The following is a 70,149-nucleotide window of genomic DNA, read 5'->3' as shown; positions in this document are numbered from 1 at the left end:
ACATAGGGTTTTCTGACCTCAGCAAGCTACCCAGGGGTCCACTGATCTCCCTGGACTTGCAGTTTAGGCCTCAGGGTTCCCCCTGGCCCTCCAACTAAGGGCCCCTGACCCCAGCAAGCTACCCAGGGGTCCACCGATGTCCCTGGACTTGCAATTTAGGCCCCAGGGGAACCCCTGACCCTCCACCTAGGGGCCTCTGACCCCTGCAAGCTACCCAGGGGTCCACCTCTCTTCCTGGACTTGCAGTATAGGCCCCAGTGTGCCCCCAGGCCCTCCACCTAGGGGACCCTGACCCCAGCAAGCTACCCAGGGGTCCACCTCCCTCCCTGGGCTTACAGTATAGGCCTCTGGGTGCTCCCTGGCCCTTCACCTAGGGGCGCCTGACCCCAGCAAGCTACCCATGGGTCTACCTCTTTTCCTGGACTTGCAGTATAGGCCCCAGGGTGCCCCCTGGCCCTCTACCTAAGGGCCCCTGACCCCAGCAAGCTACACAGTGGTCCACCGATGTCCCTGGACTTGCAGTATAGGCCCCAGGGTGCCCCCTGGCCCTTCACCTAGGGGCCTCTGACCCCAGCAAGCTACCCAGGGGTCCACCTCTCTTCCTGGACTTGCAGTATAGGCCCCAGTGTGCCCCCTGGCCCTCCACCTAGGGGCTCCAGATTTCAGCAAGCTACCCAGCGGTCAACCTCTCTTCCTGGACTTGTAGTATAGGCCCCAGGGTGCCCCCTGGCCATCCACCTAGGGACCCCTGACCCCACCAAGCTACCCAGTGTTTCACCTCTCTTCCTGGACTTGCAGTATAGCCCACAGGGTGACCCCTGGCCCTCCACCTAGGGGACCCTGACCCCAGCAAGCTACCCAGGGGTCCACCTCCCTCCCTGGGCTTCCAGTATAGGCCCCAGGGTGCCCCCTGGCCCTCCACTTAGGGGCCTCTGACCCCCGCAAGCTACCCAGCGGTCCACCGATGTCCTTGGACTTGCAGTATAGGCCCCAGGGTGCCCCCTGGCCCTTCACCTAGGGGCCTCTGACCCCAGCAAGCTACCCAGGGGTCCACCTCTCTTCCTGGACTTGCAGTGTAGGCCCCAGTGTGCCCCCTGGCCCTCCACCTAGGGGCCTCTGACCCCAGCAAGCTACCCAGGGGTCCACCGATCTCCCTGGACTTGCAGTATAGGCCCCAGTGTGCCCCCTGGCCCTCCACCTAGGGGACCCTGACCCCAGCAAGCTACCCAGGGGTCCACCTCCCTCCCTGGGCTTGCAGTATAGGCCTCAGGGTGCTCCCTGGCCCTTCACCTAGGGGCGCCTGACCCCAGCAAGCTACCCAGGGGTCTACCTCTCTTCCTGGACTTGCAGTATAGGCCCTAGGGTGCCCCCTGGCCCTCCACCTAAGGGCCCCTGACCCCAGCAAGCTACCCAGTGGTCCACCGATGTCCCTGGATTTGCAGTATAGGCCCCAGGGTGCCCCCTGGCCCTCCACCTATGGGCCTCTGGCCCCAGCAAGCTACCCAGGGGTCAACCTCTCTTCCTGGACTTGCAGTATAGCCCACAGGCTGCCACTTGGCCCTCCACCTAGGGGCCCCTGACCCCAGCAAGCTACCCAGGGGTACACCTCTCTTCCTGGACTTGCAGTATAGGCCCCAGGGTGCCCCCTGGCCCTCCACCTAGAATCCTATGACCCCAGCAAGCTACCCAGGGGTCCACCGATGTCCCTGGACTTGCAGTATAGGCCCCAGGGTGCCCCCTGGCCCTCCACCTATGGGCCTCTGGCCCCAGCAAGCTACCCAGGGGTCCACCGATGTCCCTGGACTTGCAGTATAGGCCCCAGGGTGCCCCCTGGCCCTCCACCTATGGGCCTCTTGCCCCAGCAAGCTACCCAGGGGTCCACCGATGTCCCTGGACTTGCAATATAGGCCCCAGGGGAACCCCTGGCCCTCCACCTAGGGGCCTCTGACCCCAGCAAGCTACCCAGGGGTCCACCGATCTCCCTGGACTTGCAGTACAGGCCCCAGGGTGCCCCCTGGCCCTTCACCAAGGGGCCTCTGACCCCAGCAAGCTACCCAGGGGTCCACCTCTCTTCCTGGACTTGCAGAATAGGCCCCAGTGTGCCCCCTGGCCCTCCACCTAGGGGACCCTGACCCCAGCAAGCTACCCAGGGGTCCACCTCCCTCCCTGGGCTTGCAGTATAGGCCTCAGGGTGCTCCCTGGCCCTTCACCTAGGGGCGCCTGACCCCAGCCAGCTACCCAGGGGTCTACCTCTCTTCCTGGACTTGCAGTATAGGCCCCAGGGTGCCCCCTGGCCCTCCACCTAAGGGCTCCTGACCCCAGCAAGCTACCCAGTGGTCCACCGATGTCCCTGGATTTGCAGTATAGGCCCCAGGGTGCCCCCTGGCCCTCCACCTAGTATCCTATGACCCCAGCAAGCTACCCAGGGGTCCACCGATGTCCCTGAACTTGCAGTATAGGCCCCAGGGTGCCCCCTGGCCCTCCACCTATGGGCCTCTGGCCCCAGCAAGCTACCCAGGGGTCCACCGATGTCCCTGGACTTGCAGTATAGGCCTCAGGGTGCCCCCTGGCCCTCCACCTAAGGGCCCCTGACCCCAGCAAGCTACCCAGGGGTCCACCGATGTCCCTGGACTTGCAGTATAGGCCCCAGGGTGCCCCCTGGTCCTCCACCTAGGGGCCCCTGACCCCAGCAAGCTACCCAGGGGTCCACATCTCTCCCTGGACTTGCAGTGTAGGCCCCAGTGTGCCCCCTGGCCCTCCACCTAGGGGACCCTGACCCCAGCAAGCTACCCAGGGGTCCACCTCCCTCCCTGGGCTTGCAGTATAGGCCTCAGGGTGCTCCCTGGCCCTTCACCTAGGGGCGCCTGACCCCAGCAAGCTACCCAGGGGTCCACCTCTCTTCCTGGAATTGCAATATAGGCCTCATGGGATCCCCTGGCCCTCCACCTAGGGGCCTCTGACCCCAGCAAGCTACCCAGGGGTCCACCGATGTCCCTGGACTTGAAGTATAGGCCCCAGGGTGCCCCTTGGCCCTCCACCTAGGGGCCTCTGACTCCAGCAAGCTACCCAGGGGTCCACCTACATCCCTGGACTTGCAGTATAGGCCCCAGGGTGCCCACTGGCCTTCCACCTAGGGGCCTCTGACCTCAGCAAGCTACCCAGGGGTCCACCTCTCTCCCTGGACTTGCAGTGTAGGCCCCAGGGTGCCCCTGGCCCTCCACCTAGGAGCCTATGACCCCAGCAAGCTACCCAGGGGTCCACCTCTCTTCCTGGACTTGCAGTATAGCCCACAGGGTGCCCCCTGGCCCTCCACCTAGGGGACCCTGACCCCAGCAAGCTACCCAGGGGTCCACCTCCCTCCCTGGGCTTGCAGTATAGGCCTCAGGGTGCCCCCTGGCCTTTCACCTAGGGGCGCCTGACCCCAGCAAGCTACCCAGGGGTCCACCTCTCTTCCTGGACTTGCAAAATAGGCCCCAGGGTGCCCCCTGGCCATCCACCTAGGGACCCCTGACCCCACCAAGCTACCCTGTGTTTCACCTCTCTTCCTGGACTTGCAGTATAGCCCACAGGGTGACCCCTGGCCCTCCACCTAGGGGACCCTGACCCCAGCAAGCCACCCAGGGGTCAACCTCCCTCCCTGGGCTTCCAGTATAGGCCCCAGGGTGCCCCCTGGCCCTCCACTTAGGGGCCTCTGACCCCAGCAAGCTACCCAGGGGTCCACCTCTCTTCCTGGACTTGCAGTATAGGCCCCAGTGTGCCCCCTGGCCCTCCACCTAGGGGCTCCAGATTTCAGCAAGCTACCCAGCGGTCAACCTCTCTTCCTGGACTTGCAGTATAGGCCCCAGGGTGCCCCCTGGCCCTCCACCTAAGGGCCACTGACCCCAGCAAGCTACCCAGTGGTCCACCGATGGTCCTGGACTTGCAGTATTGGCCCCAGGGTGCCCCCTGGCCCTCCACCTAGGGGCCTCTGACCCCAGCAAGCTACCTAGTGGTCCACCGATGTTCCTGGACTTGCAGTATAGGCCCCAGGGTGCCCCCTGGCCCTCCACCTAGGGGCCTCTGACCCCAGCAAGCTACCCAGGAGTCCACCTCACTCCCTGGACTTGCAGTATAGGCCCAAGGGTGCCCCCTGGCCCTCCAGCTAAGGGCCCCTGACCCCAGCAAGCTACCCAGGGGTCCACCGATGTCCCTGGACTTGCAGTATAGGCCCCAGGGTGCCCCCTGGACCTCAACCTAGGGGCCCATGACCCCAGCAAGCTACCCAGGGGTCCACATCTCTCCCTGGACTTGCATTGTAGGCCCCAGGGTGCCCCCTGGCCCTCCACCTAGGAGCCTATGACCCCAGCAAGCTACCCAGGGGTCCACCGATGTCCCTGGACTTGCAGTATAGGCCCCAGGGGAACCCCTGGCCCTCCACCTAGGGGCCTCTGACCCCAGCAAGCTACCCAGGGGTCCACCGATGTCCCTGGACTTGCAGTATAGGCCCCAGGGTGCCCCTTGGCCCTCCACCTAGGGGCCTCTGACCCCGGCAAGCTACCCAGGGGTCCACCTCTCTTCCTGGACTTGCAGTATAGCCCATAGGGTGCCCCCTGGCCATCCACCTAGGGGACACTGACCCCAGCAAGCTACCCAGGGGTCCACCTCCCTCCCTGGGCTTGCAGTATAGGCCTCAGGGTGCTCCCTGGCCCTCCACCTAGAGGCGCCTTACCCCAGCAAGCTACCCAGGGGTCCACCTCTCTTCCTGGACTTGCAATATAGGCCCCAGGGGAACCCCTGGCCCTCCACCTAGGGGCCTCTGACCCCAGCAAGCTACCCAGGGGTCCACCGATGTCCCTGGACTTGCAGTATAGGCCCCAGGGGAACCCCTGGCCCTCCACCTAGGGGCCTCTGACCCCAGCAAGCTACCCAGGGGTCCACCGATGTCCCTGGACTTGCAGTATAGGCCCCAGGGTGCCCCTTGGCCCTCCACCTAGGGGCCTCTGACCCCGGCAAGCTACCCAGGGGTCCACCTCTCTTCCTGGACTTGCAGTATAGCCCATAGGGTGCCCCCTGGCCATCCACCTAGGGGACACTGACCCCAGCAAGCTACCCATGGGTCCACCTCCCTCCCTGGGCTTGCAGTATAGGCCTCAGGGTGCTCCCTGGCCCTCCACCTAGGGGCGCCTTACCCCAGCAAGCTACCCAGGGGTCCACCTACATCCCTGAACTTGCAGTATAGGCCCCAGGGTGCCCACTGGCCTTCCACCTAGGGGCCTCTGACCTCAGCAAGCTACCCAGGGGTCCACCTCTCTCCCTGGACTTGAAGTGTAGGCCCCAGGGTGCCCCTGGCCCTCCACCTAGGAGCCTATGACCCCAGCAAGCTACCCAGGGGTCCACCTCTCTTCCTGGACTTGCAAAATAGGCCCCAGGGTGCCCCCTGGCCATCCACCTAGGGACCCCTGACCCCACCAAGCTACCCAGTGTTTCACCTCTCTTCCTGGACTTGCAGTATAGCCCACAGGGTGACCCCTGGCCCTCCACCTAGGGGACCCTGACCCCAGCAAGCTACCCAGGGGTCCACCTCCCTCCCTGGGCTTCCAGTATAGGCCCCAGGGTGCCCCCTGGCCCTCCACTTAGGGGCCTCTGACCCCCGCAAGCTACCCAGCGGTCCACCGATGTCCTTGGACTTGCAGTATAGGCCCCAGGGTGCCCCCTGGCCCTTCACCTAGGGGCCTCTGACCCCAGCAAGCTACCCAGGGGTCCACCTCTCTTCCTGGACTTGCAGTATAGGCCCCAGTGTGCCCCTTGGCCCTCCACCTAGGGGCTCCAGATTTCAGCAAGCTACCCAGCGGTCAACCTCTCTTCCTGGACTTGCAGTATAGGCCCCAGGGTGCCCCCTGGCCCTCCACCTAAGGGCCCCTGACCCCAGCAAGCTACCCAGTGGTCCACCGATGGTCCTGGACTTGCAGTATAGGCCCCAGGGTGCCCCCTGGCCATCCACCTAGGGACCCCTGACCCCACCAAGCTACCCAGTGTTTCACCTCTCTTCCTGGACTTGCAGTATAGCCCACAGGGTGACCCCTGGCCCTCCACCTAGGGAACTCTGACCCCAGCAAGCTACCCAGGGGTCCACCTACATCCCTGGACTTGCAGTATAGGCCCCAGGGTGCCCACTGGCCTTCCACCTAGGGGCCTCTGACCTCAGCAAGCTACCCAGGGGTCCACCTCTCTCCCTGGACTTGAAGTGTAGGCCCCAGGGTGCCCCTGGCCCTCCACCTAGGAGCCTATGACCACAGCAAGCTACCCAGGGGTCCACCTCTCTTCCTGGACTTGCAAAATAGGCCCCAGGGTGCCCCCTGGCCATCCACCTAGGGACCCCTGACCCCACCAAGCTACCCAGTGTTTCACCTCTCTTCCTGGACTTGCAGTATAGCCCACAGGGTGACCCCTGGCCCTCCACCTAGGGGACCCTGACCCCAGCCAGCTACCCAGGGGTCCACCTCCCTCCCTGGGCTTCCAGTATAGGCCCCAGGGTGCCCCCTGGCCCTCCACTTAGGGGCCTCTGACCCCCGCAAGCTACCCAGCGGTCCACCGATGTCCTTGGACTTGCAGTATAGGCCCCAGGGTGCCCCCTGGCCCTTCACCTAGGGGCCTCTGACCCCAGCAAGCTACCCAGGGGTCCACCTCTCTTCCTGGACTTGCAGTATAGGCCCCAGTGTGCCCCCTGGCCCTCCACCTAGGGGCTCCAGATTTCAGCAAGCTACCCAGCGGTCAACCTCTCTTCCTGGACTTGTAGTATAGGCCCCAGGGTGCCCCCTGGCCCTCCACCTAAGGGCCCCTGACCCCAGCAAGCTACCCAGTGGTCCACCGATGGTCCTGGACTTGCAGTATAGGCCCCAGGGTGCCCCCTGGCCATCCACCTAGGGACCCCTGACCCCACCAAGCTACCCAGTGTTTCACCTCTCTTCCTGGACTTGCAGTATAGCCCACAGGGTGACCCCTGGCCCTCCACCTAGGGGACCCTGACCCCAGCAAGCTACCCAGGGGTCCACCTCCCTCCCTGGGCTTCCAGTATAGGCCCCAGGGTGCCCCCTGGCCCTCCACTTAGGGGCCTCTGACCCCCGCAAGCTACCCAGCGGTCCACCGATGTCCTTGGACTTGCAGTATAGGCCCCAGGGTGCCCCCTGGCCCTTCACCTAGGGGCCTCTGACCCCAGCAAGCTACCCAGGGGTCCACCTCTCTTCCTGGACTTGCAGTATAGGCCCCAGTGTGCCCCCTGGCCCTCCACCTAGGGGCTCCAGATTTCAGCAAGCTACCCAGCGGTCAACCTCTCTTCCTGGACTTGCAGTATAGGCCCCAGGGTGCCCCCTGGCCCTCCACCTAAGGGCCCCTGACCCCAGCAAGCTACCCAGTGGTCCACCGATGGTCCTGGACTTGCAGTATAGGCCCCAGGGTGCCCCCTGGCCCTCCACCTAGGGGCCTCTGACCCCAGCAAGCTACCCAGTGGTCCACCGATGTTCCTGGACTTGCAGTATAGGCCCCAGGGTGCCCCCTGGCCCTCCAACTATGGGCCTCTGACCCCAGCAAGCTACCCAGGAGTCCACCTCACTCCTTGGACTTGCAGTATAGGCCCAAGGGTGCCCCCTGGCCCTCCAGCTAAGGGCCCCTGACCCCAGCAAGCTACCCAGGGGTCCACCGATGTCCCTGGACATGCAGTATAGGCCCCAGGGTGCCCCCTGGACCTCAACCTAGGGGCCCCTGACCCCAGCAAGCTACCCAGGGGTCCACATCTCTCCCTGGACTTGCAGTGTAGGCCCCAGGGTGCCCCCAGGCCCTCCACCTAGGAGCCTATGACCCCAGCAAGCTACCCAGGGGTCCACCGATGTCCCTGGACTTGCAGTATAGGCCCCAGGGTGCCCCTTGGCCCTCCACCTAGGGGCCTCTGACTCCGGCAAGCTACCCAGGGGTCCACCTCTATTCCTGGACTTGCAGTATAGCCCATAGGGTGCCCCCTGGCCATCCACCTAGGGGACACTGACCCCAGCAAGCTACCCAGGGGTCCACCTCCCTCCCTGGGCTTGCAGTATAGGCCTCAGGGTGCTCCCTGGCCCTCCACCTAGGGGCGCCTTACCCTAGCAAGCTACCCAGGGGTCCACCTCTCTTCCTGGACTTGCAATATAGGCCCCAGGGGAACCCCTGGCCCTCCACCTAGGGGCCTCTGACCCCAGCAAGCTACCCAGGGGTCCACCGATCTCCCTGGACTTGCAGTATAGGCCCCAGTGTGCCCCCTGGCCCTCCACCTAGGGGACCCTTACCCCAGCAAGCTACCCAGGGGTCCACCTCTCTTCCTGGACTTGCAATATAGGCCCCAGGGGAACCCCTGGCCCTCCACCTAGGGGCCTCTGACCCCTGCAAGCTACCCAGGGGTCCACCTCTCTTCCTGGACTTGCAATATAGGCCCCAGTGTGACCCCAGGCCCTTCACCTAGGGGACCCTGACCCCAGCAAGCTACCCAGGGGTCCACCTCCTTCCCTGGGCTTGCAGTATAGGCCTCTGGGTGCTCCCTGGCCCTTCACCTAGGGGCGCCGGACCCCAGCAAGCTACCCATGGGTCTACCTCTCTTCCTGGACTTGCAGTATAGGCCCCAGGGTGCCCCCTGGCCCTCCACCTAAGGGCCCCTGACCCCAGCAAGCTACACAGTGGTCCACCGATGTCTCTGGACTTGTAGTATAGGCCCCAGGGTGCCCCCTGGCCCTCCACCTAGGGGCCTCTGACCCCAGCAAGCTACCCAGGGGTCCACCGATGTCCCTGGACTTGCAGTATAGGCCCCAGGGAGCCCCCTGGCCCTCCACCTAGGGGCTTCTGACCCCAGCAAGCTACCCAGGAGTGCACCTCACTCCCTGGACTTGCAGTATAGGCCCCAGGGGACATTCTGGCCCTCCACATAGGGGTCTCTGACCTCAGCAAGCTACCCAGGGGTCAACTGATCTCCCTGGACTTGCAGTATAGGCCTCACGGTGCCCCCTGGCCCTCCACCTAAGGGCCCCTGACCCCAGCAAGCTACCCAGGGGTCCACCGATGTCCCTGGACTTGCAGTATAGGCCCCAGGGTGCCCCCTGGACCTCCACCTAGGGGCCCCTGACCCCAGCAAGCTACCCAGGGATCCACCTCTCTTTCTGGACTTGCAGTATAGTCCCCAGGATGCCCCCTGGACCTCAACCTAGGGACCCCTGACCCCAGCAAGCTACCCAGTGGTCCACATCTCTCTCTGGACTTGCAGTATAGGCCCCAGGGTGCCCCCTGGCCCTCCACCTAGAAGCCAATGACCCCAGCAAGCTACCCAGAAGTCCACCTCACTCCCTGGACTTGCAGTATAGGCTCCAGGGGATCCCCTGGCCCTCCACCTAGGGGCCTCTGACCCCAGCAAGCTACCCAGGGGTCCACCGATGTCCCTGGACTTGCAGTACAGGCCCCAGGATGCCCCCTGGACCTCAACCTAGAGGCCCCTGACCACAGCAAGCTACCCAGGGGTCCACCTCCCTCCCTGGGCTTGCAGTATAGGCCTCAGGGTGCTCCCTGGCCCTTCACCCAGGGGCGCCTGACCCCAGCAAGCTACCCAGGGGTCCACCTCTCTTCCTGGACTTGCAGTATAGGCCCCAGTGTGCCCCCTGGCCCTCCACCTAGGGGCTCCAGATTTCAGCAAGCTACCCAGCGGTCAACCTCTCTTCCTGGACTTGCAGTATAGGCCCCAGGGTGCCCCCTGGCCCTCCACCTAAGGGCCCCTGACCCCAGCAAGCTACCCAGTGGTCCACCGATGTTCCTGGACTTGCAGTATAGGCCCCAGGGTGCCCCCTGGCCCTCCACCTAAGGGCCCCTGACCCCAGCAAGCTTCCCAGGGGTCCACCGATGTCCCTGGACTTGCAGTATAGGCCCCAGGGTGCCCCCTGGCCCTCCACCTAGGGGCCTCTGACCCCAGCAAGCTACCCAGGAGTCCACCTCACTCCCTGGACTTGCAGTATAGGCCCAAGGGTGCCCCCTGGCCCTCCACCTAAGGGCCCCTGACCCCAGCAAGCTACCCAGGGGTCCACCGATGTCCCTGGACTTGCAGTATAGGCCCCAGGGTGCCCCCTGGACCTCAACCTAGGGGCCCCTGACCCCAGCAAGCTACCCAGGGGTCCACATCTCTCCCTGGACTTGCAGTGTAGGCCCCAGGGTGCCCCCTGGCCCTCCACCTAGGAGCCTATGACCCCAGCAAGCTATGCAGGGGTCCACCGATGTCCCTGGACTTGCAGTATAGGCCCCAGGGTGCCCCCTGGCCCTCCACCTAGGGGACCCTGACCCCAGCAAGCTACCCAGGGGTCAACCTTTCTTCCTGGACTTGCAGTATAGTCCCCAGGATGCCCCTTGGACCTCAACCTAGGTGCCCCTGACCCCAGCAAGCTACCCAGGGGTCCACATCTCTCCCTGGACTTGCAGTATAGGCCCCAGGGTGCCCCCTGGCCCTCCACCTAGGGGACCCTTACCCCAGCAAGCTACCCAGGGGTCCACCTCTCTTCCTGGACTTGCAATATAGGCCCCAGGGGAACCCCTGGCCCTCCACCTAGGGGCCTCTGACCCCTGCAAGCTACCCAGGGGTCCAACTCTCTTCCTGGACTTGCAGTATAGGCCCCAGTGTGCCCCCAGGCCCTCCACCTAGGGGACCCTGACCCCAGCAAGCTACCCAGGGGTCCACCTCCCTCCCTGGGCTTACAGTATAGGCCTCTGGGTGCTCCCTGGCCCTTCACCTAGGGGCGCCTGACCCCAGCAAGCTACCCATGGGTCTACCTCTTTTAATGGACTTGCAGTATAGGCCCCAGGGTGCCCCCTGGCCCTCCACCTAAGGGCCCCTGACCCCAGCAAGCTACACAGTGGTCCACCGATGTCCCTGGACTTGTAGTATAGGCCCCAGGGTGCCCTCTGGCCCTCCACCTAGGGGCCTCTGACCCCAGCAAGCTACCCAGGGGTCCACCGATGTCCCTGGACTTGCAGTATAGGCCCCAGGGAGCCCCCTGGCCCTCCACCTAGGGGCCTCTGACCCCAGCAAGCTACCCAGGAGTGCACCTCACTCCCTGGACTTGCAGTATAGGCCCCAGGGGACCTTCTGGCCCTCCACATAGGGGTCTCTGACCTCAGCAAGCTACCCAGGGGTCCACTGATCTCCCTGTACTTGCAGTATAGGCCTCAGGGTGCCCCCTGGCCCTCCACCTAAGGGCCCCTGACCCCAGCAAGCTACCCAGGGGTCCACCGATGTCCCTGGACTTGCAGTATAGGCCCCAGGGTGCCCCCTGGACCTCCAACTAGGGGCCCCTGACCCCAGCAAGCTACCCAGGGGTCCACCTCTCTTCCTGGACTTGCAGTATAGTCCCCAGGATGCCCCCTGGACCTCAACCTAGGGGCCCCTGACCCCAGCAAGCTACCCAGGGGTCCACATCTCTCCCTGGACTTGCAGTATAGGCCCCAGGGTGCCCCCTGGCCCTCCACCTAGAAGCCTATGACCCCAGCAAGCTACCCAGAAGTCCACCTCACTACCTGGACTTGCAGTATAGGCTCCGGGGGATCCCCTGGCCCTCCACCTAGGGGCCTCTGACCCCAGCAAGCTACCCAGGGGTCCACCGATGTCCCTTTACTTGCAGTAAATGCCCCAGGATGCCCCCTGGACCTCAACCTACAGGCCCCTGACCCCAGCAAGCTACCCAGGGGTCCACCTCCCTACCTGGGCTTGCAGTATAGGCCTCAGGGTGCTCCCTGGCCCTTCACCCAGGGGCGCCTGACCCCGGCAAGCTACCCAGGGGTCCACCTCTATTCCTGGGCTTGCAGTATAGCCCACAGGGTGCCCGCTGGACATCCACCTAGGGGACCCTGACCCCAGCAAGCTACCCAGAGGTCCACCTCCCTCCCTGGGCTTGCAGTATAGGCCTCAGGATGCCCCCTGGCCCTTCACCTAGGGTCGCCTGACCCCAGCAAGCTACCCAGAGGTCCACCTCTCTTCCTGGACTTGCAATATAGGCCCCAGGGGAACCCCTGGCCCTCCACCTAGGGGCCTCTGACCCCAGCAAGCTACCCAGGAGTCCACCTCACTCCTTGGACTTGCAGTATAGGCCCCAGGGTGCCCCCTGGCCCTCCACCTAAGGGCCCCTGACCCCAGCAAGCTACACAGTGGTCCACCGATGTCCCTGGACTTGCTGTATAGGCCCCAGGGTGCCCCCTGGCCCTCCACCTAGGGGCCTCTGACCCCAGCAAGCTACGCAGGGGTCCACCGATGTCCCTGGACTTGCAGTATAGGCCCCAGGGGAACCCTTGGCCCTCCACCTAGGGGCCTCTGACCCCAGCAAGCTACCCAGGAGTCCACCTCACTCCCTGAACTTGCAGTATGGGCCCCAGGGGACCTTCTGGCCCTCCACATAGGGGTCTCTGACCTCAGCAAGCTACCCAGGGGTCCACTGATCTCCCTGGACTTGCAGTATAGGCCTCAGGGTGCCCCCTGGCCCTCCACCTAAGGGCCCCTGACCCCAGCAAGCTACCCAGGGGTCCACCGATGTCCCTGGACTTGCAGTATAGGCCCCAGGGTGCCCCCTGGTCCTCCACCTAGGGGCCCCTGACCCCAGCAAGCTACCCAGGGGTCCACATCTCTCCCTGGACTTGCAGTATAGGCCCCAGGGTGCCCCCTGGCCCTCCACCTAGGAGCCTATGACCCCAGCAAGCTACCCAGAAGTCCACCTCACTCCCTGGACATGCAGTATAGGCCCCAGGGGAACCCCTGGCCCTCCACCTAGGGGCCTCTGACCCCAGCAAGCTACCCAGGGGTCCACCGATGTCCCTGGACTTGCAGTATAGGCCCCAGGGTGACCCTTGGCCCTCCACCTAGGGGCCTCTGACCTCAGCAAGCTACCCAGGGGTCCACCTCTCTCCCTGAACTTGCAGTGTAGGCCCCAGGGTGCCCCCTGGCCCTCCACCTAGGAGCCTATGACCCCAGCAAGCTACCCAGGGGTCCACCTCTCTTCCTGGACTTGCAGTATAGCCCACAGGGTGCCCCCAGGCCCTCCACCTAGGGGACTCTGACCCCAGAGAGCTACCCAGGGGTCCACCTCCCTCCCTGGGCTTGCAGTGTAGGCCTCAGGGTGCCCCCTGGCCTTTCACCTAGGGATGCCTGACCCCAGCAAGCTACCCAGGGGTCCACCTCTCTTCCTGGACTTGCAAAATAGGCCCCAGGGTGCCCCCTCGCCATCCACCTAGGGGCCCCTGACCCCACCAAGCTACCCAAGGGTTCACCTCTCTTCCTGGACTTGCAGTATAGCCCACAGGCTGCCACATGGTACTCCACCTAGGGGCCCCTGACCCCAGCAAGCTACCCAGGGGTCCACCTCTCTTCCTGGACTTGCACTATAGGCCCCAGGGTGCCCCCTGGCCCTCCACCTAAGGGCCCCTGACCCCAGCAAGCTACACATTGGTCCACCGATGTCCCTGGTCTTGCAGTATAGGCCCCAGGATGCCCCCTGGCCCTCCACCTAGGGGCCTCTGACCCCAGCAAGCTACCCAGGGGTCCACCGATGTCCCTGGACTTGCAGTATAGGCCCCAGGGTGCCCCCTGGCCCTCCACCTAGGGACCCCTGACCCCAGCAAGCTACCCAGGGGTCCACATCTCTCCCTGGACTTGCAGTGTAGGCCCCTGGGTGCCCCCTGGCCCTCCACCTAGGAGCCTATGACCCCAGCAAGCTACCCAGAAGTCCACCTCACTCCCTGGACTTGCAGTATAGGCCCCAGGGGACCCTCTGGCCCTCCACCTAGGGACCCCTGACCCCACCAAGCTACCCAGTGTTTCACCTCTCTTCCTGGACTTGCAGTATAGCCTACAGGGTGACCCCTGGCCCTACACCTAGGGGACCCTGACCCCAGCAAGCTACCCAGGGGTCCACCTCCCTCCCTGGGCTTCCAGTATAGGCCCCAGGGTGCCCCCTGGCACTCCACTTAGGGGCCTCTGACCCCCGCAAGCTACCCAGCGGTCCACCGATGTCCTTGGACTTGCAGTATAGGCCCCAGGGTGCCCCCTGGCCCTTCACCTAGGGGCCTCTGACCCCAGCAAGCTACCCAGGGGTCCACCTCTCTTCCTGGACTTGCAGTATAGGCCCCAGTGTGCCCCCTGGCCCTCCACCTAGGGGCTCCAGATTTCAGCAAGCTACCCAGCGGTCAACCTCTCTTCCTGGACTTGCAGTATAGGCCCCAGGGTGCCCCCTGGCCCTCCACCTAAGGGCCCCTGACCCCAGCAAGCTACCCAGTGGTCCACCGATGGTCCTGGACTTGCAGTATAGGCCCCAGGGTGCCCCCTGGCCCTCCACCTAGGGGCCTCTGACCCCAGCAAGCTACCCAGTGGTCCACCAATGTTCCTGGACTTGCAGTATAGGCCCCAGGGTGCCCCCTGGCCCTCCACCTAGGGGCCCCTGACCCCAGCAAGCTACCCAGGGGTCCACATCTCTCCCTGGACTTGCAGTGTAGGCCCCTGGGTGCCCCCTGGCCCTCCACCTAGGAGCCTATGACCCCAGCAAGCTACCCAGAAGTCCACCTCACTCCCTGGACTTGCAGTATAGGCCCCAGGGGACCCCCTGGCCCTCCACCTAGGGACCCCTGACCCCACCAAGCTACCCAGTGTTTCACCTCTCTTCCTGGACTTGCAGTATAGCCTACAGGGTGACCCCTGGCCCTACACCTAGGGGACCCTGACCCCAGCAAGCTACCCAGGGGTCCACCTCCCTCCCTGGGCTTCCAGTATAGGCCCCTGGGTGCCCCCTGGCACTCCACTTAAGGGCCTCTGACCCCCGCAAGCTACCCAGTGGTCCACCGATGTCCTTGGACTTGCAGTATAGGCCCCAGGGTGCCCCCTGGCCCTTCACCTAGGGGCCTCTGACCCCAGCAAGCTACCCAGGGGTCCACCTCTCTTCCTGGACTTGCAGTATAGGCCCCAGTGTGCCCCCTGGCCCTCCACCTAGGGGCTCCAGATTTCAGCAAGCTGCCCAGCGGTCAACCTCTCTTCCTGGACTTGCAGTATAGGCCCCAGGGTGCCCCCTGGCCCTCCACCTAAGGGCCCCTGACCCCAGCAAGCTACCCAGTGGTCCACCGATGGTCCTGGACTTGCAGTATAGGCCCCAGGGTGCCCCCTGGCCCTCCACCTAGGGGCCTCTGACCCCAGCAAGCTACCCAGGAGTCCACCTCACTCCCTGGACTTGCAGTATAGGCCCAAGGGTGCCCCCTGGCCCTCCAGCTAAGGGCCCCTGACCCCAGCAAGCTACCCAGGGGTCCACCGATGTCCCTGGACTTGCAGTATAGGCCCCAGGGGAACCCCTGGCCCTCCACCTAGGGGACCCTTACCCCAGCAAGCTACCCAGGGGTCCACATCTCTCCCTGGACTTGCAGTGTAGGCCCCTGGGTGCCCCCTGGCCCTCCACCTAGGAGCCTATGACCCTAGCAAGCTACCCAGAAGTCCACCTCACTCCCTGGACTTGCAGTATAGGCCCCAGGGGACCCACCTGGCCCTCCACCTAGGGACCCCTGACCCCACCAAGCTACCCAGTGTTTCACCTCTCTTCCTGGACTTGCAGTATAGCCTACAGGGTGACCCCTGGCCCTACACCTAGGGGACCCTGACCCCAGCAAGCTACCCAGGGGTCCACCTCCCTCCCTGGGCTTCCAGTATAGGCCCCAGGGTGCCCCCTGGCACTCCACTTAGGGGCCTCTGACCCCCGCAAGCTACCCAGGGGTCCACCGATGTCCTTGGACTTGCAGTATAGGCCCCAGGGTGCCCCCTGGCCCTTCACCTAGGGGCCTCTGACCCCAGCAAGCTACCCAGGGGTCCACCTCTCTTCCTGGACTTGCAGTATAGGCCCCAGTGTGCCCCCTGGCCCTCCACCTAGGGGCTCCAGATTTCAGCAAGCTACCCAGCGGTCAACCTCTCTTCCTGGACTTGCAGTATAGGCCCCAGGGTGCCCCCTGGCCCTCCACCTAAGGGCCCCTGACCCCAACAAGCTACCCAGTGGTCCACCGATGGTTCTGGACTTGCAGTATAGGCCCCAGGGTGCCCCCTGGCCCTCCACCTAGGGGCCTCTGACCCCAGCAAGCTACCCAGTGGTCCACCAATGTTCCTGGACTTGCAGTATAGGCCCCAGGGTGCCCCCTGGCCCTCCACCTAGGGGCCTCTGACCCCAGCAAGCTACCCAGGGGTCCACCGATGTCCCTTTACTTGCAGTACAGGCCCCAGGATGCCCCCTGGACCTCAACCTAGAGGCCCCTGACCCCAGCAAGCTACCCAGGGGTCCACCTCCCTCCCTGGGCTTTCAGTAAAGGCCTCAGGGTGCTCCCTGGCCCTTCACCTAGGGGCGCCTTACCCCAGCAAGCTATCCAGGGGTCCACCTCTCTTCCTGGACTTGCAATATAGGCCCCAAGGGAACCCCTGGACCTCCACCTAGGGGCCTCTGACCCCAGCAAGCTACCCAGGGGTCCACCTCTCTTCCTGGACTTGCAGTATAGGCCCCAGTGTGCCCCCTGGCCCTCCACCTATTGGACCCTGACCCCAGCAAGCTACCCAGGGGTCCACCTCCCTCCCTGGGCTTGCAGTATAGGCCTCAGGGTGCTGCCTGGCCCTTCACCTAGGGGCGCCTGACCCCAGCAAGCTACCCAGGGGTCTACCTCTCTTCCTGGACTTGCAGTATAGGCCCCAGGGTGCCCCCTGGCCCTCCACCTAAGGGCCCCTGACCCCAGCAAACTACCCAGTGGTCCACCGATGTCCCTGGACTTGCAGTATAGGCCCAAGGGTGCCCCCTGGCCCTCCACCTATGGGCCTCTGGCCCCAGCAAGCTACCCAGGGGTCAACCTCTCTTCCTGGACTTGCAGTATAGGCCCCAGGGTGCCCCCTGGCCCTCCACCTAGGAGCCTATGACCCCAGCAAACTACCCAGGGGTCCACCTCTCTTCCTGGACTTGCAGTGTAGGCCCCAGGGTGCCCCCTGGCCCTCCACCTAGGAGCCTATGACCCCAGCAAGCTACCCAGGGGTCCACCTCTCTTCCTGGACTTGCAGTATAGCCCACAGGTTGACCCCTTGCCCTCCACCTAGGGGACCCTGACCCCAGCAAGCTACCAAGGGGTCCACCTCCCTCCGTTGGCTTCCAGTATAGGCCCCAGGGTGCCCCCTGGCCCTCCACTTAGGGGCCTCTGACCCCCGCAAGCTACCCAGTGGTCCACCGATGTCCTTGGACTTGCAGTATAGGCCCCAGGGTGCCCCCTGGCCCTTCACCTAGGGGCCTCTGACCCCAGCAAGCTACCCAGGGGTCCACCTCTCTTCCTGGACTTGCAGTATAGGCCCCAGGGTCCCCCCTGGCCCTCCACCTAAGGGCCCCTGACCCTAGCAAGCTACCCAGTGGTCCACCGATGTTCCTGGACTTGCAGTATAGGCCCCAGGGTGCCCCCTGGCCCTCCACCTAGGAGCCTCTGACCCCAGCAAGCTACCCAGGGGTCCACCGATGTCCCTGGACTTGCAGTATAGGCCCCAGGGTGCCCTCTGGCCCTCCACCTAGGGGCCTCTGACCCCAGCAAGCTACCTGGGAGTCCACCTCACTCCCTGGACTTGCAGTATAAGCCCAAGGGTGCCCCCTGGCCCTCCACCTAAGGGCCCCTGACCCCAGCAAGCTACCCAGGGGTCCACCGATGTCCCTGGACTTGCAGTATAGGCCCCAGGGTGCCCCCTGGACCTCAACCTAGGGGCCCCTGACCCCAGCAAGCTACCCAGGGGTCCACATCTCTCCCTGGACTTGCAGTGTAGGCCCCAGGGTGCCCCCTGGCCCTCCACCTAGGAGCCTATGACCCCAGCAAGCTACCCCGAAGTCAACCTTACTCCCTGGACTTGCAGTATAGGCCCCAGGGGAACCCCTGGCCCTCCACCTAGGGGCCTCTGACCCCAGCAAGCTACCCAGGGGTCCACCGTTGTCCCTGGACTTGCAGTATAGGCCCCAGGGTGCCCCTTGGCCCTCCACCTAGGGGCCTCTGACCCCAGCAAGCTACCCAGGGGTCCACCTCTCTTCCTAGACTTGCAGTATAGCCCACAGGGTGCCCCCTGGCCATCCACCTAGGGGACCCTGACCCCAGCAAGCTTCCCAGGGGTCCACGTCCCTCCCTGGGCTTGCAGTATAGGCCTCAGGGTGCTCCCTGGCCCTTCACCTAGGGGCGCCTGACCCCAGCAAGCTACCCAGGGGTCCACCTCTCTTCCTGGACGTGCAATGTAGGCCCCAGGGGAACCCCTGGTCCTCCACCTAGGGGCCTCTGACCCCTGCAAGCTACCCAGGGGTCCACCTCTCTTCCTGGACTTGCAGTATAGGCCCCACTGTGCCCCCAGGCCCTCCACCTAGGGAACCCTGACCCCAGCAAGCTACCCAGGAATCCACCTCCCTCCCTGGACTTGCAGTATAGGCCTCTGGGTGCTCCCTGGTCCTTCACCTAGGGGCGCCTGACCCCAGCAAGCTACCCAGGGGTCTACCTCTCTTCTTGGACTTGCAGTATAGGCCCCAGGGTGCCCCCTGGCCCTCCACCTAAGGGCCCCTGACACCAGCAAGCTGCACAGTGGTCCACCGATGTCCCTGGACTTGTAGTATAGGCCCCAGGGTGCCCCCTGGCCCTCCACCTAGGGGCCTCTGACCCCAGCAAGCTACCCAGGGGTCCACCGATGTCCCTGGACTTGCAGTATAGGCCCCAGGGTGCCCCTGGCCCTCCACCTAGGGGTCTCTGACCCCAGCAAGCTACCCAGGAGTGCACCTCACTCCCTGGACTTGCAGTATAGGCCCCAGGGGACCTTCTGGCCCTCCACATAGGGGTCTTTGACCACAGCAAGCTACCCAGGGGTCCACTGATCTCCCTGGACTTGCAGTATAGGCCTCAGGGTGCCCCCTGGCCCTCCACCTAAGGGCCCCTGACCCCAGCATGCTACCCAGGGGTCCACCGATGTCCCTGGACATGCAGTATAGGCCCCAGGGTGCCCCCTGGACCTCCACCTAGGGGCCCCTGACCCCAGCAAGCTACCCAGGGGTCCACCTCTCTTCCTGGACTTGCAGTATAGGCCCCAGGGTGCCCCCTGGCCCTCCACCTAGAAGCCTATGACACCAGCAAGCTACCCAGGGGTCCACCGATGTCCCTGGACTTGCAGTATAGGCCCCATGGTGCCCCCTGGCCCTCCACCTATGGGCCTCTGGCCCCAGCAAGCTACCCAGTGGTCCACGGATGTCCCTGGACTTGCAGTATAGGCCCCAGGGTGCCCCCTGGCCCTCCACCTAGGGGCCTCTGGCCCCAGCAAGCTACCCAGGGGTCCACCGATGTCCCTGGACTTGCAATATAGGCCCCAGGGGAACCCCTGGCCCTCCACCTAGGGGCCTCTGACCCCAGCAAGCTACCCAGGGGTCCACCAATCTCCCTGGACTTGCAGTATAGGCCCCAGGGTGCCCCCTGGCCCTTCACCAAGGGGCCTCTGACCCCAGCAAGCTACCCAGGGGTCCACCTCTCTTCCTGGACTTGCAGTATAGGCCCCAGTGTGCCCCCTGGCCCTCCACCTAGGGGACCCTGACCCCAGCAAGCTACCCAGGGGTCCACTGATCTCCCTGGACTTGCAGTATAGGCCTCAGGGTGCCCCCTGGCCGTCCACCCAAGGGCCCCTGACCCCAGCATGCTACCCAGGGGTCCACCGATGTCCCTGGACATGCAGTATAGGCCCCAGGGTGCCCCCTGGACCTCCACCTAGGGGCCCCTGACCCCAGCAAGCTACCCAGGGGTCCACCTCTCTTCCTGGACTTGCAGTATAGGCCTCAGGGTTCCCCCTGGCCTTTCACCTAGGGGCCCCTGACCCCAGCAAGCTACCCAGGGGTCCACCACTCTTCCTGGACTTGCAGTATAGGCCCCAGGGTGCCCCCTGGCCCTCCACCTAGAAGCCTATGACCCCAGCAAGCTACCCAGGGGTCCACCGATGTCCCTGGACTTGCAGTATAGGCCCCAGGGTGCCCCCTGGCCCTCCACCTATGGGCCTCTGGCCCCAGCAAGCTACTCAGGGGTCCACCGATGTCCCTGGACTTGCAGTATAGGCCCCAGGGTGCCCCCTGGCCCTCCACCTAGGGGCCTCTGGCCCCAGCAAGCTACCCAGGGGTCCACCGATGTCCCTGGACTTGCAATATAGGCCCCAGGGGAACCCCTGGCCCTCCACCTAGGGGCCTCTGACCCCAGCAAGCTACCCAGGGGTCCACCAATCTCCCTGGACTTGCAGTATAGGCCCCAGGGTGCCCCCTGGCCCTTCACCAAGGGGCCTCTGACCCCAGCATGCTACCCAGGGGTCCACCTCTCTTCCTGGACTTGCAGTATAGGCCCCAGTGTGCCCCCTGGCCCTCCACCTAGGGGACCCTGACCCCAGCAAGCTACCCAGGGGTCCACCTCCCTCCCTGGGCTTGCAGTATAGGCCTCAGGGTGCTCCCTGGCCCTTCACCTAGGGGCGCCTGACCCCAGCAAGCTACCCAGGGGTCTACCTCTCTTCCTGGACTTGCAGTATAGCCCACAGGCTGCCAACTGGCCCTCCACCTAGGGGCCTCTGACCCCAGCAAGCTACCCGGGAGTCCACCTCACTCCCTGGATTTGCAGTATAGGCCCAAGGGTGCCCCCTGGCCCTCCACCTAAGGGCCCCTGACCCCAGCAAGCTACCCAGGGGTCCACCGATGTCCCTGGACTTGCAGTATAGACCCCAGGGTGCCCCCTGGACCTCAACCTAGGGGACCCTGACCCCAGCAAGCTACCCAGGGGTCCACCTCCCTCCCTGGGCTTGCAGTATAGGCCTCAGGGTGCTCCCTGGCCCTTCACCTAGGGGCGCCTGACCCCAGCAAGCTACCCAGGGGTCCACCTCTCTTCCTGGACGTGCAATGTAGGCCCCAGGGGAACCCCTGGCCCTCCACCTAGGGGCCTCTGACCCCTGCAAGCTACCCAGGGGTCCACCTCTCTTCCTGGACTTGCAGTATAGGCCCCAGTGTGCCCCCAGGCCCTCCACCTAGGGAACCCTGACCCCAGCAAGCTACCCAGGGGTCCACCTCCCTCCCTGGGCTTGCAGTATAGGCCTCTGGGTGCTCCTTGGCCCTTCACCTAGGGGCGCCTGACCCCAGCAAGCTACCCAGGGGTCTACCTCTCTTCCTGGACTTGCAGTATAGGCCCCAGGGTGCCCCCTGGCCCTCCACCTAAGGGCCCCTGACACCAGCAAGCTGCACAGTGGTCCACCAATGTCCCTGGACTTGTAGTATAGGCCCCAAGGTGCCCCCTGGCCCTCCACCTAGGGGCCTCTGACCCCAGCAAGCTACCCAGGGGTCCACCGATGTCCCTAGACTTGCAGTATAGGCCCCAGGGTGCCCCCTGGCCCTCCACCTAGGGGTCTCTGACCCCAGCAAGCTACCCAGGAGTGCACCTCACTCCCTGGACTTGCAGTATAGGCCCCAGGGGACCTTCTGGCCCTCCACATAGGGGTCTTTGACCACAGCAAGCTACCCAGGGGTCCACTGATCTCCCTGGACTTGCAGTATAGGCCTCAGTGTGCCCCCTGGCCCTCCACCTAAGGGCCCCTGACCCCAGCATGCTACCCAGGGGTCCACCGATGTCCCTCGACATGCAGTATAGGCCCCAGGGTGCCCCCTGGACCTCCACCTAGGGGCCCCTAACCCCAGCAAGCTACCCAGGGGTCCACCTCTCTTCCTGGACTTGCAGTATAGGCCTCAGGGTGCCCCCTGGCCTTTCACCTAGGGGCCCCTGACCCCAGCAAGCTACCCAGGGGTCCACCTCTCTTCCTGGACTTGCAGTATAGGCCCCAGGGTGCCCCCTGGCCCTCCACCTAGAAGCCTATGACCCCAGCAAGCTACCCAGGGGTCCACCGATGTCCATGGACTTGCAGTATAGGCCCCAGGGTGCTCCCTGGCCCTCCACCTATGGGCCTCTGGCCCCAGCAAGCTACTCAGGGGTCCACCGATGTCCCTGGACTTGCAGTATAGGCCCCAGGGTGCCCCCTGGCCCTCCACCTAGGGGCCTCTGGCCCCAGCAAGCTACCCAGGGGTCCACCGATGTCCCTGGACTTGCAATATAGGCCCCAGGGGAACCCCTGGCCCTCCACCTAGGGGCCTCTGACCCCAGCAAGCTACCCAGGGGTCCACCAATCTCCCTGGACTTGCAGTATAGGCCCCAGGGTGCCTCCTGGCCCTTCACCAAGGGGCCTCTGACCCCAGCAAGCTACCCAGGGGTCCACCTCTCTTCCTGGACTTGCAGTATAGGCCCCAGTGTGCCCCCTGGCCCTCCACCTAGGGGACCCTGACCCCAGCAAGCTACCCAGGGGTCCACCTCCCTCCCTGGGCTTGCAGTATAGAACTCAGGGTGCTCCCTGGCCCTTCACCTAGGGGCGCCTGACCCCAGCAAGCTACCCAGGGGTCTACCTCTCTTCCTGGACTTGCAGTATAGGCCCCAGGGTGCCCCCTGGCCCTCCACCTAAGGGCCCCTGACCCCAGCAAGCTACCCAGTGGTCCACAGATGTCCCTGGACTTGCAGTATAGGCCCCAGGGTGCCCCTTGGCCCTCCACCTATGGGCCTCTGGCCCCAGCAAGCTACCCAGGGGTCAACCTCTCTTCCTGGACTTGCAGTATAGCCCACAGGCTGCCACCTGGCCCTCCACCTAGGGGCCCCTGACCCCAGCAAGCTACACAGGGGTCCACCTCTCTTCCTGGACTTGCAGTATAGGCCCCAGGGTGCCCCCTGGCCCTCCACCTAGGGGCCTCTGACCCCAGCAAGCTACCCGGGAGTCCACCTCACTCCCTGGACTTGCAGTATAGGCACAAGGGTGCCCCCTGGCCCTCCACCTAAGGGCCCCTGACCCCAGCAAGCTACCCAGGGGTCCACCGATGTCCCTGGACTTGCAGTATAGGCCCCAGGGTGCCCCCTGGACCTCAACCTAGGGGCCCCTGACCCCAGCAAGCTACCCAGGGGTCCACATCTCTCCCTGGACTTGCAGTGTAGGCCCCAGGGTGCCCCCTGGCCCTCCACCTAGGAGCCTATGACCCCATCAAGCTACCCAGAAGTCAACCTTACTCCCTGGACTTGCAGTATAGGCCCCAGGGGAACCCCTGGCCCTCCACCTAGGGGCCTCTGACCCCAGCAAGCTACCCAGGGGTCCACTGTTGTCCCTGGACTTGCAGTATAGGCCCCAGGGTGCCCCTTGGCCCTCCACCTATGGGCCTCTGGCCCCAGCAAGCTACCCAGGGGTCAACCTCTCTTCCTGGACTTGCAGTATAGCCCACAGGCTGCCACCTGGCCCTCCACCTAGGGGCCCCTGACCCCAGCAAGCTACACAGGGGTCCACCTCTCTTCCTGGACTTGCAGTATAGGCCCCAGGGTGCCCCCTGGCCCTCCACCTAGAATCCTATAACCCCAGCAAGCTACCCAGGGGTCCACCGATGTCCCTGGACTTGCAGTATAGGCCCCAGGGTGCCCCCTGGCCCTCCACCTATGGGCCTCTGGCCCCAGCAAGCTACCCAGGGGTCCACCGATGTCCCTGGACTTGCAGTATAGGCCTCAGGGTGCCCCCTGGCCCTCCACCTAAGGGCCCCTGACCCCAGCAAGCTACCCAGGGGTCCACCGATGTCCCTGGACTTGCAGTATAGGCCCCAGGGTGCCCCCTGGTCCTCCACCTAGGGGCCCCTGACCCCAGCAAGCTACCCAGGGGTGCACATCTCTCCCTGGACTTGCAGTGTAGGCCCCAGGGTGCCCCCTGGCCCTCCACCTAGGAGCCTATGACCCCAGCAAGCTACCCAGAAGTCCACCTCACTCCCTGGACTTGCAGTAAAGGCCCCAGGGGAACCCCTGGTCCTCCACCTAGGGGCCTCTGACCCCAGCAAGCTACCCAGGGGTCCACCGATGTCCCTGGACTTGCAGTATAGGCCCCAGGGTGCCCCCTGGTCCTCCACCTAGGGGCCCCTGACCCCAGCAAGCTACCCAGGGGTGCACATCTCTCCCTGGACTTGCAGTGTAGGCCCCAGGGTGCCCCCTGGCCCTCCACCTAGGAGCCTATGACCCCAGCAAGCTACCCAGAAGTCCACCTCACTCCCTGGACTTGCAGTATAGGCCCCAGGGGAACCCCTGGCCCTCCACCTAGGGGCCTCTAACCCCAGCAAGCTACCCAGGGGTCCACCGATGTCCCTGGACTTGCAGTATAGGCCCCAGGGTGCCCCCTGGCCCTCCAGCTAGGAGCCTATGAACCCAGCAAGCTACCCAGGGGTCCACCTCTCTTCCTGGAATTGCAGTATAGGCCCCAGGGTGCCCCCTGGCCCTCCACCTAGGAGCCTATGACCCCAGCAAGCTACCCAGGGGTCCACCTCTCTTCCTGGACTTGCAGTATAGCCCACAAGGTGACCCCTGGCCCTCCACCTAGGGGACCCTGACCCCAGCAAGCTACCCAGGGGTCCACCTCCCTCCCTGGGCTTCCAGTATAGGCCCCAGGGTGCCCCCTGGCCCTCCACTTAGGGGCCTCTGACCCCCGCAAGCTACCCAGCGGTCCACCGATGTCCTTGGACTTGCAGTATAGGCCCCAGGGTGCCCCCTGGCCCTTCACCTAGGGGCCTCTGACCCCAGCAAGCTACCCAGGGGTCCACTTCTCTTCCTGGACTTGCAGTATAGGCCCCAGGGTGCCCCCTGGCCCTCTACCTAAGGGCCCCTGACCCCAGCAAGCTACCCAGGGGTCCACCTCTCTTCCTGGACTTGCAATATAGGCCCCAGGGGAACCCCTGGCCCTCCACCTAGGGTCCTCTGACCCCAGCAAGCTACCCAGGGGTCCACCGATCTCCCTGGACTTGCAGTATAGGCCCCAGTGTGCCCCCTGGCCCTCCACCTAGGGGACCCTGACCCCAGCAAGCTACCCAGGGGTCCACCTCTCTTCCTGGACTTGCAATATAGGCCCCAGGGGAACCCCTGGCCCTCCACCTAGGGGCCTCTGACCCCTGCAAGCTACCCAGGGGTCCACCTCTCTTCCTGGACTTGCAGTATAGGCCCCAGGGGAACCCCTGGCCCTCCACCTAGGGGCCTCTAACCCCAGCAAGCTACCCAGGGGTCCACCGATGTCCCTGGACTTGCAGTATAGGCCCCAGGGTGCCCCCTGGCCCTCCAGCTAGGAGCCTATGAACCCAGCAAGCTACCCAGGGGTCCACCTCTCTTCCTGGAATTGCAGTATAGGCCCCAGGGTGCCCCCTGGCCCTCCACCTAGGAGCCTATGACCCCAGCAAGCTACCCAGGGGTCCACCTCTCTTCCTGGACTTGCAGTATAGCCCACAAGGTGACCCCTGGCCCTCCACCTAGGGGACCCTGACCCCAGCAAGCTACCCAGGGGTCCACCTCCCTCCCTGGGCTTCCAGTATAGGCCCCAGGGTGCCCCCTGGCCTTCCACTTAGGGGCCTCTGACCCCCGCAAGCTACCCAGCGGTCCACCGATGTCCTTGGACTTGCAGTATAGGCCCCAGGGTGCCCCCTGGCCCTTCACCTAGGGGCCTCTGACCCCAGCAAGCTACCCAGGGGTCCACTTCTCTTCCTGGACTTGCAGTATAGGCCCCAGGGTGCCCCCTGGCCCTCTACCTAAGGGCCCCTGACCCTAGCAAGCTACCCAGTGGTCCACCAATGTTCCTGGACTTGCAGTATAGGCCCCAGGGAGCCCCCTGGCCCTCCACCTAGGGGCCTCTGACCCCAGCAAGCTACCCAGGGGTCCACTGATGTCCCTGGACTTGCAGTATAGGCCCCAGGGTGCCCCCTGGCCCTCCACCTAGGGGACCCTGACCCCAGCAAGCTACCTAGGGGTCAACCTTTCTTCCTGGACTTGCAGTATAGGCCTCAGGGTGCTCCCTGGCCCTCCACCTAGGGGCGCCTTACCCCAGCAAGCTACCCAGGGGTCCACCTCTCTTCCTGGACTTGCAATATAGGCCCCAGGGGAACCCCTGGCCCTCCACCTAGGGGCCTCTGACCCCAGCAAGCTACCCAGGGGTCCACCGATCTCCCTGGACTTGCAGTATAGGCCCCAGTGTGCCCCCTGGCCCTCCACCTAGGGGACCCTGACCCCAGCAAGCTACCCAGGGGTCCACCTCTCTTCCTAGACTTGCAATATAGGCCCCAGGGGAACCCCTGGCCCTCCACCTAGGGGCCTCTGACCCCTGCAAGCTACCCAGGGGTCCACCTCTCTTCCTGGACTTGCAGTATAGGCCCCAGTGTGCCCCCAGGCCCTCCACCTAGGGGACCCTGACCCCAGCAAGCTACCCAGGGGTCCACCTCCTTCCCTGGGCTTGCAGTATAGGCCTCTGGGTGCTCCCTGGCCCTTCACCTAGGGGTGCCGGACCCCAGCAAGCTACCCATGGGTCTACCTCTCTTCCTGGACTTGCAGTATAGGCCCCAGGGTGCCCCCTGGCCCTCCACCTAAGGGCCCCTGACCCCAGCAAGCTACACAGTGGTCCACCGATGTCCCTGGACTTGTAGTATAGGCCCCAGGGTGCCCCCTGGCCCTCCACCTAGGGGCCTCTGACCCCAGCAAGCTACCCAGGGGTCCACCGATGTCCCTGGACTTGCAGTATAGGCCCCAGGGAGCCCCCTGGCCCTCCACCTAGGGGCCTCTGACCCCAGCAAGCTACCCAGGAGTGCACGTCACTCCCTGGACTTGCAGTATAGGCCCCAGGGGACATTCTGGCCCTCCACATAGGGGTCTCTGACCTCAGCAAGCTACCCAGGGGTCCACTGATCTCCCTGGACTTGCAGTTTAGGCCTCAGGGTGCCCCCAGGCCCACCACCTAAGGGCCCCTGACCCCAGCAAGCTACCCAGGGGTCCACCGATGTCCCTGGACTTGCAGTATAGGCCCCAGGGTGCCCCCTGGACCTCCACCTAGGGGCCCCTGACCCCAGCAAGCTACCCAGGGGTCCACCTCTCTTCCTGGACTTGCAGTATAGTGCCCAGGATGCCCCCTGGACCTCCACCTAGGGACCCCTGACCCCAGCAAGCTACCCAGGGGTCCACATCTCTCGTGGACTTGCAGTATAGGCCCCAGGGTGCCCCCTGGCCCTCCACCTAGAAGCCTATGACCCCAGCAAGCTACCCAGAAGTCCACCTCACTCCCTGGACTTGCAGTATAGGCTCCAGGGGATCCCCTGGCCCTCCACCTAGGGGCCTCTGACCCCAGCAAGCTACCCAGGGGTCCACCAATGTCCCTGGACTTGCAGTACAGTTCCCAGGATGCCCCCTGGACCTCAACCTAGAGGCCCCTGACCCCAGCAAGCTACCCAGGGGTCCACCTCCCTCCCTGGGCTTGCAGTATAGGCCTCAGGGTGCTCCCTGGCCCTTCACCCAGGGGCGCCTGACCCCAGCAAGCTACCCAGGGGTCCACCTCTCTTCCTGGACTTGCAGTATAGGCCCCAGTGTGCCCCCTGGCCCTCCACCTAGGGGCTCCAGATTTCAGCAAGCTACCCAGCGGTCAACCTCTCTTCCTGGACTTGCAGTATAGGCCCCAGGGTGCCCACTGGCCCTCCACCTAAGGGCCCCTGACCCCAGCAAGCTACCCAGTGGTCCACCGATGTTCATGGACTTGCAGTATAGGCCCCAGGGTGCCCCCTTGCCCTCCACCTAGGGGCCCCTGACCCTAGCAAGCTACCCAGTGGTCCACCGATGTTCCTGGACTTGCAGTATAGGCCCCAGGGAGCCACCTGGCCCTCCACCTAGGGTCCACTGATGTCCCTGGACTTGCAGTATAGGCCCCAGGGTGCCCCCTGGCCCTCCATCTAGGGGACCCTGACCCCAGCAAGCTACCCAGGGGTCAACCTCTCTTCCTGGACTTGCAGTATAGGCCTCAGGGTGCTCCCTGGCCCTCCACCTAGGGGCGCCTTACCCCAGCAAGCTACCCAGGGGTCCACCTCTCTTCCTGGACTTGCAATATAGGCCCCAGGGTGCCCCCTGGCCCTCCACCTAGAAGCCTCTGACCCCAGCAAGCTACCCAGGGGTCCACCGATGTCCCTGGACTTGCAGTACAGGCCCCAGGATGCCCCCTGGACCTCAACCTAGAGGCCCCTGACCCCAGCAAGCTACCCAGGGGTCCACCTCACTCCCTGGGCTTGCAGTATAGGCCTCAGGGTGCTCCCTGGCCCTTCACCCAGGGGCGCCTGACCCCAGCAAGCTACCCAGGGGTCCACCTCTCTTCCTGGACTTGCAATATAGGCCCCAGTGTGACCCCAGGCCCTTCACCTAGGGGACCCTGACCCCAGCAAGCTACCCAGGGGTCCACCTCCTTCCCTGGGCTTGCAGTATAGGCATCTGGGTGCTCCCTGGCCCTTCACCTAGGGGCGCCGGACCCCAGCAAGCTACCCATGGGTCTACCTCTCTTCCTGGACTTGCAGTATAGGCCCCAGGGTGCCCCCTGGCCCTCCACCTAAGGGTCCCTGACCCCAGCAAGCTACACAGTGGTCCACCGATGTCTCTGGACTTGTAGTATAGGCCCCAGGGTGCCCCCTGGCCCTCCACCTAGGGGCCTCTGACCCCAGCAAGCTACCCAGGGGTCCACCGATGTCCCTGGACTTGCAGTATAGGCCCCAGGGAGCCCCCTGGCCCTCCACCTAGGGGCTTCTGACCCCAGCAAGCTACCCAGGAGTGCACCTCACTCCCTGGACTTGCAGTATAGGCCCCAGGGGACATTCTGGCCCTCCACATAGGGGTCTCTGACCTCAGCAAGCTACCCAGGGGTCCACTGATCTCCCTGGACTTGCAGTTTAGGCCTCACGGTGCCCCCTGGCCCTCCACCTAAGGGCCCCTGACCCCAGCAAGCTACCTAGGGGTCCACCGATGTCCCTGGACTTGCAGTATAGGCCCCAGGGTGCCACCTGGACCTCCAACTAGGGGCCCCTGACCCCAGCAAGCTACCCAGGGGTCCACCTCTCTTCCTGGACTTGCAGTGTAGTCCCCAGGATGCCCCCTGGACCTCAACCTAGGGACCCCTGACCCCAGCAAGCTACCCAGTGGTCCACATCTCTCTCTGGACTTGCAGTATAGGCCCCAGGGTGCCCCCTGGCCCTCCACATAGAAGCCAATGACCCCAGCAAGCTACCCAGAAGTCCACCTCACTCCCTGGACTTGCAGTATAGGCTCCAGGGGATCCCCTGGCCCTCCACCTAGGGGCCTCTGACCCCAGCAAGCTACCCAGGGGTCCACCGATGTCCCTGGACTTGCAGTACAGGCCCCAGGATGCCCCCTGGACCTCAACCTAGAGGCCCCTGACAACAGCAAGCTACCCAGGGGTCCACCTCCCTCCCTGGGCTTGCAGTATAGGCCTCAGGGTGCTCCCTGGACCTCAACCTAGAGGCCCCTGACCCCAGCAAGCTACCCAGGGGTCCACCTCTCTTCCTGGACTTGCAGTATAGGCCCCAGTGTGCCCCCTGGCCCTCCACCTAGGGGCTCCAGATTTCAGCAAGCTACCCAGCGGTCAACCTCTTTTCCTGGACTTGCAGTATAGGCCCCAGGGTGCCCCCTGGCCCTCCACCTAAGGGCCCCTGACCCCAGCAAGCTACCCAGTGGTCCACCGATGTTCCTGGACTTGCAGTATAGGCCCCAGGGTGCCCCCTGGCCCTCCACATAAGGGCCCCTGACCCCAGCAAGCTTCCCAGGGGTCCACCGATGTCCCTGGACTTGCAGTATAGGCCCCAGGGTGCCCCCTGGCCCTCCACCTAGGGGCCTCTGACCCCAGCAAGCTACCCAGGAGTCCACCTCACTCCCTGGACTTGCAGTATAGGCCCAAGGGTGCCCCCTGGCCCTCCACCTAAGGGCCCCTGACCCCAGCAAGCTACCCAGGGGTCCACTGATGTCCCTGGACTTGCAGTATAGGCCCCAGGGTGCCCCCTGGACCTCAACCTAGGGGCCCCTGACCCCAGCAAGCTACCCAGGGGTCCACATCTCTCCCTGGACTTGCAGTGTAGGCCCCAGGGTGCCCCCTGGCCCTCCACCTAGGAGCCTATGACCCCAGCAAGCTATGCAGGGGTCCACCGATGTCCCTGGACTTGCAGTATAGGCCCCAGGGTGCAACTTGGCCCTCCACCTAGGGGCCTCTGACCCCGGCAAGCTACCCAGGGGTCCACCTGTCTTCCTGGACTTGCAGTATAGCCCATAGGGTGCCCCCTGGCCATCTACCTAGGGGCTTCTGACCCCAGCAAGCTACCCAGGGGTCCACCGATCTCCCTGGACTTTCAGTATAGGCCCCAGTGTGCCCCCTGGCCCTCCACCTAGGGGACCCTTACCCCAGCAAGCTACCCAGGGGTCCACCTCCCTTCCTGGACTTGCAATATAGGCGCCAGGGGAACCCCTGGCCCTCCACCTAGGGGCCTCTGACCCCTGCAAGCTACCCAGGGGTCCACCTCTCTTCCTGGACTTGCAGTATAGGCCCCAGTGTGCCCCCAGGCCCTCCACCTAGGGGACCCTGACCCCAGCAAGCTACCCAGGGGTCCACCTCCCTCCCTGGGCTTACAGTATAGGCCTCTGGGTGCTCCCTGGCCCTTCACCTAGGGGCGCCTGACCCCAGCAAGCTACCCATGGGTCTACCTCTTTTAATGGACTTGCAGTATAGGCCCCAGGGTGCCCCCTGGCCCTTCACCAAGGGGCCTCTGACCCCAGCAAGCTACCCAGGGGTCCACCTCTCTTCCTGGACTTGCAGTATAGGCCCCAGTGTGCCCCCTGGCCCTCCACCTAGGGGACCCTGACCCCAGCAAGCTACCCAGGGGTCCACCTCCCTCCCTGGGCTTGCAGTATAGGCCTCAGGGTGCTCCCTGGCCCTTCACCTAGGGGCGCCTGACCCCAGCAAGCTACCCAGGGGTCTACCTCTCTTCCTGGACTTGCAGTATAGGCCCCAAGGTGCCCCCTGGCCCTCCACCTAAGGGCCCCTGACCCCAGCAAGCTACCCAGTGGTCCACCTATGTCCCTGGACTTGCAGTTTAGGCCCCAGGGTGCCCCTTGGCCCTCCACCTATTGGCCTCTGGCCCCAGCAAGCTACCCAGGGGTAACCTCTCTTCCTGGACTTGCAGTATAGCCCACAGGCTGCCACCTGGCCCTCCACCTAGGGGCCTCTGACCCCAGCAAGCTACCCGGGAGTCCACCTCACTCCCTGGATTTGCAGTATAGGCCCAAGGGTGCCCCCTGGCCCTCCACCTAAGGGCCCTTGACCCCAGCAAGCTACCCAGGGGTCCACCGATGTCCCTGGACTTGCAGTATAGACCCCAGGGTGCCCCCTGGACCTCAACCTAGGGGCCCCTGACCCCAGCAAGCTACCCAGGGGTCCACATCTCTCCCTGGACTTGCAGTGTAGGCCCCAGGGTGCCCCCTGGCCCTCCACCTAGGAGCCTATGACCCCATCAAGCTACCCAGAAGTCAACCTTACTCCCTGGACTTGCAGTATAGGCCCCAGGGGAACCCCTGGCCCTCCACCTAGGGGCCTCTGACCCCAGCAAGCTACCCAGGGGTCCACCGTTGTCCCTGGACTTGCAGTATAGGCCCCAGGGTGCCCCTTGGCCCTTCACCTATTGGCCTCTGACCCCAGCAAGCTACCCAGGGGTCCACCTCTCTTCCTAGACTTGCAGTATAGCCCACAGGGTGCCCCCTGGCCATCCACCTAGGGGACCCTGACCCCAGCAAGCTACCCAGGGGTCCACCTCCCTCCCTGGGCTTGCAGTATAGGCCTCAGGGTGCTCCCTGGCCCTTCACCTAGGGGCGCCTGACCCCAGCAAGCTACCCAGGGGTCCACCTCTCTTCCTGGACGTGCAATGTAGGCCCCAGGGGAACCCCTGGCCCTCCACCTAGGGGCCTCTGACCCCTGCAAGCTACCCAGGGGTCCACCTCTCTTCCTGGACTTGCAGTATACGCCCCAGGGTGCCCCCTGGCCCTCCACCTAAGGGCCCCTGACACCAGCAAGCTGCACAGTGGTCCACCAATGTCCCTGGACTTGTAGTATAGGCCCCAGGGTGCCCCCTGGCCCTCCACCTAGGGGCCTCTGACCCCAGCAAGCTACCCAGGGGTCCACCGATGTCCCTGGACTTGCAGTATAGGCCCCAGGGTGCCCCCTGGCCCTCCACATAGGGGTCTTTGACCACAGCAAGCTACCCAGGGGTCCACTGATCTCCCTGGACTTGCAGTATAGGCCTCAGGGTGCCCCCTGGCCCTCCACATAGGGGTCTCTGACCCCAGCAAGCTACCCAGGAGTGCACCTCACTCCCTGGACTTGCAGTATAGGCCCCAGGGGACCTTCTGGCCCTCCACATAGGGGTCTTTGACCACAGCAAGCTACCCAGGGGTCCACTGATCTCCCTGGACTTGCAGTATAGGCCTCAGGGTGCCCCCTGGCCCTCCACCTAAGGGCCCCTGACCCCAGCATGCTACCCAGGGGTCCACCGATGTCCCTCGACATGCAGTATAGGCCCCAGGGTGCCCCCTGGACCTCCACCTAGGGGCCCCTAACACCAGCAAGCTACCCAGGGGTCCACCTCTCTTCCTGGACTTGCAGTATAGGCCTCAGGGTGCCCCCTGGCCTTTCACCTAGGGGCCCCTGTCCCCAGCAAGCTACCCAGGGGTCCACCTCTCTTCCTGGACTTGCAGTATAGGCCCCAGGGTGCCCCCTGGCCCTCCACCTAGAAGCCTATGACCCCAGCAAGCTACCCAGGGGTCCACCGATGTCCCTGGACTTGCAGTATAGGCCCCAGGGTGCCCCCTGGCCCTCCACCTATGGGCCCCTGGCCCCAGCAAGCTCCCCAGGGGTCCACCGATGTCCCTGGACTTGCAGTATAGGCCCCAGGGTGCCCCCTGGCCCTCCACCTAGGGGCCTCTGGCCCCAGCAAGCTACCCAGGGGTCCACCGATGTCCCTGGACTTGCAATATAGGCCCCAGGGGAACCCCTGGCCCTCCACCTAGGGGCCTCTGACCCCAGCAAGCTACCCAGGGGTCCACCAATCTCCCTGGACTTGCAGTATAGGCCCCAGGGTGCCTCCTGGCCCTTCACCAAGGAGCCTCTGACCCCAGCAAGCTACCCAGGGGTCCACCTCTCTTCCTGGACTTGCAGTATAGGCCCCAGTGTGCCCCCTGGCCCTCCACCTAGGGGACCCTGACCCCAGCAAGCTACCCAGGGGTCTACCTCTCTTCCTGGACTTGCAGTATAGGCCCCAGGGTGCCCCCTGGCCCTCCACCTAAGGGCCCCTGACCCCAGCAAGCTACCCAGTGGTCCACAGATGTCCCTGGACTTGCAGTATAGGCCCCAGGGTGCCCCTTGGCCCTCCACCTATGGGCCTCTGGCCCCAGCAAGCTACCCAGGGGTCAACCTCTCTTCCTGGACTTGCAGTATAGCCCACAGGCTGCCACCTGGCCCTCCACCTAGGGGCCCCTGACCCCAGCAAGTTACACAGGGGTCCACCTCTCTTCCTGGACTTGCAGTATAGGCCCCAGGGTGCCCCCTGGCCCTCCACCTAGGGGCCTCTGACCCCAGCAAGCTACCCGGGAGTCCACCTCACTCCCTGGACTTGCAGTATAGGCCCAAGGGTGCCCCCTGGCCCTCCACCTAAGGGCCCCTGACCCCAGCAAGCTACCCAGGGGTCCACCGATGTCCCTGGACTTGCAGTATAGGCCCCAGGGTGCCCCCTGGACCTCAACCTAGGGGCCCCTGACCCCAGCAAGCTACCCAGGGGTCCACATCTCTCCCTGGACTTGCAGTGTAGGCCCCAGGGTGCCCCCTGGCCCTCCACCTAGGAGCCTATGACCCCATCAAGCTACCCAGAAGTCAACCTTACTCCCTGGACTTGCAGTATAGGCCCCAGGGGAACCCCTGGCCCTCCACCTAGGGGCCTCTGACCCCAGCAAGCTACCCAGGGGTCCACCGTTGTCCCTGGACTTGCAGTATAGGCCCCAGGGTGCCCCTTGACCCTCCACCTAGGGGCCTCTGACCCCAGCAAGCTAACCAGGGGTCCACCTCTCTTCCTAGACTTGCAGTATAGGCCCACAGGGTGCCCCCTGGCCATCCACCTAGGGGACCCTGACCCCAGCAAGCTACCCAGGGGTCCACCTCCCTCCCTGGGCTTGCAGTATAGGCCTCAGGGTGCTCCCTGGCCCTTCACCTAGGGGACCCTGACCCCAGCAAGCTACCCAGGGGTCCACCTCTCTTCCTGGACGTGCAATGTAGGCCCCAGGGGAACCCCTGGCCCTCCACCTAGGGGCCTCTGACCCCTGCAAGCTACCCAGGGGTCCACCTCTCTTCCTGGACTTGCAGTATAGGCCCCAGTGTGCCCCCAGGCCCTCCACCTAGGGAACCCTGACCCCAGCAAGCTACCCAGGGGTCCACCTCCCTCCCTGGGCTTGCAGTATAGGCCTCTGGGTGCTCCCTGGCCCTTCACCTAGGGGCGCCTGACCCCAGCAAGCTACCCAGGGGTCTACCTCTCTTCCTGGACTTGCAGTATAGGCCCCAGGGTGCCCCCTGGCCCTCCACCTAAGGGCCCCTGACACCAGCAAGCTGCACAGTGGTCCACCGATGTCCCTGGACTTGTAGTATAGGCCCCAGGGTGCCCCCTGGCCCTCCACCTAAGGGCCCCTGACCCCAGCATGCTACCCAGGGGTCCACCGATGTCCCTCGACATGCAGTATAGGCCCCAGGGTGCCCCCTGGACCTCCACCTAGGGGCCCCTAACCCCAGCAAGCTACCCAGGGGTCCACCTCTCTTCCTGGACTTGCAGTATAGGCCTCAGGGTGCCCCCTGGCCTTTCACCTAGGGGCCCCTGACCCCAGCAAGCTACCCAGGGGTCCACCTCTCTTCCTGGACTTGCAGTATAGGCCCCAGGGTGCCCCCTGGCCCTCCACCTAGAAGCCTATGACCCCAGCAAGCTACCCAGGGGTCCACCGATGTCCCTGGACTTGCAGTATAGGCCCCAGGGTGCCCCCTGGCCCTCCAACTATGGGCCTCTGGCCCCAGCAAGCTACCCAGGGGTCCACCGATGTCCCTGGACTTGCAGTATAGGCCCCAGGGTGCCCCCTGGCCCTCCACCTAGGGGCCTCTGGCCCCAGCAAGCTACCCAGGGGTCCTCCGATGTCCCTGGACTTGCAATATAGGCCCCAGGGGAACCCCTGGCCCTCCACCTAGGGTCCTCTGACCCCAGCAAGCTACCCAGGGGTCCACCAATCTCCCTGGACTTGCAGTATAGGCCCCAGGGTGCCTCCTGGCCCTTCACCAAGGGGCCTCTGACCCCAGCAAGCTACCCAGGGGTCCACCTCTCTTCCTGGACTTGCAGTATAGGCCCCAGTGTGCCCCCTGGCCCTCCACTTAGGGGACCCTGACCCCAGCAAGCTACCCAGGGGTCCACCTCCCTCCCTGGGCTTGCAGTATAGAACTCAGGGTGCTCCCTGGCCCTTCATCTAGGGGCGCCTGACCCCAGCAAGCTACCCAGGGGTCTACCTCTCTTCCTGGACTTGCAGTATAGGCCCCAGGGTGCCCCCTGGCCCTCCACCTAAGGGCCCCTGACCCCAGCTAGCTACCCAGTGGTCCACCGATGTCCCTGGACTTGCAGTATAGGCCCCAGGGTGCCCCTTGGCCCTCCACCTATGGGCCTCTGGCCCCAGCAAGCTACCCAGGGGTCAACCTCTCTTCCTGGACTTGCAGTATAGCCCACAGGCTGCCACCTGGCCCTCCACCTAGGGGCCCCTGACCCCAGCAAGCTACACAGGGGTCCACCTCTCTTCCTGGACTTGCAGTATAGGCCCCAGGGTGCCCCCTGGCCCTCCACCTAGAATCCTATAACCCCAGCAAGCTACCCAGGGGTCCACCGATGTCCCTGGACTTGCAGTATAGGCCCCAGGGTGCCCCCTGGCCCTCCACCTATCGGCCTCTGGCCCCAGCAAGCTACCCAGGGGTCCACCGATGTCCCTGGACTTGCAGTATAGGCCTCAGGGTGCCCCCTGGCCCTCCACCTAAGGGCCCCTGACCCCAGCAAGCTACCCAGGGGTCCACCGATGTCCCTGGACTTGCAGTATAGGCCCCAGGGTGCCCCCTGGTCCTCCACCTAGGGGCCCCTGACCCCAGCAAGCTACCCAGGGGTGCACATCTCTCCCTGGACTTGCAGTGTAGGCCCCAGGGTGCCCCCTGGCCCTCCACCTAGGAGCCTATGACCCCAGCAAGCTACCCAGAAGTCCACCTCACTCCCTGGACTTGCAGTATAGGCCCCAGGGGAACCCCTGGCCCTCCACCTAGGGGCCTCTAACCCCAGCAAGCTACCCAGGGGTCCACCGATGTCCCTGGACTTGCAGTATAGGCCCCAGGGTGCCCCCTGGCCCTCCAGCTAGGAGCCTATGAACCCAGCAAGCTACCCAGGGGTCCACCTCTCTTCCTGTAATTGCAGTATAGGCCCCAGGGTGCCCCCTGGCCCTCCACCTAGGAGCCTATGACCCCAGCAAGCTACCCAGGGGTCCACCTCTCTTCCTGGACTTGCAGTATAGCCCACAAGGTGACCCCTGGCCCTCCACCTAGGGGACCCTGACCCCAGCAAGCTACCCAGGGGTCCACCTCCCTCCCTGGGCTTCCAGTATAGGCCCCAGGGTGCCCCCTGGCCCTCCACTTAGGGGCCTCTGACCCCCGCAAGCTACCCAGCGGTCCACCGATGTCCTTGGACTTGCAGTATAGGCCCCAGGGTGCCCCCTGGCCCTTCACCTAGGGGCCTCTGACCCCAGCAAGCTACCCAGGGGTCCACCTCTCTTCCTGGACTTGCAGTATAGGCCCCAGTGTGCCACCTGGCCCTCCACCTAGGGGCTCCAGACTTCAGCAAGCTACCCAGGGGTCAACCTCTCTTCCTGGACTTGCAGTATAGGCCCCAGGGTGCCCCCTGGCCCTCTACCTAAGGGCCCCTGACCCTAGCAAGCTACCCAGTGGTCCACCAATGTTCCTGGACTTGCAGTATAGGCCCCAGGGAGCCCCCTGGCCCTCCACCTAGGGGCCTCTGACCCCAGCAAGCTACCCAGGGGTCCACTGATGTCCCTGGACTTGCAGTATAGGCCCCAGGGTGCCCCCTGGCCCTCCACCTAGGGGACCCTGACCCCAGCAAGCTACCCAGGGGTCAACCTTTCTTCCTGGACTTGCAGTATAGGCCTCAGGGTGCTCCCTGGCCCTCCACCTAGGGGCGCCTTACCCCAGCAAGCTACCCAGGGGTCCACCTCTCTTCCTGGACTTGCAATATAGGCCCCAGGGGAACCCCTGGCCCTCCACCTAGGGGCCTCTGACCCCTGCAAGCTACCCAGGGGTCCACCTCCTTCCCTGGGCTTGCAGTATAGGCCTCTGGGTGCTCCCTGGCCCTTCACCTAGGGGTGCCGGACCCCAGCAAGCTACCCATGGGTCTACCTCTCTTCCTGGACTTGCAGTATAGGCCCCAGGGTGCCCCCTGGCCCTCCACCTAAGGGCCCCTGACCCCAGCAAGCTACACAGTGGTCCACCGATGTCCCTGGACTTGTAGTATAGGCCCCACGGTGCCCCCTGGCCCTCCACCTAGGGGCCTCTGAACCCAGCAAGCTACCCAGGGGTCCACCGATGTCCCTGGACTTGCAGTATAGGCCCCAGGGAGCCCCCTGGCCCTCCACCTAGGGGCCTCTGACCCCAGCAAGCTACCCAGGAGTGCACGTCACTCCCTGGACTTGCAGTATAGGCCCCAGGGGACATTCTGGCCCTCCACATAGGGGTCTCTGACCTCAGCAAGCTACCCAGGGGTCCACTGATCTCCCTGGACTTGCAGTTTAGGCCTCAGGGTGCCCCCTGGCCCACCACCTAAGGGCCCCTGACCCCAGCATGCTACCCAGGGGTCCACCGATGTCCCTGGACTTGCAGTATAGGCCCCAGGGTGCCCCCTGGACCTCCACCTAGGGGCCCCTGACCCCAGCAAGCTACCCAGGGGTCCACCTCTCTTCCTGGACTTGCAGTATAGTGCCCAGGATGCCCCCTGGACCTCAACCTAGGGACCCCTGACCCCAGCAAGCTACCCAGGGGTCCACATCTCTCGTGGACTTGCAGTATAGGCCCCAGGGTGCCCCCTGGCCCTCCACCTAGAAGCCTATGACCCCAGCAAGCTACCCAGAAGTCCACCTCACTCCCTGGACTTGCAGTATAGGCTCCAGGGGATCCCCTGGCCCTCCACCTAGGGGCCTCTGACCCCAGCAAGCTACCCAGGGGTCCACCAATGTCCCTGGACTTGCAGTACAGTTCCCAGGATGCCCCCTGGACCTCAACCTAGAGGCCCCTGACCCCAGCAAGCTACCCAGGGGTCCACCTCCCTCCCTGGGCTTGCAGTATAGGCCTCAGGGTGCTCCCTGGCCCTTCACCCAGGGGCGCCTGACCCCAGCAAGCTACCCAGGGGTCCACCTCTCTTCCTGGACTTGCAGTATAGGCCCCAGTGTGCCCCCTGGCCCTCCACCTAGGGGCTCCAGATTTCAGCAAGCTACCCAGCGGTCAACCTCTCTTCCTGGACTTGCAGTATAGGCCCCAGGGTGCCCCCTGGCCCTCCACCTAAGGGCCCCTGACCCCAGCAAGCTACCCAGTGGTCCACCAATCTTCATGGACTTGCAGTATAGGCCCCAGGGTGCCCCCTTGCCCTCCACCTAGGGGCCCCTGACCCTAGCAAGCTACCCAGTGGTCCACCGATGTTCCTGGACTTGCAGTATAGGCCCCAGGGAGCCACCTGGCCCTCCACCTAGGGTCCACTGATGTCCCTGGACTTGCAGTATAGGCCCCAGGGTGCCCCCTGGCCCTCCATCTAGGGGACCCTGACCCCAGCAAGCTACCCAGGGGTCAACCTCTCTTCCTGGACTTGCAGTATAGGCCTCAGGGTGCTCCCTGGCCCTCCACCTAGGGGCGCCTTACCCCAGCAAGCTACCCAGGGGTCCACCTCTCTTCCTGGACTTTTAATATAGACCCCAGGGTGCCCCCTGGCCCTCCACCTAGAAGCCTATGACCCCAGCAAGCTACCCAGAAGTCCACCTCACTCCCTGGACTTGCAGTATAGGCTCCAGGGGATCCCCTGGCCCTCCACCTAGGGGCCTCTGACCCCAGCAAGCTACCCAGGGGTCCACCGATGTCCCTGGACTTGCAGTACAGGCCCCAGGATGCCCCCTGGACCTCAACCTAGAGGCCCCTGACCCCAGCAAGCTACCCAGGGGTCCACCTCCCTCCCTGGGCTTGCAGTATAGGCCTCAGGGTGCTCCCTGGCCCTTCACCTAGGGGCCTCTGACCCCAGCAAGCTACCCAGGGGTCCACCTTTCTTCCTAGACTTGCAGTATAGGCCCCAGGGTGCCCCCTGGCCCTCCACTTAGGGACCTCTGACCCCCGCAAGCTACCCAGCGGTCCACCGTTCTCCTTGGATTTGTAGTATAGGCCCCAGGGTGCCCCCTGGCACTTCACCTAGGGGCCTCTGACCCCAGCAAGCTACCCAGGGGTCCACCTCTCTTCCTGGACTTGCAGTATAGGCCCCAGTGTGCCCCCTGGCCCTCCACCTAGGGGCTCCAGATTTCAGCAAGCTACCCAGCGGTCAACCTCTCTTCCTGGACTTGCAGTATAGGCCCCAGGGTGCCCCCTGGCCCTCCACCTAAGGGCCCCTGACCCCAGCAAGCTACCCAGTGGTCCACCGATGTCCCTGGACTTGTAGTATAGGCCCCAGGGTGCCCCCTGGCCCTCCACCTAGGGGCCTTCTTACCCCAGCAAGCTACCCAGTGGTCCACCGATGTTCCTGGACTTGCAGTATAGGCCCCAGGGTGCCCCCTGGCCCTCCAACTAGGGGCCTTTGACCCCAGCAAGCTACCCAGGAGTCCACCTCACTCCTTGGACTTGCAGTATAGGCCCAAGGGTGCCCTCTGGCCCTCCAGCTAAGGGCCCCTGACCCCCCAGCTAAGGGCCCCTGACCCCAGCAAGCTACCCAGGGGTCCACCGATGTCCCTGGACTTGCAGTATAGGCCCCAGGGTGCCCCCTGGACCTCAACCTAGGGGCCCCTGACCCCAGCAAGCTACCCAGGGGTCCACATCTCTCCCTGGACTTGCAGTGTAGGCCCCAGGGTGCCCCCAGGCCCTCCACCTAGGAGCCTATGACCCCAGCAAGCTACCCAGGGGTCCACCGATGTCCCTGGACTTGCAGTATAGGCCCCAGGGGAACCCCTGGCCCTCCACCTAGGGGCCTCTGACCCCAGCAAGCTACCCAGGGGTCCACCGATGTCCCTGGACTTGCAGTATAGGCCCCAGGGTGCCCCTTGGCCCTCCACCTAGGGGCCTCTGACCCCGGCAAGCTACCCAGGGGTCCACCTCTCTTCCTGGACTTGCAGTATAGCCCATAGGGTGCCCCCTGGCCATCCACCTAGGGGACACTGACCCCAGCAAGCTACCCAGGGGTCCACCTCCCTCCCTGGGCTTGCAGTATAGGCCTCAGGGTGCTCCCTGGCCCTCCACCTAGGGGCGCCTTACCCCAGCAAGCTACCCAGGGGTCCACCTCTCTTCCTGGACTTGCAATATAGGCCCCAGGGGAACCCCTGGCCCTCCACCTAGGGGCCTCTGACCCCAGCAAGCTACCCAGGGGTCCACCGATCTCCCTGGACTTGCAGTATAGGCCCCAGTGTGCCCCCTGGCCCTCCACCTAGGGGACCCTGACCCCAGCAAGCTACCCAGGGGTCCACCTCTCTTCCTGGACTTGCAATATAGGCCCCAGGGGAACCCCTGGCCCTCCACCTAGGGGCCTCTGACCCCTGCAAGCTACCCAGGGGTCCACCTCTCTTCCTGGACTTGCAATATAGGCCCCAGTGTGACCCCAGGCCCTTCACCTAGGGGACCCTGACCCCAGCAAGCTACCCAGGGGTCCACCTCCTTCCCTGGGCTTGCAGTATAGGCATCTGGGTGCTCCCTGGCCCTTCACCTAGGGGCGCCGGACCCCAGCAAGCTACCCATGGGTCTACCTCTCTTCCTGGACTTGCAGTATAGGCCCCAGGGTGCCCCCTGGCCCTCCACCTAAGGGTCCCTGACCCCAGCAAGCTACACAGTGGTCCACCGATGTCTCTGGACTTGTAGTATAGGCCCCAGGGTGCCCCCTGGCCCTCCACCTAGGGGCCTCTGACCCCAGCAAGCTACCCAGGGGTCCACCGATGTCCCTGGACTTGCAGTATAGGCCCCAGGGAGCCCCCTGGCCCTCCACCTAGGGGCTTCTGACCCCAGCAAGCTACCCAGGAGTGCACCTCACTCCCTGGACTTGCAGTATAGGCCCCAGGGGACATTCTGGCCCTCCACATAGGGGTCTCTGACCTCAGCAAGCTACCCAGCGGTCCACTGATCTCCCTGGACTTGCAGTTTAGGCCTCACGGTGCCCCCTGGCCCTCCACCTAAGGGCCCCTGACCCCAGCAAGCTACCCAGGGGTCCACCGATGTCCCTGGACTTGCAGTATAGGCCCCAGGGTGCCCCCTGGACCTCCAACTAGGGGCCCCTGACCCCAGCAAGCTACCCAGGGGTCCACCTCTCTTCCTGGACTTGCAGTATAGTCCCCAGGATGCCCCCTGGACCTCAACCTAGGGACCCCTGACCCCAGCAAGCTACCCAGTGGTCCACATCTCTATCTGGACTTGCAGTATAGGCCCCAGGGTGCCCCCTGGCCCTCCACCTAGAAGCCAATGACCCCAGCAAGCTACCCAGAAGTCCACCTCACTCCCTGGACTTGCAGTATAGGCTCCAGGGGATCCCCTGGCCCTCCACCTAGGGGCCTCTGACCCCAGCAAGCTACCCAGGGGTCCACCGATGTCCCTGGACTTGCAGTAAAGGCCCCAGGATGCCCCCTGGACCTCAACCTAGAGGCCCCTGACCCCAGCAAGCTACCCAGGGGTCCACCTCCCTCCCTGGGCTTGAAGTATAGGCCTCAGGGTGCTCCCTGGCCCTTCACCCAGGGGCGCCTGACCCCAGCAAGCTACCCAGGGGTCCACCTCTCTTCCTGGACTTGCAGTATAGGCCCCAGTGTGCCCCCTGGCCCTCCACCTAGGGGCTCCAGATTTCAGCAAGCTACCCAGCGGTCAACCTCTCTTCCTGGACTTGCAGTATAGGCCCCAGGGTGCCCCCTGGCCCTCCACCTAAGGGCCCCTGACCCCAGCAAGCTACCCAGTGGTCCACCGATGTTCCTGGACTTGCAGTATAGGCCCCAGGGTGCCCCCTGGCCCTCCACCTAAGGGCCCCTGACCCCAGCAAGCTTCCCAGGGGTCCACCGATGTCCCTGGACTTGCAGTATAGGCCCCAGGGTGCCCCCTGGCCCTCCACCTAGGGGCCTCTGACCCCAGCAAGCTACCCAGGAGTCCACCTCACTCCCTGGACTTGCAGTATAGGCCCAAGGGTGCCCCCTGGCCCTCCACCTAAGGGCCCCTGACCCCAGCAAGCTACCCAGGGGTCCACCAATGTCCCTGGACTTGCAGTATAGGCCCCAGGGTGCCCCCTTGACCTCAACCTAGGGGCCCCTGACCCCAGCAAGCTACCCAGGGGTCCACATCTCTCCCTGGACTTGCAGTGTAGAGCCCAGGGTGCCCCCTGACCCTCCACCTAGGAGCCTATGACCCCAGCAAGCTATGCAGGGGTCCACCGATGTCCCTGGACTTGCAGTATAGGCCCCAGGGTGCAACTTGGCCCTCCACCTAGGGGCCTCTGACCCCGGCAAGCTACCCAGGGGTCCACCTGTCTTCCTGGACTTGCAGTATAGCCCATAGGGTGCCCCCTGGCCATCCACCTAGGGGCTTCTGACCCCAGCAAGCTACCCAGGGGTCCACCGATCTCCCTGGACTTTCAGTATAGGCCCCAGTGTGCCCCCTGGTCCTCCACCTAGGGGACCCTTACCCCAGCAAGCTACCCAGGGGTCCACCTCTCTTCCTGGACTTGCAATATAGGCCCCAGGGGAACCCCTGGCCCTCCACCTAGGGGCCTCTGACCCCTGCAAGCTACCCAGGGGTCCACCTCTCTTCCTGGACTTGCAGTATAGGCCCCAGTGTGCCCCCAGGCCCTCCACCTAGGGGACCCTGACCCCAGCAAGCTACCCAGGGGTCCACCTCCCTCCCTGGGCTTACAGTATAGGCCTCTGGGTGCTCCCTGGCCCTTCACCTAGGGGCGCCTGACCCCAGCAAGCTACCCATGGGTCTACCTCTTTTAATGGACTTGCAGTATAGGCCCCAGGGTGCCCCCTGGCCCTCCACCTAAGGGCCCCTGACCCCAGCAAGCTACACAGTGGTCCACCGATGTCCCTGGACTTGTAGTATAGGCCCCAGGATGCCCCCTGGCCCTCCACCTAGGGGCCTCTGACCCCAGCAAGCTACCCAGGGGTCCACCGATGTCCCTGGACTTGCAGTATAGGCCCCAGGGTGCCCCCTGGACCTCCAACTAGGGGCCCCTGACCCCAGCAAGCTACCCAGGGGTCCACCTCTCTTCCTGGACTTGCAGTATAGTCCCCAGGATGCCCCCTGGACCTCAACCTAGGGGCCCCTGACCCCAGCAAGCTACCCAGGGGTCCACATCTCTCCCTGGACTTGCAGTATAGGCCCCAGGGTGCCCCCTGGCCCTCCACCTAGAAGCCTATGACCCCAGCAAGCTACCCAGAAGTCCACCTCACTACCTGGACTTGCAGTATAGGCTCCGGGGGATCCCCTGGCCCTCCACCTAGGGGCCTCTGACCCCAGCAAGCTACCCAGCGGTCCACCGATGTCCCTTTACTTGCAGTACAGGCCCCAGGATGCCCACTGGACCTCAACCTAGAGGCCCCTGACCCCAGCAAGCTACCCAGGGGTCCACCTCCCTACCTGGGCTTGCAGTATAGGCCTCAGGGTGCTCCCTGGCCCTTCACCCAGGGGCGCCTGACCCCGGCAAGCTACCCAGGGGTCCACCTCTATTCCTGGGCTTGCAGTATAGCCCACAGGGTGCCCGCTGGACATCCACCTAGGGGACCCTGACCCCAGCAAGCTACCCAGAGGTCCACCTCCCTCCCTGGGCTTGCAGTATAGGCCTCAGGATGCCACCTGGCCCTTCACCTAGGGTCGCCTGACCCCAGCAAGCTACCCAGGGGTCCACCTCTCTTCCTGGACTTGCAATATAGGCCCCAGGGGAACCCCTGGCCCTCCACCTAGGGGCCTCTGACCCCAGCAAGCTACCCAGGAGTCCACCTCACTCCCTGGACTTGCAGTATAGGCCCCAGGGTGCCCCCTGGCCCTTCACCTAGGGGCCTCGGACCCCAGCAAGCTACCCAGGGGTCCACCTCTCTTTCTAGGCTTGCAGTATAGGCCCCAGTGTGCCCCCTGGCCCTCCACCTAGTTGCTCCTGACTTCAGCAAGCTACCCAGTGGTCAACCTCTCTTCCTGGACTTGCAGTATAGCCCACAGGCTGCCACCTGGCCCTCCACCTAGGGGCCCCTGACCCCAGCAAGCTACCCAGGGGTCCACCTCTCTTCCTGGACTTGCAGTATAGGCCCCAGGGTGCCCCCTGGCCCTCCACCTAAGGGCCCCTGACCCCAGCAAGCTACACAGTGGTCCACCGATGTCCCTGGACTTGCTGTATAGGCCCCAGGGTGCCCCCTGGCCCTCCACCTAGGGGCCTCTGACCCCAGCAAGCTACCCAGGGGTCCACCGATGTCCCTGGACTTGCAGTATAGGCCCCAGGGGAACCCTTGGCCCTCCACCTAGGGGCCTCTGACCCCAGCAAGCTACCCAGGAGTCCACCTCACTCCCTGAACTTGCAGTATGGGCCCCAGGGGACCTTCTGGCCCTCCACATAGGGGTCTCTGACCTCAGCAAGCTACCCAGGGGTCCACTGATCTCCCTGGACTTGCAGTATAGGCCTCATGGTGCCCCCTGGCCCTCCACCTAAGGGCCCCTGACCCCAGCAAGCTACCCAGGGGTCCACATCTCTCCCTGGACTTGCAGTATAGGCCCCAGGGTGCCCCCTGGCCCTCCACCTAGGAGCCTATGACCCCAGCAAGCTACCCAGAAGTCCACCTCACTCCCTGGACATGCAGTATAGGCCCCAGGGGAACCCCTGGCCCTCCACCTAGGGGCCTCTGACCCCAGCAAGCTACCCAGGGGTCCACCGATGTCCCTGGATTTGCAGTATAGGCCCCAGGGTGACCCTTGGCCCTCCACCTAGGGGCCTCTGACCTCAGCAAGCTACCCAGGGGTCCACCTCCCTCCCTGGGCTTGCAGTGTAGGCCTCAGGGTGCCCCCTGGCCTTTCACCTAGGGATGCCTGACCCCAGCAAGCTACCCAGGGGTCCACCTCTCTTCCTGGACTTGCAAAATAGGCCCCAGGGTGCCCCCTCGCCATCCACCTAGGGGCCCCTGACCCCACCAAGCTACCCAGGGGTTCACCTCTCTTCCTGGACTTGCAGTATAGCCCACAGGCTGCCATATGGCCCTCCACCTAGGGGCCCCTGACCCCAGCAAGCTACCCAGGGGTCCACCTCTCTTCCTGGACTTGCACTATAGGCCCCAGGGTGCCCCCTGGCCCTCCACCTAAGGGCCCCTGACCCCAGCAAGCTACACAGTGGTCCACCGATGTCCCTGGTCTTGCAGTATAGGCCCCAGGATGCCCCCTTGCCCTCCACCTAGGGGCCTCTGACCCCAGCAAGCTACCCAGGGGTCCACCGATGTCCCTGGACTTGCAGTATAGGCCCCAGCGTGCCCCCTGGCCCTCCACCTAGGGACCCCTGACCCCAGCAAGCTACCCAGGGGTCCACATCTCTCCCTGGACTTGCAGTGTAGGCCCCTGGGTGCCCCCTGGCCCTCCACCTAGGAGCCTATGACCCCAGCAAGCTACCCAGAAGTCCACCTCACTCCCTGGACTTGCAGTATAGGCCCCAGGGGACCCCCTGGCCCTCCACCTAGGGACCCCTGACCCCACCAAGCTACCCAGTGTTTCACCTCTCTTCCTGGACTTGCAGTATAGCCTACAGGGTGACCCCTGGCCCTACACCTAGGGGACCCTGACCCCAGCAAGCTACCCAGGGGTCCACCTCCCTCCCTGGGCTTCCAGTATAGGCCCCAGGGTGCCCCCTGGCACTCCACTTAGGGGCCTCTGACCCCCGCAAGCTACCCAGCGGTCCACCGATGTCCTTGGACTTGCAGTATAGGCCCCAGGGTGCCCCCTGGCCCTTCACCTAGGGGCCTCTGACCCCAGCAAGCTACCCAGGGGTCCACCTCTCTTCCTGGACTTGCAGTATAGGCCCCAGTGTGCCCCCTGGCCCTCCACCTAGGGGCTCCAGATTTCAGCAAGCTACCCAGGGGTCAACCTCTCTTCCTGGACTTGCAGTATAGGCCCCAGGGTGCCCCCTGGCCCTCCACCTAAGGGCCCCTGACCCCAGCAAGCTACCCAGTGGTCCACCGATGGTCCTGGACTTGCAGTATAGGCCCCAGGGTGCCCCCTGGCCCTCCACCTAGGGGCCTCTGACCCCAGCAAGCTACCCAGTGGTCCACCAATGTTCCTGGACTTGCAGTATAGGCCCCAGGGTGCCCCCTGGCCCTCCACCTAGGAGCCTATGACCCCAGCAAGCTACCCAGAAGTCCTCCTCACTCCCTGGACTTGCAGTATAGGCCCCAGGGGACCCCCTGGCCCTCCACCTAGGGACCCCTGACCCCACCAAGCTACCCAGTGTTTCACCTCTCTTCCTGGACTTGCAGTATAGCCTACAGGGTGACCCCTGGCCCTACACCTAGGGGACCCTGACCCCAGCAAGCTACCCAGGGGTCCACCTCCCTCCCTGGGCTTCCAGTATAGGCCCCAGGGTGCCCCCTGGCACTCCACTTAGGGGTCTCTGACCCCCGCAAGCTACCCAGCGTTCCACCGATGTCCTTGGACTTGCAGTATAGGCCTCAGGGTGCCCCCTGGCCCTTCACCTAGGGGCCTCTGACCCCAGCAAGCTACCCAGGGGTCCACCTCTCTTCCTGGACTTGCAGTATAGGCCCCAGTGTGCCCCCTGGCCCTCCACCTAGGGGCTCCAGATTTCAGCAAGCTACCCAGCGGTCAACCTCTCTTCCTGGACTTGCAGTATAGGCCCCAGGGTGCCCCCTGGCCCTCCACCTAAGGGCCCCTGACCCCAGCAAGCTACCCAGTGGTCCACCGATGGTCCTGGACTTGCAGTATAGGCCCCAGGGTGCCCCCTGGCCCTCCACCTAGGGGCCTCTGACCCCAGCAAGCTACCCAGTGGTCCACCAATGTTCCTGGACTTGCAGTATAGGCCCCAGGGTGCCCCCTGGCCCTCCACCTAGGGGCCTCTGACCCCAGCAAGCTACCCAGGAGTCCACCTCACTCCCTGGACTTGCAGTATAGGCCCAAGGGTGCCCCCTGGCCCTCCAGCTAAGGGCCCCTGACCCCAGCAAGCTACCCAGGGGTCCACCGATGTCCCTGGACTTGCAGTATAGGCCCCAGGGGAACCCCTGGCCCTCCACCTAGGGGCCTCTGACCCCAGCAAGCTACCCAGGGGTCGACATCTCTCCCTGGACTTGCAGTGTAGGCCCCAGGGTGCCCCCTGGCCCTCCACCTAGGAGCCTATGACCCCAGCAAGCTACCCAGGGGTCCACCGATGTCCCTGGACTTGCAGTATAGGCCCCAGGGGAACCCCTGGCCCTCCACCTAGAGGCCTCTGACCCCAGCAAGCTACCCAGGGGTCCACCGATGTCCCTGGACTTGCAGTATAGGCCCCAGGGTGCCCCTTGGCCCCCACCTAGGGGCCTCTGACCCCGGCAAGCTACCCAGGGGTCCACCTCTCTTCCTGGACTTGCAGTATAGGCCATAGGGTGCCCCCTGGCCATCCACCTAGGGGACACTGACCCCAGCAAGCTACCCAGGGGTCCACCTCCCTCCCTGGGCTTGCAGTATAGGCCTCAGGGTGCTCCCTGGCCCTCCACCTAGGGGCGCCTTACCCCAGCAAGCTACCCAGGGGTCCACCTCTCTTCCTGGACTTGCAGTATAGGCCCCAGGGAGCCCCCTGGCCCTCCACCTAGGGGCCTCTGACCCCAGCAAGCTACCCAGGAGTGCACCTCACTCCCTGGACTTGCAGTATAGGCCCCAGGGGACATTCTGGCCCTCCACATAGGGGTCTCTGACCTCAGCAAGCTACCCAGGGGTCCACTGATCTCCCTGGACTTGCAGTTTAGGCCTCAGGGTGCCCCCTGGCCCTCCACCTAAGGGCCCCTGACCCCAGCAAGCTACCCAGGGGTCCACCGATGTCCCTGTACTTGCAGTATAGGCCCCAGGGTGCCCCCTGGACCTCCACCTAGGGGCCCCTGACCCCAGCAAGCTACCCAGGGGTCCACCTCTCTTCCTGGACTTGCAGTATAGTCCCCAGGATGCCCCCTGGACCTCAACCTAGGGACCCCTGACCCCAGCAAGCTACCCAGGGGTCCACATCTCTCCCTGGACTTACAGTATAGGCCCCAGGGTGCCCCCTGGCCCTCCACCTAGAAGCCTATGACCCCAGCAAGCTACCCAGAAGTCCACCTCACTCCCTGGACTTGCAGTATAGGCTCCAGGGGATCCCCTGGCCCTCCACCTAGGGGCCTCTGACCCCAGCAAGCTACCCAGGGGTCCATCGATGTCCCTGGACTTGCAGTACAGGCCCCAGGATGCCCCCTGGACCTCAACCTAGAGGCCCCTGACCCCAGCAAGCTACCCAGGGGTCCACCTCCCTCCCTGGGCTTGCAGTATAGGCCTCAGGGTGCTCCCTGGCCCTTCACCCAGGGGCGCCTGACCCCAGCAAGCTACCCAGGGGTCCACCTCTCTTCCTGGACTTGCAGTATAGGCCCCAGTGTGCCCCCTGGCCCTCCACCTAGGGGCTCCAGATTTCAGCAAGCTACCCAGCGGTCAACCTCTCTTCCTGGACTTGCAGTATAGGCCCCAGGGTGCCCCCTGGCCCTCCACCTAAGGGCCCCTGACCCCAGCAAGCTACACAGTGGTCCACCGATGTCCCTGGACTTGCTGTATAGGCCCCAGGGTGACCCCTGGCCCTCCACCTAGGGGACCCTGACCCCAGCAAGCTACCCAGGGGTCCACCTCCCTCCCTGGGCTTCCAGTATAGGCCCCAGGGTGCCCCCTGGCCCTCCACTTAGGGGCCTCTGACCCCCGCAAGCTACCCAGCTTCCCACCGATGTCCTTGGACTTGCAGTATAGGCCCCAGGGTGCCCCTGGCCCTTCACCTAGGGGCCTCTGACCCCAGCAAGCTACCCAGGGGTCCACCTCTCTTCCTGGACTTGCAGTATAGGCCCCAGTGTGCCCCCTGGCCCTCCACCTAGGGGCTCCAGACTTCAGCAAGCTACCCAGGGGTCAACCTCTCTTCCTGGACTTGCAGTATAGGCCCCAGGGTGCCCCTTGGCCCTCCACCTAAGGGCCCCTGACCCTAGCAAGCTACCCAGTGGTCCACCGATGTTCCTGGACTTGCAGTATAGGCCCCAGGGTGCCCCCTGGCCCTCCACCTAGGGGCCTCTGACCCCAGCAAGCTACCCAGGGGTCCACCGATGTCCCTGGACTTGCAGTATAGGCCTCAGGGTGCCCCCTGGACCTCAACCTAGGGGCCCCTGACCCCAGCATGCTACCCAGGGGTCCACATCTCTCCCTGGACTTGCAGTGTAGGCCCCAGGGTGCCCCCTGGCCCTCCACCTAGGAGCCTATGACCCCATCAAGCTACCCAGAAGTCAACCTTACTCCCTGGACTTGCAGTATAGGCCCCAGGGGACCTCCTGGCCCTCCACCTAGGGGCCTCTGACCCCAGCAAGCTACCCAGGGGTCCACTGATCTCCCTGGACTTGCAGTATAGGCCTCAGGGTGCCCCCTGGCCCTCCACCTAAGGGCCCCTGACCCCAGCATGCTACCCAGGGGTCCACCGATGTCCCTGGACATGCAGTATAGGCCCCAGGGTGCCCCCTGGTCTTCCACCTAGGGACCCCTGACCCCAGCAAGCTACCCAGGGGTCCACATCTCTCCCTGGACTTGCAGTATAGGCCCCAGGGTGCCCCCTGGCCCTCCACCTAGGAGCCTATGACTCCAGCAAGCTACCCAGAAGTCCACCTCACTCCCTGGACATGCAGTATAGGCCCCAGGGGAACCCCTGGCCCTCCACCTAAGGGCCTCTGACCCCAGCAAGCTACCCAGGGGTCCACCGATGTCCCTGGACTTGCAGTATAGGCCCCAGGGTGCCCCTTGGCCCTCCACCTAGGGGCCTCTGACCTCAGCAAGCTACCCAGGGGTCCACCTCTCTTCCTGGACTTGCAGTATAGGCCCCAGTGTGCCCCCTGGCTCTCCACCTAGGGGCTCCAGATTTCAGCAAGCTACCCAGCGGTCAACCTCTCTTCCTGGACTTGCAGTATAGGCCCCAGGGTGCCCCCTGGCCCTCCACCTAAGGGCCCCTGACCCCAGCAAGCTACCCAGTGGTCCACCAATCTTCATGGACTTGCAGTATAGGCCCCAGGGTGCCCCCTTGCCCTCCACCTAGGGGCCCCTGACCCTAGCAAGCTACCCAGTGGTCCACCGATGTTCCTGGACTTGCAGTATAGGCCCCAGGGAGCCACCTGGCCCTCCACCTAGGGTCCACTGATGTCCCTGGACTTGCAGTATAGGCCCCAGGGTGCCCCCTGGCCCTCCATCTAGGGGACCCTGACCCCAGCAAGCTACCCAGGGGTCAACCTCTCTTCCTGGACTTGCAGTATAGGCCTCAGGGTGCTCCCTGGCCCTCCACCTAGGGGCGCCTTACCCCAGCAAGCTACCCAGGGGTCCACCTCTCTTCCTGGACTTTTAATATAGACCCCAGGGTGCCCCCTGGCCCTCCACCTAGAAGCCTATGACCCCAGCAAGCTACCCAGAAGTCCACCTCACTCCCTGGACTTGCAGTATAGGCTCCAGGGGATCCCCTGGCCCTCCACCTAGGGGCCTCTGACCCCAGCAAGCTACCCAGGGGTCCACCGATGTCCCTGGACTTGCAGTACAGGCCCCAGGATGCCCCCTGGACCTCAACCTAGAGGCCCCTGACCCCAGCAAGCTACCCAGGGGTCCACCTCCCTCCCTGGGCTTGCAGTATAGGCCTCAGGGTGCTCCCTGGCCCTTCACCTAGGGGCGCCTGACCCCAGCAAGCTACCCAGGGGTCCACCTCTCTTCCTGGACTTGCAGTATAGGCCCCAGTGTGCCCCCTGGCCCTCCACCTAGGGGCTCCAGACTTCAGCAAGCTACCCAGGGGTCAACCTCTCTTCCTGGACTTGCAGTATAGGCCACAGGGTGCCCCCTGGCCCTTCACCTAGGGGCCTCTGACCCCAGCAAGCTACCCAGGGGTCCACCTCTCTTCCTAGACTTGCAGTATAGGCCCCAGGGTGCCCCCTGGCCCTCCACTTAGGGACCTCTGACCCCCGCAAGCTACCCAGCGGTCCACCGTTCTCCTTGGATTTGTAGTATAGGCCCCAGGGTGCCCCCTGGCACTTCACCTAGGGGCCTCTGACCCCAGCAAGCTACCCAGGGGTCCACCTCTCTTCCTGGACTTGCAGTATAGGCCCCAGTGTGCCCCCTGGCCCTCCACCTAGGGGCTCCAGATTTCAGCAAGCTACCCAGCGGTCAACCTCTCTTCCTGGACTTGCAGTATAGGCCCCAGGGTGCCCCCTGGCCCTCCACCTAAGGGCCCCTGACCCCAGCAAGCTACCCAGTGGTCCACCGATGTCCCTGGACTTGTAGTATAGGCCCCAGGGTGCCCCCTGGCCCTCCACCTAGGGGCCTTCTTACCCCAGCAAGCTACCCAGTGGTCCACCGATGTTCCTGGACTTGCAGTATAGGCCCCAGGGTGCCCCCTGGCCCTCCAACTAGGGGCCTCTGACCCCAGCAAGCTACCCAGGAGTCCACCTCACTCCTTGGACTTGCAGTATAGGCCCAAGGGTGCCCTCTGGCCCTCCAGCTAAGGGCCCCTGACCCCCCAGCTAAGGGCCCCTGACCCCAGCAAGCTACCCAGGGGTCCACCGATGTCCCTGGACTTGCAGTATAGGCCCCAGGGTGCCCCCTGGACCTCAACCTAGGGGCCCCTGACCCCAGCAAGCTACCCAGGGGTCCACATCTCTCCCTGGACTTGCAGTGTAGGCCCCAGGGTGCCCCCAGGCCCTCCACCTAGGAGCCTATGACCCCAGCAAGCTACCCAGGGGTCCACCGATGTCCCTGGACTTGCAGTATAGGCCCCAGGCGAACCCCTGGCCCTCCACCTAGGGGCCTCTGACCCCAGCAAGCTACCCAGGGGTCCACCGATGTCCCTGGACTTGCAGTATAGGCCCCAGGGTGCCCCTTGGCCCTCCACCTAGGGGCCTCTGACCCCGGCAAGCTACCCAGGGGTCCACCTCTCTTCCTGGACTTACAGTATAGCCCATAGGGTGCCCCCTGGCCATCCACCTAGGGGACACTGACCCCAGCAAGCTACCCAGGGGTCCACCTCCCTCCATGGGCTTGCATTATAGGCCTCAGGGTGCTCCCTGGCCCTCCACCTAGGGGCGCCTTACCCCAGCAAGCTACCCAGGGGTCCACCTCTCTTCCTGGACTTGCAATATAGGCCCCAGGGGAACCCCTGGCCCTCCACCTAGGGGCCTCTGACCCCAGCAAGCTACCCAGGGGTCCACCGATCTCCCTGGACTTGCAGTATAGGCCCCAGTGTGCCCCCTGGCCCTCCACCTAGGGGACCCTGACCCCAGCAAGCTACCCAGGGGTCCACCTCTCTTCCTGGACTTGCAATATAGGCCCCAGGGGAACCCCTGGCCCTCCACCTAGGGGCCTCTGACCCCTGCAAGCTACCCAGGGGTCCACCTCTCTTCCTGGACTTGCAATATAGGCCCCAGTGTGACCCCAGGCCCTTCACCTAGGGGACCCTGACCCCAGCAAGCTACCCAGGGGTCCACCTCCTTCCCTGGGCTTGCAGTATAGGCATCTGGGTGCTCCCTGGCCCTTCACCTAGGGGCGCCGGACCCCAGCAAGCTACCCATGGGTCTACCTCTCTTCCTGGACTTGCAGTATAGGCCCCAGGGTGCCCCCTGGCCCTCCACCTAAGGGTCCCTGACCCCAGCAAGCTACACAGTGGTCCACCGATGTCTCTGGACTTGTAGTATAGGCCCCAGGGTGCCCCCTGGCCCTCCACCTAGGGGCCTCTGACCCCAGCAAGCTACCCAGGGGTCCACCGATGTCCCTGGACTTGCAGTATAGGCCCCAGGGAGCCCCCTGGCCCTCCACCTAGGGGCTTCTGACCCCAGCAAGCTACCCAGGAGTGCACCTCACTCCCTGGACTTGCAGTATAGGCCCCAGGGGACATTCTGGCCCTCCACATAGGGGTCTCTGACCTCAGCAAGCTACCCAGCGGTCCACTGATCTCCCTGGACTTGCAGTTTAGGCCTCACGGTGCCCCCTGGCCCTCCACCTAAGGGCCCCTGACCCCAGCAAGCTACCCAGGGGTCCACCGATGTCCCTGGACTTGCAGTATAGGCCCCAGGGTGCCCCCTGGACCTCCAACTAGGGGCCCCTGACCCCAGCAAGCTACCCAGGGGTCCACCTCTCTTCCTGGACTTGCAGTATAGTCCCCAGGATGCCCCCTGGACCTCAACCTAGGGACCCCTGACCCCAGCAAGCTACCCAGTGGTCCACATCTCTATCTGGACTTGCAGTATAGGCCCCAGGGTGCCCCCTGGCCCTCCACCTAGAAGCCAATGACCCCAGCAAGCTACCCAGAAGTCCACCTCACTCCCTGGACTTGCAGTATAGGCTCCAGGGGATCCCCTGGCCCTCCACCTAGGGGCCTCTGACCCCAGCAAGCTACCCAGGGGTCCACCGATGTCCCTGGACTTGCAGTAAAGGCCCCAGGATGCCCCCTGGACCTCAACCTAGAGGCCCCTGACCCCAGCAAGCTACCCAGGGGTCCACCTCCCTCCCTGGGCTTGCAGTATAGGCCTCAGGGTGCTCCCTGGCCCTTCACCCAGGGGCGCCTGACCCCAGCAAGCTACCCAGGGGTCCACCTCTCTTCCTGGACTTGCAGTATAGGCCCCAGTGTGCCCCCTGGCCCTCCACCTAGGGGCTCCAGATTTCAGCAAGCTACCCAGCGGTCAACCTCTCTTCCTGGACTTGCAGTATAGGCCCCAGGGTGCCCCCTGGCCCTCCACCTAAGGGCCCCTGACCCCAGCAAGCTACCCAGTGGTCCACCGATGTTCCTGGACTTGCAGTATAGGCCCTAGGGTGCCCCCTGGCCCTCCACCTAAGGGCCCCTGACCCCAGCAAGCTACCTAGGGGTCCACCGATGTCCCTGGACTTGCAGTATAGGCCCCAGGGTGCCCCCTTGACCTCAACCTAGGGGCCCCTGACCCCAGCAAGCTACCCAGGGGTCCACATCTCTCCCTGGACTTGCAGTGTAGGCCCCAGGGTGCCCCCTGGCCCTCCACCTAGGAGCCTATGACCCCAGCAAGCTATGCAGGGGTCCACCGATGTCCCTGGACTTGCAGTATAGGCCCCAGGGTGCAACTTGGCCCTCCACCTAGGGGCCTCTGACCCCGGCAAGCTACCCAGGGGTCCACCTGTCTTCCTGGACTTGCAGTATAGCCCATAGGGTGCCCCCTGGCCATCCACCTAGGGGCTTCTGACCCCAGCAAGCTACCCAGGGGTCCACCGATCTCCCTGGACTTTCAGTATAGGCCCCAGTGTGCCCCCTGGCCCTCCAACTAGGGGACCCTTACCCCAGCAAAATACCCAGGGGTCCACCTCTCTTCCTGGACTTGCAATATAGGCCCCAGGGGAACCCCTGGCCCTCCACCTAGGGGCCTCTGACCCCTGCAAGCTACCCAGGGGTCCACCTCTCTTCCTGGACTTGCAGTATAGGCCCCAGTGTGCCCCCAGGCCCTCCACCTAGGGGACCCTGACCCCAGCAAGCTACCCAGGGGTCCACCTCCCTCCCTGGGCTTACAGTATAGGCCTCTGGGTGCTCCCTGGCCCTTCACCTAGGGGCGCCTGACCCCAGCAAGCTACCCATGGGTCTACCTCTTTTAATGGACTTGCAGTATAGGCCCCAGGGTGCCCCCTGGCCCTCCACCTAAGGGCCCCTGACCCCAGCAAGCTACACAGTGGTCCACCGATGTCCCTGGACTTGTAGTATAGGCCCCAGGATGCCCCCTGGCCCTCCACCTAGGGGCCTCTGACCCCAGCAAGCTACCCAGGGGTCCACCGATGTCCCTGGACTTGCAGTATTGGCCCCAGGGAGCCCCCTGGCCCTCCACATAGGGGCCTCTGACCCCAGCAAGCTACCCAGGAGTGCACCTCACTCCCTGGACTTGCAGTATAGGCCCCAGGGGACCTTCTGGCCCTCCACATAGGGGTCTCTGACCTCAGCAAGCTACCCAGGGGTCCACTGATCTCCCTGTACTTGCAGTATAGGCCTCAGGGTGCCCCCTGGCCCTCCACCTAAGGGCCCCTGACCCCAGCAAGCTACCCAGGGGTCCACCGATGTCCCTGGACTTGCAGTATAGGCCCCAGGGTGCCCCCTGGACCTCCAACTAGGGGCCCCTGACCCCAGCAAGCTACCCAGGGGTCCACCTCTCTTCCTGGACTTGCAGTATAGTCCCCAGGATGCCCCCTGGACCTCAACCTAGGGGCCCCTGACCCCAGCAAGCTACCCAGGGGTCCACATCTCTCCCTGGACTTGCAGTATAGGCCCCAGGGTGCCCCCTGGCCCTCCACCTAGAAGCCTATGACCCCAGCAAGCTACCCAGAAGTCCACCTCACTACCTGGACTTGCAGTATAGGCTCCGGGGGATCCCCTGGCCCTCCACCTAGGGGCCTCTGACCCCAGCAAGCTACCCAGGGGTCCACCGATGTCCCTTTACTTGCAGTACAGGCCCCAGGATGCCCCCTGGACCTCAACCTAGAGGCCCCTGACCCCAGCAAGCTACCCAGGGGTCCACCTCCCTACCTGGGCTTGCAGTATAGGCCTCAGGGTGCTCCCTGGCCCTTCACCCAGGGGCGCCTGACCCCGGCAAGCTACCCAGGGGTCCACCTCTATTCCTGGGCTTGCAGTATAGCCCACAGGGTGCCCGCTGGACATCCACCTAGGGGACCCTGACCCCAGCAAGCTACCCAGAGGTCCACCTCCCTCCCTGGGCTTGCAGTATAGGCCTCAGGATGCCCCCTGGCCCTTCACCTAGGGTCGCCTGACCCCAGCAAGCTACCCAGGGGTCCACCTCTCTTCCTGGACTTGCAATATAGGCCCCAGGGGAACCCCTGGCCCTCCACCTAGGGGCCTCTGACCCCAGCAAGCTACCCAGGAGTCCACCTCACTCCCTGGACTTGCAGTATAGGCCCCAGGGTGCCCCCTGGCCCTTCACCTAGGGGCCTCGGACCCCAGCAAGCTACCCAGGGGTCCACCTCTCTTTCTAGGCTTGCAGTATAGGCCCCAGTGTGCCCCCTGGCCCTCCACCTAGTGGCTCCTGACTTCAGCAAGCTACCCAGGGGTCAACCTCTCTTCCTGGACTTGCAGTATAGCCCACAGGCTGCCACCTGGCCCTCCACCTAGGGGCCCCTGACCCCAGCAAGCTACCCAGGGGTCCACCTCTCTTCCTGGACTTGCAGTATAGGCCCCAGGGTGCCCCCTGGCCCTCCACCTAAGGGCCCCTGACCCCAGCAAGCTACACAGTGGTCCACCGATGTCCCTGGACTTGCTGTATAGGCCCCAGGGTGCCCCCTGGCCCTCCACCTAGGGGCCTCTGACCCCAGCAAGCTACCCAGGGGTCCACCGATGTCCCTGGACTTGCAGTATAGGCCCCAGGGGAACCCTTGGCCCTCCACCTAGGGGCCTCTGACCCCAGCAAGCTACCCAGGAGTCCACCTCACTCCCTGAACTTGCAGTATGGGCCCCAGGGGACCTTCTGGCCCTCCACATAGGGGTCTCTGACCTCAGCAAGCTACCCAGGGGTCCACTGATCTCCCTGGACTTGCAGTATAGGCCTCATGGTGCCCCCTGGCCCTCCACCTAAGGGCCCCTGACCCCAGCAAGCTACCCAGGGGTCCACCGATGTCCCTGGACTTGCAGTATAGGCCCCAGGGTGCCCCCTGGTCCTCCACCTAGGGGCCCCTGACCCCAGCAAGCTACCCAGGGGTCCACATCTCTCCCTGGACTTGCAGTATAGGCCCCAGGGTGCCCCCTGGCCCTCCACCTAGGAGCCTATGACCCCAGCAAGCTACCCAGAAGTCCACCTCACTCCCTGGACATGCAGTATAGGCCCCAGGGGAACCCCTGGCCCTCCACCTAGGGGCCTCTGACCCCAGCAAGCTACCCAGGGGTCCACCGATGTCCCTGGATTTGCAGTATAGGCCCCAGGGTGACCCTTGGCCCTCCACCTAGGGGCCTCTGACCTCAGCAAGCTACCCAGGGGTCCACCTCCCTCCCTGGGCTTGCAGTGTAGGCCTCAGGGTGCCCCCTGGCCTTTCACCTAGGGATGCCTGAGCCCAGCAAGCTACCCAGGGGCCACCTCTCTTCCTGGACTTGCAAAATAGGCCCCAGGGTGCCCCCTCGCCATCCACCTAGGGGCCCCTGACCCCACCAAGCTACCCTGGGGTTCACCTCTCTTCCTGGACTTGCAGTATAGCCCACAGGCTGCCATATGGCCCTCCACCTAGGGGCCCCTGACCCCAGCAAGCTACCCAGGGGTCCACCTCTCTTCCTGGACTTGCACTATAGGCCCCAGGGTGCCCCCTGGCCCTCCACCTAAGGGCCCCTGACCCCAGCAAGCTACACAGTGGTCCACCGATGTCCCTGGTCTTGCAGTATAGGCCCCAGGATGCCCCCTTGCCCTCCACCTAGGGGCCTCTGACCCCAGCAAGCTACCCAGGGGTCCACCGATGTCCCTGGACTTGCAGTATAGGCCCCAGCGTGCCCCCTGGCCCTCCACCTAGGGACCCCTGACCCCAGCAAGCTACCCAGGGGTCCACATCTCTCCCTGGACTTGCAGTGTAGGCCCCTGGGTGCCCCCTGGCCCTCCACCTAGGAGCCTATGACCCCAGCAAGCTACCCAGAAGTCCACCTCACTCCCTGGACTTGCAGTATAGGCCCCAGGGGACCCCCTGGCCCTCCACCTAGGGACCCCTGACCCCACCAAGCTACCCAGTGTTTCACCTCTCTTCCTGGACTTGCAGTATAGCCTACAGGGTGACCCCTGGCCCTACACCTAGGGGACCCTGACCCCAGCAAGCTACCCAGGGGTCCACCTCCCTCCCTGGGCTTCCAGTATAGGCCCCAGGGTGCCCCCTGGCACTCCACTTAGGGGCCTCTGCTGACCCCCGCAAGCTACCCATCGGTCCACCGATGTCCTTGGACTTGCAGTATAGGCCCCAGGGTGCCCCCTGGCCCTTCACCTAGGGGCCTCTGACCCCAGCAAGCTACCCAGGGGTCCACCTCTCTTCCTGGACTTGCAGTATAGGCCCCAGTGTGCCCCCTGGCCCTCCACCTAGGGGCTCCAGATTTCAGCAAGCTACCCAGGGGTCAACCTCTCTTCCTGGACTTGCAGTATAGGCCCCAGGGTGCCCCCTGGCCCTCCACCTAAGGGCCCCTGACCCCAGCAAGCTACCCAGTGGTCCACCGATGGTCCTGGACTTGCAGTATAGGCCCCAGGGTGCCCCCTGGCCCTCCACCTAGGGGCCTCTGACCCCAGCAAGCTACCCAGTGGTCCACCAATGTTCCTGGACTTGCAGTATAGGCCCAAGGGTGCCCCCTGGCCCTCCACCTAGGAGCCTATGACCCCAGCAAGCTACCCAGAAGTCCTCCTCACTCCCTGGACTTGCAGTATAGGCCCCAGGGGACCCCCTGGCCCTCCACCTAGGCACCCCTGACCCCACCAAGCTACCCAGTGTTTCACCTCTCTTCCTGGACTTGCAGTATAGCCTACAGGGTGACCCCTGGCCCTACACCTAGGGGACCCTGACCCCAGCAAGCTACCCAGGGGTCCACCTCCCTCCCTGGGCTTCCAGTATAGGCCCCAGGGTGCCCCCTGGCACTCCACTTAGGGGTCTCTGACCCCCGCAAGCTACCCAGCGTTCCACCGATGTCCTTGGACTTGCAGTATAGGCCCCAGGGTGCCCCCTGGCCCTTCACCTAGGGGCCTCTGACCCCAGCAAGCTACCCAGGGGTCCACCTCTCTTCCTGGACTTGCAGTATAGGCCCCAGTGTGCCCCCTGGCCCTCCACCTAGGGGCTCCAGATTTCAGCAAGCTACCCAGCGGTCAACCTCTCTTCCTGGACTTGCAGTATAGGCCCCAGGGTGCCCCCTGGCCCTCCACCTAAGGGCCCCTGACCCCAGCAAGCTACCCAGTGGTCCACCGATGGTCCTGGACTTGCAGTATAGGCCCCAGGGTGCCCCCTGGCCCTCCACCTAGGGGCCTCTGACCCCAGCAAGCTACCCAGTGGTCCACCAATGTTCCTGGACTTGCAGTATAGGCCCCGGGGTGCCCCCTGGCCCTCCACCTAGGGGCCTCTGACCCCAGCAAGCTACCCAGGAGTCCACCTCACTCCCTGGACTTGCAGTATAGGCCCAAGGGTGCCCCCTGGCCCTCCAGCTAAGGGCCCCTGACCCCAGCAAGCTACCCAGGGGTCCACCGATGTCCCTGGACTTGCAGTATAGGCCCCAGGGGAACCCCTGGCCCTCCACCTAGGGGCCTCTGACCCCAGCAAGCTACCCAGGGGTCGACATCTCTCCCTGGACTTGCAGTGTAGGCCCCAGGGTGCCCCCTGGCCCTCCACCTAGGAGCCTATGACCCCAGCAAGCTACCCAGGGGTCCACCGATGTCCCTGGACTTGCAGTATAGGCCCCAGGGGAACACCTGGCCCTCCACCTAGAGGCCTCTGACCCCAGCAAGCTACCCAGGGGTCCACCGATGTCCCTGGACTTGCAGTATAGGCCCCAGGGTGCCCCTTGGCCCCCACCTAGGGGCCTCTGACCCCGGCAAGCTACCCAGGGGTCCACCTCTCTTCCTGGACTTGCAGTATAGGCCATAGGGTGCCCCCTGGCCATCCACCTAGGGGACACTGACCCCAGCAAGCTACCCAGGGGTCCACCTCCCTCCCTGGGCTTGCAGTATAGGCCTCAGGGTGCTCCCTGGCCCTCCACCTAGGGGCGCCTTACCCCAGCAAGCTACCCAGGGGTCCACCTCTCTTCCTGGACTTGCAGTATAGGCCCCAGGGAGCCCCCTGGCCCTCCACCTAGGGGCCTCTGACCCCAGCAAGCTACCCAGGAGTGCACCTCACTCCCTGGACTTGCAGTATAGGCCCCAGGGGACATTCTGGCCCTCCACATAGGGGTCTCTGACCTCAGCAAGCTACCCAGGGGTCCACTGATCTCCCTGGACTTGCAGTTTAGGCCTCAGGGTGCCCCCTGGCCCTCCACCTAAGGGCCCCTGACCCCAGCAAGCTACCCAGGGGTCCACCGATGTCCCTGTACTTGCAGTATAGGCCCCAGGGTGCCCCCTGGACCTCCACCTAGGGGCCCCTGACCCCAGCAAGCTACCCAGGGGTCCACCTCTCTTCCTGGACTTGCAGTATAGTCCCCAGGATGCCCCCTGGACCTCAACCTAGGGACCCCTGACCCCAGCAAGCTACCCAGGGGTCCACATCTCTCCCTGGACTTACAGTATAGGCCCCAGGGTGCCCCCTGGCCCTCCACCTAGAAGCCTATGACCCCAGCAAGCTACCCAGAAGTCCACCTCACTCCCTGGACTTGCAGTATAGGCTCCAGGGGATCCCCTGGCCCTCCACCTAGGGGCCTCTGACCCCAGCAAGCTACCCAGGGGTCCACCGATGTCCCTGGACTTGCAGTACAGGCCCCAGGATGCCCCCTGGACCTCAACCTAGAGGCCCCTGACCCCAGCAAGCTACCCAGGGGTCCACCTCCCTCCCTGGGCTTGCAGTATAGGCCTCAGGGTGCTCCCTGGCCCTTCACCCAGGGGCGCCTGACCCCAGCAAGCTACCCAGGGGTCCACCTCTCTTCCTGGACTTGCAGTATAGGCCCCAGTGTGCCCCCTGGCCCTCCACCTAGGGGCTCCAGATTTCAGCAAGCTACCCAGCGGTCAACCTCTCTTCCTGGACTTGCAGTATAGGCCCCAGGGTGCCCCCTGGCCCTCCACCTAAGGGCCCCTGACCCCAGCAAGCTACACAGTGGTCCACCGATGTCCCTGGACTTGCTGTATAGGCCCCAGGGTGACCCCTGGCCCTCCACCTAGGGGACCCTGACCCCAGCAAGCTACCCAGGGGTCCACCTCCCTCCCTGGGCTTCCAGTATAGGCCCCAGGGTGCCCCCTGGCCCTCCACTTAGGGGCCTCTGACCCCCGCAAGCTACCCAGCTTCCCACCGATGTCCTTGGACTTGCAGTATAGGCCCCAGGGTGCCCCTGGCCCTTCACCTAGGGGCCTCTGACCCCAGCAAGCTACCCAGGGGTCCACCTCTCTTCCTGGACTTGCAGTATAGGCCCCAGTGTGCCCCCTGGCCCTCCACCTAGGGGCTCCAGACTTCAGCAAGCTACCCAGGGGTCAACCTCTCTTCCTGGACTTGCAGTATAGGCCCCAGGGTGCCCCTTGGCCCTCCACCTAAGGGCCCCTGACCCTAGCAAGCTACCCAGTGGTCCACCGATGTTCCTGGACTTGCAGTATAGGCCCCAGGGTGCCCCCTGGCCCTCCACCTAGGGGCCTCTGACCCCAGCAAGCTACCCAGGGGTCCACCGATGTCCCTGGACTTGCAGTATAGGCCTCAGGGTGCCCCCTGGACCTCAACCTAGGGGCCCCTGACCCCAGCATGCTACCCAGGGGTCCACATCTCTCCCTGGACTTGCAGTGTAGGCCCCAGGGTGCCCCCTGGCCCTCCACCTAGGAGCCTATGACCCCATCAAGCTACCCAGAAGTCAACCTTACTCCCTGGACTTGCAGTATAGGCCCCAGGGGACCTCCTGGCCCTCCACCTAGGGGCCTCTGACCCCAGCAAGCTACCCAGGGGTCCACTGATCTCCCTGGACTTGCAGTATAGGCCTCAGGGTGCCCCCTGGCCCTCCACCTAAGGGCCCCTGACCCCAGCATGCTACCCAGGGGTCCACCGATGTCCCTGGACATGCAGTATAGGCCCCAGGGTGCCCCCTGGTCTTCCACCTAGGGACCCCTGACCCCAGCAAGCTACCCAGGGGTCCACATCTCTCCCTGGACTTGCAGTATAGGCCCCAGGGTGCCCCCTGGCCCTCCACCTAGGAGCCTATGACTCCAGCAAGCTACCCAGAAGTCCACCTCACTCCCTGGACATGCAGTATAGGCCCCAGGGGAACCCCTGGCCCTCCACCTAAGGGCCTCTGACCCCAGCAAGCTACCCAGGGGTCCACCGATGTCCCTGGACTTGCAGTATAGGCCCCAGGGTGCCCCTTGGCCCTCCACCTAGGGGCCTCTGACCTCAGCAAGCTACCCAGGGGTCCACCTCTCTCCCTGAACTTGCAGTGTAGGCCCCAGGGTGCCCCCTGGCCCTCCACCTAGGAGCCTATGACCCCAGCAAGCTACCCAGGGGTCCACCTCTCTTTCTGGACTTGCAGTATAGCCCACAGGGTGCCCCCAGGCCCTCCACCTAGGGGACTCTGACCCCAGAGAGCTACCCAGGGGTCCACCTCCCTCCCTGGGCTTGCAGTGTAGGCCTCAGGGTGCCCCCTGGCCTTTCACCTAGGGATGCCTGACCCCAGCAAGCTACCCAGGGGTCCACCTCTCTTCCTGGACTTGCAAAATAGGCCCCAGGGTGCCCCCTCGCCATCCACCTAGGGGCCCCTGACCCCACCAAGCTACCCAGGGGTTCACCTCTCTTCCTGGACTTGCAGTATAGCCCACAGGCTGCCACATGGCCCTCCACCTAGGGGCCCCTGACCCCAGCAAGCTACCCAGGGGTCCACCTCTCTTCCTGGACTTGCACTATAGGCCCCAGGGTGCCCCCTGGCCCTCCACCTAAGGGCCCCTGACCCCAGCAAGCTACACAGTGGTCCACCGATGTCCCTGGTCTTGCAGTATAGGCCCCAGGATGCCCCCTGGCCCTCCACCTAGGGGCCTCTGACCCCAGCAAGCTACCCAGGGGTCCACCGATGTCCCTGGACTTGCAGTATAGGCCCCAGGATGCCCCCTGGCCCTCCACCTAGGGGCCCCTGACCCCAGCAAGCTACCCAGGGGTCCACATCTCTCCCTGGACTTGCAAAGTAGGCCCCTGGGTGCCCCCTGGCCCTCCACCTAGGAGCCTATGACCCCAGCAAGCTACCCAGAAGTCCACCGATATCCCTGGACTTGCAGTATAGGCCCCAGGGGACCCCCTGGCCCTCCACCTAGGGGCCTCTAACCCCAGCAAGCTACCCAGGGGTCCACCGATGTCCCTTGACTTGCAGTATAGGCCCCAGGGTGCCCCTTGGCCCTCCACCTAGGGGCCTCTGACCTCAGCAAGCTACCCAGGGGTCCACCTCTCCCCCTGAACTTGTAGTGTAGGCCCCAGGGTGCCCCCTGGCCCTCCACCTAGGAGCCTATGACCCCAGCAAGCTACCCAGGGGTCCACCTCTCTTCCTGGACTTGCAGTATAGCCCACAGGGTGCCCCCAGGCCCTCCACCTAGGGGACTCTGACCCCAGAGAGCTACCCAGGGGTCTACCTCCCTCCCTGGGCTTGCAGTATAGGCCTCAGGGTGCCCCCTGGCCTTTCACCTAGGGGCGCCTGACCCCAGCAAGCTACCCAGGGGTCCAACTCTCTTCCTGGACTTGCAAAATAGGTCCCAGGGTGCCCCCTGGCCATCCACCTAGGGGCCCCTGACACCACCAAGCTACCCAGGGGTTCACCTCTCTTCCTGGACTTGCAGTATAGCCCACATGGTGACCCCTGGCCCTACACCTAGGGGACCCTGACCCCTGCAAGCTACCCAGGGGTCCACCTCCCTCCCTGGGCTTCAAGTATAGGCCCCAGGGTGCCCCCTGGCCCTCCACTTAGGGGCCTCTGACCCCCGCAAGCTACCCAGCGGTCCACCGATGTCCTTGGACTTGCAGTATAGGCCCCAGGGTGCCCCCTGGCCCTTCACCTAGGGGCCTCTGACCCCAGCAAGCTACATAGGGGTCCACCTCTCTTCCTGGACTTGCAGTATAGGCCCCAGTGTGCCCCCTGGCCCTCCACATAGGGGCTCCAGACTTCAGCAAGCTACCCAGGGGTCAACCTCTCTTCCTGGACTTGCAGTATAGGCCCCAGGGTGCCCCTGGCCCTCCACCTAAGGGCCCCTGACCCCAGCAAGCTACCCAGTGGTCCACCGATGTTCCTGGACTTGCAGTATAGGCCCCAGGGTGCCCCATGGCCCTCCACCTAGGGGCCTCTGACCCCAGCAAGCTACCCAGGGGTCCACCGATGTCCCTGGACTTGCAGTATAGGCCCCAGGGTGCCCCCTGGCCCTCCACCTAGGGGCCTCTGACACCAGCAAGCTACCCGGTAGTCCACCTCACTCCCTGGACTTGCAGTATAGGCCTGTGGGTGCTCCCTGGCCCTTCACCTAGGGGCGCCTGACCCCAGCAAGCTACCCAGGGGTCTACCTCTCTTCCTGGACTTGCAGTATAGGCCCCAGGGTGCCCCCTGGCCCTCCACCTAAGGGCCCCTGACACCAGCAAGCTACACAGTGGTCCACCAATGTCCCTGGACTTGTAGTATAGGCCCCAGGGTGCCCCCTGGCCCTCCACCTAGGGGCCTCTGACCCCAGCAAGCTACCCAGGGGTCCACCGATGTCCCTGGACTTGCAGTATAGGCCCCAGGGTGCCCCCTGGCCCTCCACCTAGGGGCCTCTGACCCCAGCAAGCTACCCAGGAGTCCACCTCATTCCCTGGATTTGCAGTATAGGCCCAAGGGTGCCCCCTGGCCCTCCACCTAAGGGCTCCAGACTTCAGCAAGCTACCCAGGGGTCAACCTCTCTTCCTGGACTTGCAGTATAGGCCCCAGGGTGCCCCTGGCCCTCCACCTAAGGGCCCCTGACCCCAGCAAGCTACCCAGTGGTCCACCGATGTTCCTGGACTTGCAGTATAGGCCCCAGGGTGCCCCATGGCCCTCCACCTAGGGGCCTCTGACCCCAGCAAGCTACCCAGGGGTCCACCGATGTCCCTGGACTTGCAGTATAGGCCCCAGGGTGCCCCCTGGCCCTCCACCTAGGGGCCTCTGACACCAGCAAGCTACCCGGTAGTCCACCTCACTCCCTGGACTTGCAGTATAGGCCTGTGGGTGCTCCCTGGCCCTTCACCTAGGGGCGCCTGACCCCAGCAAGCTACCCAGGGGTCTACCTCTCTTCCTGGACTTGCAGTATAGGCCCCAGGGTGCCCCCTGGCCCTCCACCTAAGGGCCCCTGACACCAGCAAGCTACACAGTGGTCCACCGATGTCCCTGGACTTGTAGTATAGGTCCCAGGGTGCCCCCTGGCCCTCCACCTAGGGGCCTCTGACCCCAGCAAGCTACCCAGGGGTCCACCGATGTCCCTGGACTTGCAGTATAGGCCCCAGGGTGCCCCCTGGCCCTCCACCTAGGGGCCTCTGACCCCAGCAAGCTACCCAGGAGTCCACCTCACTCCCTGGATTTGCAGTATAGGCCCAAGGGTGCCCCCTGGCCCTCCACCTAAGGGCCCCTGACCCCAGCAAGCTACCCAGGGGTCCACCGATGTCCCTGGACTTGCAGTATAGGCCCCAGGGTGCCCCCTGGACCTCAACCTAGGGGCCCCTGACCCCAGCAAGCTACCCAGGGGTCCACATCTCTCCCTGGACTTGCAGTGTAGGCCCCAGGGTGCCCCCTGGCCCTCCACCTAGGAGCCTATGACCCCAGCAAGCTACCCAGGGGTCCACCGATGTCCCTGGACTTGCAGTATAGGCCCCAGGGTGCCCCTTGGCCCTCCACCTAGGGGCCTCTAACCCCGGCAAGCTACCCAGGGGTCCACCTCTCTTCCTGGACTTGCAGTATAGCCTATAGGGTGCCCCCTGGCCATCCACCTAGGGGCCTCTGACCCCAACAAGCTACCCAGGGGTCTACCGATCTCCCTGGACTTTCAGTATAGGCCCCAGTGTGCCCCCTGGCCCTCCACCTAGGGGACCCTTACCCCAGCAAGCTACCCAGGGGTCCACTTCTCTTCCTGGACTTGCAATATAGGCCCCAGGGGAACCCCTGGCCCTCCACCTAGGGGCGCCTGACCCCAGCAAGCTACCCAGGGGTCCAACTCTCTTCCTGGACTTGCAAAATAGGTCCCAGGGTGCTCCCTGGCCATCCACCTAGGGGCCCCTGACCCCACCAAGCTACCCAGGGGTTCACCTCTCTTCCTGGACTTGCAGTATAGCCCACATGGTGACCCCTGGCCCTACACCTAGGGGCCTCTGACCCCAGCAAGCTACCCAGGAGTCCACCTCACTCCCTGGATTTGCAGTATAGGCCCCAGGGTGCCCCCTGGCCCTCCACCTAGAAGCCTATGACCCCAGCAAGCTACCCAGAAGTCCACCTCACTCCCTGGACTTGCAGTATAGGCTCCAGGGGATCCCCTGGCCCTCCACCTAGGGGCCTCTGACCCCAGCAAGCTACCCAGGGGTCCACCGATGTCCCTTTACTTGCAGTACAGGCCCCAGGATGCCCCCTGGACCTCAACCTAGAGGCCCCTGACCCCAGCAAGCTACCCAGGGGTCCACCTCCCTCCCTGGGCTTGCAGTATAGGCCTCAGGGTGCTCCCTGGCCCTTCACCCAGGGGCGCCTGACCCCAGCAAGCTACCCAGGGGTCCACCTCTCTTCCTGGGCTTGCAGTATAGCCCAAAGGGTGCCCGCTGGACATCCACCTAGGGGACCCTGACCCCAGCAAGCTACCCAGGGGTCCACCTCACTCCCTGGACTTGCAGTATAGGCCCCAGGGTGCCCCATGGCCCTTCACCTAGGGGCCTCTGACCCCAGCAAGCTACCCAGGGGTCCACCTCTCTTTCTAGGCTTGCAGTATAGGCCCCAGTGTGCCCCCTGGCCCTCCACCTAGTGGCTCCTGACTTCAGCAAGCTACCCAGGGGTCAACCTCTCTTCCTGGACTTGCAGTATAGCCCACAGGCTGCCACCTGGCCCTCCACCTAGGGGCCCCTGACCCCAGCAAGCTACCCAGGGGTCCACCTCTCTTCCTGGACTTGCAGTATAGGCCCCAGGGTGCCCCCTGGCCCTCCACCTAAGGGCCCCTGACCCCAGCAAGCTACACAGTGGTCCACCGATGTCCCTGGACTTGCAGTATAGGCCCCAGGGTGCCCCCTGGCCCTCCACCTAGGGGCCTCTGACCCCAGCAAGCTACCCAGGGGTCCACCGATGTCCCTGGACTTGCAGTATAGGCCCCAGGGGAACCCTTGGCCCTCCACCTAGGGGCCTCTGACCCCAGCAAGCTACCCAGGAGTCCACCTCACTCCCTGAACTTGCAGTATGGGCCCCAGGGGACCTTCTGGCCCTCCACATAGGGGTCTCTGACCTCAGCAAGCTACCCAGGGGTCCACTGATCTCCCAGGACTTGCAGTATAGGCCCCAGGGTGCCCCCTGGTCCTCCACCTAGGGGCCCCTGACCCCAGCAAGCTACCCAGGGGCCCCTGACCCCAGCAAGCTACCCAGGGGTACACATCTCTCCCTGGACTTGCAGTATAGGCCCCAGGGTGCCCCCTGGCCCTCCACCTAGGAGCCTATGACCCCAACAAGCTACCCAGAAGTCCACCTCACTCCCTGGACATGCAGTATAGGCCCCAGGGGAACCCGTGGCCCTCCACCTAGGGGCCTCTGACCCCAGCAAGCTACCCAGGGGTCCACCGATGTCCCTGGACTTGCAGTATAGGCCCCAGGGTGCCCCTTGGCCCTCCACCTAGGGGCCTCTGACCTCAGCAAGCTACCCAGGGGTCCACCTCTCTCCCTGAACTTGCAGTGTAGGCCCCAGGGTGCCCCCTGGCCCTCCACCTAGGAGCCTATGACCCCAGCAAGCTACCCAGGGGTCCACCTCTCTTCCTGGACTTGCAGTATAGCCCACAGGGTGCCCCCAGGCCCTCCACCTAGGGGACTCTGACCCCAGAGAGCTACCCAGGGGTCCACCTCCCTCCCTGGGCTTGCAGTGTAGGCCTCAGGGTGCCCCCTGGCCTTTCACCTAGGGATGCCTGACCCCAGCAAGCTACCCAGGGGTCCACCTCTCTTCCTGGACTTGCAAAATAGGCCCCAGGGTGCCCCCTCGCCATCCACATAGGGGCCCCTGACCCCACCAAGCTACCCAGGGGTTCACCTCTCTTCCTGGACTTGCAGTATAGCCCACAGGCTGCCACATGGCCCTCCACCTAGGGGCCCCTGACCCCAGCAAGCTACCCAGGGGTCCACCTCTCTTCCTGGACTTGCACTATAGGCCCCAGGGTGCCCCCTGGCCCTCCACCTAAGGGCCCCTGACCCCAGCAAGCTACACAGTGGTCCACCGATGTCCCTGGTCTTGCAGTATAGGCCCCAGGATGCCCCCTGGCCCTCCACCTAGGGGCCTCTGACCCCAGCAAGCTACCCAGGGGTCCACCGATGTCCCTGGACTTGCAGTATAGGCCCCAGGGTGCCCCCTGGCCCTCCACCTAGGGGCCCCTGACCCCAGCAAGCTACCCAGGGGTCCACAACTCTCCCTGGACTTGCAGTGTAGGCCCCTGGGTGCCCCCTGGCCCTCCACCTAGGAGCATATGACCCCAGCAAGCTACCCAGAAGTCCACCTCACTCCCTGGACTTGCAGTATAGGCCCCAAGGGACCCCCTGGCTCTCCACCTAGGGGCCTCTAACCCCAGCAAGCTACCCAGGGGTCCAACGATGTCCCTGGACTTGCAGTATAGGCCCCAGGGTGCCCCTTGGCCCTCCACCTAGGGGCCTCTGACCTCAGCAAGCTACCCAGGGGTCCACCTCTCTCCCTGAACTTGTAGTGTAGGCCCCAGGGTGCCCCCTGGCCCTCCACCTAGGAGCCTATGACCCCAGCAAGCTACCCAGGGGTCCACATCTCTCTTCCTGGACTTGCAGTATAGCCCACAGGGTGCCCCCAGGCCCTCCACCTAGGGGACTCTGACCCCAGAGAGCTACCCAGGGGTCCATCTCCCTCCCTGGGCTTGCAGTATAGGCCTCAGGGTGCCCCCTGGCCTTTCACCTAGGGGCGCCTGACCCCAGCAAGCTACCCAGGGGTCCACCTCTCTTCCTGGACTTGCAAAATAGGCCCCAGGGTGCCCCCTGGACATCCACCTAGGGGCCCCTGACCCCACCAAGCTACCCAGGGGTTCACCTCTCTTCCTGGACTTGCAGTATAGCCCACAGGGTGACCCCTGGCCCTACACCTAGGGGACCCTGACCCCAGCAAGCTACCCAGGGGTCCACCTCCCTCCCTGGGCTTCCAGTATAGGCCCCAGGGTGCCCCCTGGCCCTCCACTTAGGTACCTCAGACCCCCGCAAGCTACCCAGCGGTCCACCGATGTCTTTGGACTTGCAGTATAGGCCCCAGGGTGCCCCCTGGCCCTTCACCTAGGGGCCTTTGACCCCAGCAAGCTACCCAGGGGTCCACCTCTCTTCCTGGACTTGCAGTATAGGCCCCAGTGTGCCCCCTGGCCCTCCACCTGGGGGCTCCAGACTTCAGCAAGCTACCCAGGGGTCAACCTCTCTTCCTGGACTTGCAGTATAGGCCCCAGGGTGCCCCCTGGCCCTCCACCTAAGGGCCCCTGACACCAGCAAGCTACACAGTGGTCCACCGATGTCCCTGGACTTGTAGTATAGGCCCCAGGGTGCCCCCTGGCCCTCCACCTAGGGGCCTCTGACCCCAGCAAGCTACCCAGGGGTCCACCGATGTCCCTGGACTTGCAGTATAGGCCCCAGGGTGCCCCCTGGCCCTCCACCTAGGGGCCTCTGACCCCAGCAAGCTACCCAGGAGTCCACCTCACTCCCTGGACTTGCAGTATAGGCCCAAGGGTGCCCCCTGGCCCTCCACCTAAGGGCCCCTGACCCCAGCAAGCTACCCAGGGGTCCACCAATGTCCCTGGACTTGCATTAT

This window comes from Danio rerio, chromosome 3, assembly GCF_052040795.2.
Source record: "Danio rerio strain M-AB ecotype USA chromosome 3, GRCz13ab, whole genome shotgun sequence".
Lineage (NCBI taxonomy): Eukaryota > Metazoa > Chordata > Actinopteri > Cypriniformes > Danionidae > Danio > Danio rerio.
Note: the sequence above shows the minus strand (reverse complement) of the source record.